At 42.5% G+C, this 72,089-nt stretch overlaps 1 long non-coding RNA gene across 1 annotated transcript; it reads left to right on the plus strand.

Moving 5' to 3' along the window:
- The first annotated feature begins 12,002 nt into the window (after nt 1-12,002).
- On the plus strand, nt 12,003-46,942 carry LOC141986558 (uncharacterized). The gene is made up of 4 exons (XR_012639315.1): nt 12,003-12,046; nt 27,691-27,924; nt 29,666-29,770; nt 46,366-46,942. It is a non-coding gene; the product is annotated as an uncharacterized LOC141986558 (long non-coding RNA).
- Nucleotides 46,943-72,089: the final 25,147 nt, after the last annotated feature.

Raw genomic sequence — 72,089 nt, forward strand, 5'->3', positions numbered from 1 at the left:
AGAAAAAATTGTAGTTTTCTATCATGGCTTTCATGGTTTTGTTCTCTTCTCTACAATGAGAATATCAGCAGTAATTATTTTCACCCCAGGCAGCCCTTGGGTGAGTCTTCCCTGGAATACCTCTACTACTGGGCTTATGCTTAGTAGCATCCATAGACATCTGTAGAGACCAAATGATGTTACAAAGGTTGTCAGCATTTCTGCAGGATTATGAGCCAAAACCTGTTCATCAAATCACAGACTATACAAAATCTGATTTTGGAAAGTTCTTGCAAGATATCATCAGTTGTGGGCAGTGGATAGGAGCACCTTTTCAATGCCCATTTCAGTGGCTTTGCGTCTGTCAGATGCATAATTTGCTTGATGGTTTCTTTACCACCACCACTATGCTGCTTGCCCAGGCTGTACTGGCCTCTACAGGTGTTACAATACCCCTGCTTTGCAGACTTTTGTGATCCTTGTGTATTGGATTACATAATGCTACTGGAATTTTCCTTTGTGGTAAGCACATAAGGTCCACTGTGGAGTCTACTTCCAGTCACAGCTTTCCTTTGAGGCACTTGTCACCTTTAAAAAAAAATCCCCATATGCTTCCAAAATTTTCTTCATTGTCCACGAGACTCTCCCTTTTGCTTCTTGCACTGCGGCTATAAAATTTGGACTTCTACACCCTGATCAGATCCATGGCTTTGTGTGGCTGTATTCCCCAAAAGGGGTCTGTGGTGCTTACCAGCCACCACCACAAACTTCAGTTACTTTCTGCTATTTTTCAAGTTAGTTGCAATGAGGTCACATTTTCCTACGGGCTGTATTATAGTCTCATTATGCATTATTAGAGTGTGGCTGCTGTTTGTAATGGGAAGGTGTTCTAATCCAATTCACCCACCCAAGGAATCACACTGCAGGAGGCCCTGCTATCCAGCTGAAATCACATAATGTATTTCCCTATTAATGTTGTTGATGCCTGGAGGTTGGTATTGTCCATTGTTGCTTTCCTGTCTGACAGCCTGAATTTGATAGCTCTGGACTCAAGGAGAGAATCATGATGTCACCACCACTGTCTGATGTGTCATCCCCCAGTTCTACAAGTCTGAGGGAATCTTTCTGGGACCTTCCTCTGCCCTTGCACCCATTGCCACATTCCTTGCAGTGTTGTCCTAGTGTGGGGCACTTCTCCTTTACCTGCTCATGCTGTCTCCCACAGTAAATGCATCTCACTAAAGCTATGGAACCCTGACCATCTGATTTCCTTTACTATTGTTTCACTGCATATATTTTTGGGGGTGTTGCACCTCCTAGGGATTTCATGCTTTGTCATGAAGCTTCTATTGTATACCCCATGTCTAAGCATCTGTCTAATGTGAGATCGCCTTCCCAGAGCAGCCACTCCCTCAGGTTGTGATCCCAAGTGCCAGAGGCTATGGAGTCCTGAATGAGGGAACCTGTCAGGTCCCTGAAATTGCACGTACCATCCAGTGAGCATAAGGCAGTAACACAGAGGTCTGTCCCTTCCCCCTTTGAATTCATCTCTAGTCTCTATCTCTCCACAATTTCATTCTGCTTTGGATAGCAATAGTACCCCAGGATTCCTAGGACTTCTATGAGGCTGTTGTGAACTTCAGTGGTGTAGATCTCTCTGCCTTGTCTCCCTATAAGTTAAAATAATAGTTTTACTTTCCTGTTGTTGTCATCCTCCTGAATGGCCAAGTCTGTGTTCAGCTCAAACGCCTCCTTCCACAGGGTTCTAATGGACCAGTTTTGTGCCTGCAAAATCCAGGTCTCTGAGGGGCTTCAGACTGAGTTTCATGGCTCACACAGATGGCTACTGCACTTCAGAGGATTCACAACTCCAACACTGCCACCATGTTTTATTAGCAATGAGTAAAACTGAATGCAAGTTGAACAAGTGGAATTTTATTAAGTCCTGCAAACTCTCAGTCAATGTGGCTGAGCTGCTTCCAGTCTAACTCCACTCATTTACTGTTCCCCGGGTGTCATGTCACTAATAACCCTCCAGGGATCATGGGTCATCCGACTCCAGTTCCACTGATCATGATGCAATGATGGTTTATGTATTCTCAGGTCATGTGTTCTCAAAAAGGGCTGGAGAAACATTTTGCTTCTGCCATTTGGGAAGCTGAATTTCTGTACTGATCAGTCCTCCAAGCATATTGGAGATGTCTCCAATGCAGGATTTTGTTTTTACTTCTGCATTCTTCCCTCCCCTCATCCCCAAAAAAGACAATCTAATTAAATATCCTTGGGGAAATACTTGAATATACTTGAGTTGTTGCTTGCTACCAAGATTATTCTGTTCATTTCTAAAATAAAGAACATTATTAGAACATTTCTAAAATAAAGAACTATAGTAACACTTAGTTTTTGACTGCTAATATCTGAGTGTCAAATTTGAGGACATAAAAGTACAGGTGAAGTGAACTTTTCATTTCTCATCTCAAATTAAAGCAAAGAAAGAGCAGAAAGAATGGGTAATTCCTATTGTTAAATGTTTATAGTACCATTGGAGTTCTGCTAATGCCATGTTACATAAGAACATAAGAATGGTCATACTGGGTCAGACCAAAAGTTCATCAAGCCCAGTATCCTGTCTTCCAACAGTGGCCAAAGCTAGGTGTTCCAAAGGGAATGAACAGAACAGGTAATCATCAAGTAACCCATCCCTGTGACCCATTCCCAGCTTCTGGCAAACAGAGGCTAGGGACACCATCCCTGCCCATCCCGATTAATAGCCACTGATGAACCTATTCTCCATGAATTTATCTAGTTCTTTTTTTAACCCTTTTATAGTCTTGGCCTTCACAACATCCTCTGGCAAAGAGTTCCACAGGTTGACTGTGTGTTGTGTGAAGAAATACTTCCCTTTGTTTGTTTTAAACCTGCTGCCTATTAATTTCATTTGGTGACCCCTAGTTCTTGTGTTATGAGAAGGAGTAAATAACACTTCCTTATTTACTTTCTCCACACCAGTCATGATTTTATAGACCTTTATCATAGACCCCCTTAGTCATCTAATTTCAAAGCTGAAAAGTCCCAACGTTATTAATCTCTCCTCATACAGAAACTGTTTCATACCCCTAATCATTATTATTGCCCTTTGCTGAACCTTTTCCAGTTCCAATATATCTTTTTTTTTCTAATATATCTGCATGCAGTATTCAAGATGTGGGCATACCGTGGATTTATATAAAGGCAATATAATATTTTCTGACTTATTATCTATCCCTTTCTTAATGATTCCATGTGTAAATGTTCCATTTTAATGAAACAGTAACACAGTGTTCCATCAATTTAATTCTTTGTGTTCTTCACTCCTTAGTTTCATTAACTGAACTCTCATTTCCTTTACATGATGCACAGGAGCTCCTGGATATGTCATAGGATATTTGCCATACAGTCACCAAAGTTTACATTTTGGGACATAAAAGTCTGATCCAGAGCCCATCAAAGTCAATTGAAAGACCCTTGTTCACTTTGGTACACTTGGATCAGACCCAAATAAAGCATACTCCTTGTTCCACTCCTTTCTGGCTTTTTTAAGGATCCTGTGCCAGATTTGTAAAGCTATTTAGGTGCCTAATACCTTTTAAAATCTCTGCGTGTGTGTTTCTAGTGCTGCCTGTGGTATAATCAGGTAGACGCCTATTATATCTTTACAAAATATTGATTTTATAATATAGTGTGTGAAATTAATTGGGACTATGAAGTTGAGTAAATTAATAGTTAGGGAAAGCATTCCAAATTTCCTTCATGATATAAAATAGGGGAAATAGATTCTTGATTTCATTAACTCCAGCTTATCCTATGCCAAGGAAGAATAAACATTATTTTAAAAGAAAAGTTAAAAATATTATTTCTATGTCCAGAGTGAAGACAGGGGAAACCAGTACACTGATTTAATCCACTGTAACTGAGAGGATGGGGAGTTGTAATGGACTTTTATTTAGTGCTGACTTTGTAACACATCACATTATGTGGCATAATATCCACTAGGCATTGGACCTGCCATTACATAACTCAATTTACCACAGCACAACTGACTGAACATAGAACTTGCATTTACCACTAACAACAACTGAGGTTTAGGATAGATCAAGTACTCTCATTATTGGCTCCTTTGTGCAGGTTTCAAGCATCTCTCCTGTTTCAATGGATTTTTGTGTACGGTAGAAAAATCTACTTAGATTGCTCTATTAAATGACATAAGGCCCTGACTTTTTGTTTTCTTGTGTTGGCATCCATTTGACTACATAGTGAAGATTCTGATGAAGTTTGCACCTAAAGCAAGATTAAAATCTGTCTATTTTTCACACTTTAATAACCAAATTTGGTCTCCAAGTTTAACACACTTTCTGTGCACAGGCGAACTGAATTACAATTTGTGCAGTTTGGGGGGGCAGGGGGTGTCAAGTACTATTAACTTTGACAAACACATTTAAAAATACTCCCTTTTGAAATTTCCTGTGAGACTATAGAGTGGGATTTTCAAAAATGCTTAATATTGGCCTAACTCTGCTTCCATTGATGTAAAACTGCCATTGACTTCAATGTGAGCAGAATTCTGCCAGCACCGAATACTTTTGAAAATCCTACCCATCAAATTTGTTCAGGGTCCTTTAGCTCAAAAATTACAAAAAGAAAAGAAGTACTTGTGGCACCTTAGAGATGAACAAATGTATTTGAGCATAAGCTTTCGTGAGCTACAGCTCACTTCATCGGATGCATTCAGTGGAAAATACAAAGTGGGGAGATTTATATACATAGAGAACATGAAACAATGGGTGTTACCATACACGTTGTAACGAGAGTGATCACTTAAGGTGAACTATTACCAGCAGGAGAGCAGGGGGAGGGACCTTTGTTTCATGTTCTCTATGTATATAAATCTCCCCACTGTATTTTCCACTGAATGCATCCGATGAAGTGAGCTGTAGCTCACGAAAGCTTATGCTCAAATAAATGTGTTAGTCTCTAAGGTGCCACAAGTCCTCCTTTTCTTTTTGCTACTCTAACTAACTAACTAACACGGCTGCTACTCTGAAACCTGTCGAAAATTACAATCACTGCAAACCCTCCACACATACTTGTTCCAGTAAAATCTCAGATACACATCACTAGTTAAAGTTGAAGTTTAAACACAAAATGACTATTACCCTCATTAATCATAAGTTCTTTTACCCCTTCAAGCAAAAGCCAATGAAAAGATTTTGTCATGAACAGTTAATAAGTGACAGATTTCAGAGTAGCAGCCGTGTTAGTCTGTATTCGCAAAAAGAAAAGGAGGACTTGTGGCACCTTAGAGACTAACCAATTTATTTGAGCATAAGCTTTCGTGAGCTACAGCTCACTTCATCGGATGCATACTGTGGAAAGTGTAGAAGATCTTTTTATACACACATGAAAAAATACCTCCCCCCACCCCACTGTCCTGCTGGTAATAGTTAATAAGTGATGCATATAACCTAGCTAGTAGGTTAGGAAGTTAGATAGATATTAACTCTTTACCATGTCATCTCATAATTATTGTTGCCACTGAACAATGTTTGGCATAGGACATCAATCACAACTAGATAACATGAAAACACTTTGAAACAGCAATTATCTTAGCAAATGATTCTGGTGGAGGTGAAAGGGTACTGAACTGAAAATAGTCGTACACTACATATATTGAGGGGTGGGACATTTTGTACAAATTAAGACTAAACTTTAGCATTCTTCCGTAGACACCCCAAAATGTATTACATGTAGTTTTCTAAGCACATTTGAAATGCAAATTGTTTTCATCCATGGATTTCAAGATGGGTAAACGAAGGCCATTTGGATCATCTACAAGGCTTTTGCCTCTCAAAGATGATCTTGGATTAACAGCTATTGGTAACAACACTAGTGCCTAAAGCACTGGAAAAAGCTCAAATCAGACAGATGACTGCATTCATATACATCAGACATACTTCTCCCTATTGCTTAATAAACCTTAATAGACAACAAATTAAAAAAACAAAGGGTACTATAGGGGCTGGTCAGGACATATGATATCAGATGCTAGGGTTTCTTTCTTTTCTGGCCATGCATAAATAACCTTGTGGATTTGGAGTTTGAGTAGCACAATTTATCTAACAAAAGTTCAGTTACTCATGAATAATTTGCCTTTCAGTTTGTATGTGAAGAAAACAGCTCAACACAAGGCTTTTTGTATTAAAGCCAACTGTGACTCACAGTATCACTATGCATGATATAGGGTCATTGTGTGAGAGCAGTAGTGCATGAAGGTGCGTGAAAATGTCATATAAAAGACTACCTTCATGATACTGTAGCCAGTTCCTTATAATGATAATTATATAGATTTGCAGGAATTTGCAGGATGTGCTGAGATCAGCTGTCTTTTCTACACATATACCCAAAAATGGTGATTTGGTTTTGTAACAAATTGGAAATATGTCTGTACACTTCACGAATTCTGTGTGAAATGATGAACCCTATGTGTCTGTGTTAGGCTGCAAACTCTGCTTTAAACTTGCAGACTTTTGCCTTCTCCATGGTCTGTTTGCCTCTATTTGGGGTTGGAATTCCAAAGGCTGATGGCAAAAAAGAATCAGAATAGATGATAGTTGACTCTTAAGTACCCAAACACTGGAAGTCTATTCACTCTAGACAAAAGACTGATCCTTGCCCAGAAGAACTGGTTTAGCAGTGGGGAGGTCACCTTTCAACAAAGTTGCAGGACAAGGGTCTGTGCCCATATGGGGAAGCTAGCAAGGGTGTCCCGACAACAGGATTAAAGTTTTAAAAGGGCAGAGGCTGGTCTGTCTGGGATCTATTTTTTCCAGTCCAGGAGGGAGAGGTTACCCAGCATGTAACGGACTCATTTGGCAGGTGGGCCCTGCCTGCTTTCCTGAGCCCAGATGGTCCCAAGGACTCTGGACAACCCAAGGGACTCAGACCACAGCCCAAAGAATGTCCTGGAGTGGTGAGGAAATTGAGGTAGGGACATGTGTTTAGGGTTTATTGAGCTGTATGTGCCTGTGCTTCACTTGATTAAGTATAAAACAGTACAAAAGTGTAAGACTGTGCAAAGCATGTATGCACTGACTGCTTTACAAATACTGCATGCCCCTGAGAAAGTTAAATGGTAAACCAGAAGATTCACACCTTTGAGGTAGAGGTCTGGGAAAGGGGCTTGTTTAAGTAACTGGGCTATCTTGGGGTGGGGTCAACACTGGTCCTGCAGACCTAGGGCAGGGAGATTGAGGGGCTCCATTTCTCAGAGTCAGTGTCCAGAAAATGTACCATAGGGGCCAAGGGAAAAACCAGTGCTGCAGGCTGCTGAAGGTCTTTTAGAAGCTTAACACATCCCAGGGGATACAGAGCACAGAGGCTTGGATTCCCCTCATAACAGCTCCAGTGGATGGTCAGAAGGGACCAGATCACCTAGTCTAACCTACTGTATATCACAGGCCACCGACACCACCCAGCACCTGCACATTAAATCCAACACCCAAATTAAACCAAAGTATTACAGCGCCTAGCAGACAAGACTAATATGTGCCACAGGCAGAGAATAGGAGGGACCAAAGTGCCCCAGTACTTGAGGCACCTGCAGTGGCAGGGTATTGTTTAAATGAGATATACCCAGATAATCCTTGCAAGGGAGCCACACCTTGCAGAGGAAGGCAACCCCCTCCCCCAAGGACACTGCCAACCTGACCATGGAAAAAATCCTTCCCGATCCCACATATGGAAATCAGTTCGACCCTGAGCATGTAAGCAAGAACCAGCCAGCTAAGCACCTGAAAGAGAAACACAAGGCTTGGTGCCACCCCAGAGCCCTGGCCCTCCCCAACAATGTCCCATCTCCAGCCATCACCATCCCTGAGGCATCAGGGGAAGGAGATTGAAAAAACCCTTCCTCAATACATCTGGGGTGGGAGGGGAAAATTCCTTCTTGATCCTTGCCAATGGCTGACTGAAACCCTGAAGCCTGAGCTTTAGGAACATAAGATATAAACCAAAAGTAAGTGCCCGGGGTGTTGAGCCCTGTCCCCCACCATCATAAGCAATCCTATCACAGAATTGCACTCATAAATGTGTTCAGCTGTCTCTTAAAAGTAATTAAGTTGTTTGCCCCAACAAATCCTATTGGGAGGCTGTTATAGAACCTCACCTCTCTGATGGTTATAAATCTTCTCATTTCCATCCTGAATTTGTTCATGGCTAGTTTATACCTATTGGTTCCTGTGCCAACATTGTCCTTTAGTTCAAATAGCTCTTCACCCTCCCTGGTATTTACCCTCCTAATGTATTTATAGAGAGCAGTCATATCCCTTCAGACTTCCTTTTCTTAGACTAAACAAGCCAAGCTCTTCCAGTCTCCTCTCAAAAGTTAGGTCCTTCATTCCCTTGATCATCCTAGTTGTTCTTTTCTGCACCTGTTTCAATTTAAATTCATATTTTTGAATATGGGTAACTAAAACTGAACACAATATTCCAAGTTAGGTCTTACTAGTACCTTGTACAATGCCATTGATACTTCTCTATCTCTACTGGAAAGGCCTCACTTAGTACATCCTAGGATTGCATTTTAACTCATAGCACTGATCCTTCATCCATGTGTTGATCTTATTACCTTGTCACGCCTTCGCCCTCCTTCTCTAGGGACCAGAAGTATTCCACTGAAAGTCACCTGAACTTCCATTTCTTTAAACATCTTACCCAGATGAACATAATCATCCTCAATCCATCTCAACAAGAATCTAGCAGTATCCTTCATCTTGACATGCAGTACAATCAATGGATTTTTTCCCTGCTGCCATCAGGATCCTCTTTAACCTCATGTCCACACCTCGTATCCGTCCTCCTGACAGACAGCACTGTGACACTGCACCCTATATTCTTCATAGATATGATTATGATATGATTATGGCATAATTATGATGAATACTATGCAAGAGGGATCATGTAGGATGCCATTGGGAAAGTTATGAGTTGCTGAATATGATTATCCTATTTGTGTGCATGTATCACTTTTGTATCTGAAGTTATGAATATAGACTATGTATCTGTATTTCAAATGTAGTTACACCTGGGTGACACCCACTAGGCAAGATGCTTTCAGTCTAGACACTGGGTGGGGAAGCGCTTATTCAGGGTAATGGGCTATTAGGAAAAACAATAGGCCGTAGGATAAGCTTATCCCCCACCTGGTGAGCCTTTCTGAGAAGGCTACAGACAGCCTGTAAGTAATGGCTGCTATGACTCTACAAGGACATGTGACCAGGCCACATGATTCTAGACTCCATCTTGGGATGTCAGTATTTTTCCACAAACTGGTCTAGGAACCAAGTTTTGAAACAAAGGGTTCCTGCCATATGCTAAAGCTATATAAGCCAGGGAGTGACATCATTGGTGGTTCTTCACTCACCACACAAGAAGACACCTGGAAACACCTGAGGAACAAAGACTGAACTGAGGGAAGTGCTGGACTCAGGCTAAAGGGATTTCTAGCCTGTGTATGAAACACCTGGGGATTCCAAGCTGCAAAGCAAGTGTAGCTCGTCCCTTAAGAAACTACAAGTCTGCCTGTACCATCAGTTAGGGTGACAATCTGCTATTCATATCCAATCTATCTACTATATTAAGCTTAGGTTGCATTTTTGTTTATTTGCTAGATAATCTGCTTTGATCTGTTTGCTATCACTTATAATCACTTAAAATCTACCTTTTGTAGTTAATAAACTTATTTTATGTTTTAATCCAAACCAGTGAGCTCTGACTGGAGTGCTTGGGGAAAATCTCTGCTTGCTCATCACAAGTATGCATTGTTGTCTTCACATTGAGGGAGAGGTGGACCGGGTATTAAACCCATATACTGGCCAGATTTGACCAGGTCAGGACGGTACTGCTCTGGGGTCCTAGGCTGGGAAGCTGGTGGCTAGAGAGCCTGTGTCTAACTGCAGGTGGGTGTGTTCCTATCTGTGTGAATGCTGGTGAAAGTGAAGGCTGGAGGGCTTTGCAGCTTGTCACAGCAGCACAGTGTGAGAGGGAGCTCAGGCTGGTGGGTCAGAGGGCTCAGTGGTACCCCAGTTCTAGGTGGCACCCCAGGGGGAACCCATCACAAGCACACTCCTTTGTTTTCTGGATCTAGTCTGGTGACAGCTTGTCGATTCTTCTGAATATGAGGTCCCTGATTACATAGACCTGACACTTCCTGGTGTTGGTATGAATCTGTTTATGTTCTTTCTCACAGTACCCTGTACATAATCCACATTTTTCCTTAGTCTCTAGTCCCTGGCTATCTCCATTAGTTCTTCATCTCTTCTGCAGGCACTGGCTTCCCTTCTCTTCTTCCTTGCCTCCCCGTCTTCTGCCTGTTTCTCCTCCTCATTCCCCAGTGCTGCAAGTTTCCTACTCAATTTAATTTCATCACCACTATCTGGTCTCTTCCTCTGCCTTGACCTTGAAGTCACATTCTTCCATGGATCATCCTCCTCTTTTATCAATATGAGTTTAGGATGGGTTCATTACTCATGAATGATGAAGATGTGAGTTATCACATCCTAAATAATTGCTGATAAAACTTTTATAGCACATCACCTTTTTTTCTGTATATATGACGTGTGCTAAAAACGTTATTTCAGTAATATTTTAGAAAATTTTAAAATATTATATTAGGACTATTTTTTGTATCCCTCTGCTGAAAATCCAGGTACATAAATTATCATGGATGAGATCCTGACCCCACTGAGTCAGTGGAAAAATGCTGTTGATTTCAATGAGGCCAGAATTTCACCCCACAAGTCCAATCATACAGCACAGCAAGGGGAAGTCTCTAGGTCTGGACCTGAACTTATCTTTAGAAACTGTATGTATCTTCCTGATTCGAGTAGTAGTGAGTACTCATTTTTAAAGGTAAGGAAAAAGACATGCATTATTTAGCGAGAAAGTTAACAGGAAAATCCTTCTTTACTGTGTGAGAGAAATATTTTTTCTCATTAGTAATGGAATTAAAAAACACTATAATTTGGTAGATGGAAAATTTAGCAATTTTCCATCAGTAAAAAGTGCATTACAGTATCATGGCTGGTTGATTGGGAAGTTAAACAATTTGCTATTTAAATTCACTGTTATAACTTTATATAAAAATGCATAACAGGTAACTAGAAGAAAGGAACATAGGTCACATTCCAAAAGAAACAGAGTGTTGCAAGAAATACACAGGCACAGAAATGCTTGCTTGAGAAGCTGAACAAAACATTATTGCATTAAGACTGAAAAAGTCCTTTACAGTATTACTATTATTCATTTGTATGGGTGGTAGCATGTAGGAACCCTATTCATGGATCAAGACCCCCGTTGTGTTTGATACTGTAGAAACACAAGACAAAAAGACAGTTCCTGTCCTAAAGAATTTATAATCTAAGATGAGAGAGAATGGGTAGATATAGACAGACAGGGGATGTAGCAGGAATGGGGGGACAGGAATGGGGGAATGTAATTTCTCCTGCTCTTCCTTAGATACCGGACACAAGCCTCTGCTTTCTGTACAAAGCTATTCTTAACCTAATATCCTCTTTGCATTGTATTGGTCTTCTCTAATTGTTCAACAGTCTGTCTAGTAAAGGGTCCAAATCCCCACAGTCACATGGAAGGGCCCACTCATCTCCCTAATTCTTGCATGCATCCCACTCCCTATTTTTTAATTCTCAGGTCAGCTTTCCTGCCTCCACCCACATTCCTACTTCCCACAAAGGTGGAGCTCGTCTGCCAGAGGGGAGACATAATGAACAGCTCTGCTCCACTGTCTAGTTTGTAACTGTCATAAATATAAAGGGAAGGCTAACCACCTTTAAATCCCTCCTGGCCAGAGGAAAAACCCTTTCACCTGTAAAGGGTTAAGAAGCTAAGATAACCTCACTGGCAGCTGACCAAAATGACCAATGAGGAGACAAGATACTTTCAAAGCTGGAGGGGGGGGGCAAAGGGTCCGCTCTGTCTGTGTGATGCTTTTGCCGGGACCAGAGCAGGAATGCAGGTCAGAACTTCTGTAAAGAGTTAGTAGGCAATCTAGCTAGATATGCATTAGATTCTGTTTTGTTTAAATGGCTGATAAAATAAGCTGTGCTGAATGGAATGCATATTCTTGTTTTTGTGTCTTTTTGTAACTTAAGGTTTTGCCTAGAGGGATTCTCTATGTTTTGAATCTGATTACCCTGTAAGGTATTTACCATCCTGATTTTACAGAGGTGATTCTTTTACCTTTTCTTTAATTCAAATTCTTCTTTTAAGAACCTGATTGTTTTTTCATTGTTCTTAAGATCCAAGGGTTTGGGTCTGTGTTCACCTATGCAAATTGATGAGGATTTTTATCAAGCCTTCCCCAGGAAAGGGGGTGTAGTGCTTGGGGGGATATTTTGGGGGGGAGACGTTTCCAAGTGGGCACTTCCCCTGTTCTCTGTGTAACACTTTGGTGGTGGCAGCGTTTAACCTAAGCTGGTAAGAATAAGCTTAGGGGGTCTTTCATGCAGGTCCCCACATCTGTACCCTAGAGTTCAGAGTGGGGAGGGAACCTTGACAGTAACTCTACCTCCCATTTTAATTTTCCTTTGAACAAAAGATTCAACATGACATTGTTTTAAATGTGCATGAAGAATACAAATATCACTGCACTCTGTATAAACAAAAAACAATACCCAAAATATTGCTTCATTCTTTGATAGTCCCCATATATGAATCTGAAGATCTGTGCAAGTTTTCACAAATATATTTGTCAAAGTTTCGCTGCAGATTATGCAACAATTCTTCCATTCTGACATGAATCAAATTAATCTTCTTTGAATCTTCACCAAAACTATGGTATTAGGCAACATAAATCCCTCTTGAATTCTCATTAAATGCTAGTACAGCTGATTCTTTGACTGGCTCATTAGCATACTTAGTGGCACATACTCAAAAAAGCCCCTACAATTTAATGCAAAATAGAACAAAGCTGTAGACTTCAACCTTTGTCTGGTACATACTGTAAGGTACATTGAGAAATGATCTAACTTTTAAAATGTGCACCAGGTTGTTTTAAATTGCCACTAAAACTATATTTCCTATGTTTCCTTGATTAAGCAGCTTCATGCAGATTTTCTATTCATGCCAAATGTAATTAAAAATCTGAAGAGAACAGCATTTTAAAAAGTACAAATTGTAAAACATTTGCAAACACAGAACAAAGTTTGCACACACTGTGCAACTAAATTTGCAATATAATAACTGTATAGCATGCACTGTTATAATTGTTTATGAAGATTTGCATAGTACATCAGAAGAAATATTTAAGGACATTTCTTACACCAGCTCTGTATTTGTCCTGTGAACTTTTAAGTGGAAGGTCAATTTTACATAGTGAGAAATTATTGCTCAATTTCTTTTAAAGCATGAAGATATGCTTACTATGCAGATATATCAGAACAACTGTATACTGAAAACTGCTAATCAGTTTTAATAGAAGTGCATTAAGGTCTCAAAGAAAATGGAACAATAAATAGCTACTAAATTGCCAAATTAGTTTTTTATTTGAAGACGGTATAGAGTTATTTAATCTGTCATTGCACATATACCACGTTAAATATAATGCATGCTGTCTTATTTTCTGACATTCATAAACTAACCACAATATCTACTTCCCTTTTGATAATTGCACTTGTGGTGCAATTTTTAAGGTTGTATCAGGACTTAATTTGTAAACCCCTAATTCCTGTCATCCCAGAAGAGCCTTTTGTAGACACCACTAGAGATGACAGAGATTTTGGTTTTGTATGTTAGTCATTTATTAATCCAAAGAGAGGAAAAGTGCCCTTAACATTACTTGATATATTTTCTCTTAACTAACGAACTCACGAGAGGGAGCTCTGGCGTGGGAATCAAACCCATCTTCTTCATGGTGATAACTACTGCAACAAAGTGCTGGCATAAAATATTCCTTTTCCTGGTGTGACTAATGGTTAACCACGTGCACTTCCTGTTGTCCTTCCCCACATAATGCATCACATCACAGCATTAGAAAGAGATTGTGCCCAGATCTTCCTCCTTCTGTAACACTAACTCATTTGTATTGTTTTCCCGTTACCTCTGTCCACTCAGAACAATGTTTGTTCTTCAGGTATGTTTTGTATTGAAAATGTTCCAAGAAATGCCCCATAATTACTTAGTAAAAGGTTTAGGATGAGAGTAGAATGCTCCATGTCCTGTTGATTTTGAAAGTTGCCATTAGAGGGAAGTGGATTTCTTTCTTTTATCTCTCTCTCTCAGGGAAAGCAGAGAAATAGCAGCAACACCTGAGGGAAGCCAAAGCAATGTACCAAACCCTGTGTGAACATAAAAGAATCAATAGACCATTTGAGAGAGAGCAGTATGTCCTGGAATCATTCCTTGACACCACCCCCACCATCCCAGCTGCCCCTACCCCTCCCACACTCCCACATCAAAAAAGCAGATGGAAAATATTCTTCAACAGACACTGAAATACAGCATTAGAAAGTTATTCTACTAGACTAGAGAAAGTGACCGAGAGCTGTGTCAGTAGAGTTAGATTATTCATAGCCTGTGGCATCTTTGGAGAGAAATAGGGAAGGAAATAGGAAACTGGAAGAAGAGGTAGAGATGATGTTAGAACAATCTGGCCCATCTGAAAGAGACACAGTTGAGATTGATACACTTCTGAGTGGCTGATGATCTGTTTAGGAGTTCTGTCAGACATCTTCCCACATTGCTGTCATGCTGCCATGCTGACATTATGGTTATGGTACGAAGCAATCTGACTGAACCAAATTTATTTTATTCTATCTAATGGTATTCTTTTCTATATAGATTCTTACACAGCTCCTGTTAGTGCAGTAACTGAATGGCTGCTAAATATGGGGACCAGTGATCTGCTAGGCCACTCCAATCCTCGACTCTGGGAGCCAGCCTTACCCTGCTCTGCTGTGAGAACCCCCACTCCCAGGCTGTTCATGCTCAGCCTCTAGCGTGTAAGCTCCTAGCTATGTGAGTGAGCACTTTTGGCCAGCCACTGCTTGGATTGTGCAACCGAATGACACTAGCCAATATCTCCGCTCCCAGACACAACCCTAGGAACCTACATCTTGCAGTGTCCAGTTATGCCAGCTGGACACTGCAAGCTTATATGAGTTCGTCAATTTAACAAAGAAATTGTACCAGGCTTATTATCCCGCGGGGAGTCTCTGACATGTTTCAAACCAAACGCACTGCTTCAGGTAGAATAAACAAAAAAATTTATTAACTACAAAAGATAGATTTTAAGTGATTATAAATCAAAGCACAAGAAGTCAGATTTGGTCAAATGAAATACAAGCAAAACACATTCTAAGCTGATCTTAACACTTTCAGTGCCCTTACAAATTTAGATTCTTCTCACCACAGACTGGCTGGTTGCCCGTCAGCCAGGCTTTCCCCTTTGATCAGCATTTCTGGTGTCTGTAGATGGAGGTGGAAGAGAGAGGAAGAACATGGCAAACGTCTCTCCCTTTTATCATGTTCTTTCTTCCCTCTTTGCTTTTATCCCCCCTTCCCCCACCTTCAGGATCAGGTGAGCATTACCTCATCGTAGTCCCAAACTGACCAACAGAAGGGGGGTGACTCACTCGAGAGTCCAACAGATCCTTTGTACTGCCTAAGCCAGTCTCCTTTGTTCCTCTGAGGCTGGGCTGGTTTTGTCCCATATGTTCCCTGATGAGGTGTGAACTGCCCCTCTGTTCCAGGAAAGTTTTGCCTGGGATTGTTTTAAGCCATGAGGACACATTTTCAGCCTCATAACTATATACATGAAATTACAACCTATAACATAACATCACTATAACAACAATGCTCAGTGCATCATGAGCCTTCCAAAGACACCTGACATGACAAACTTTGCATTGGGTACCAGATCATCATATTATAAGGATGAACATGGGGGTGCAGGGTGGTCCCCCGAGATACAGAGTGTCACAAGGGACTCAGAATCTAAGCTCACTATGATTCACTCTTCTACTGTGCACAATAATCTCATTTGGAGTCAAAAGTAATGGTGTGGAGGGTGGAAACCGTACGCATCACTCTTCATCCTCCAGTAGTAAGGCTCATTCTCACAAAGCCCATATTTGCAAGATTCAAAGTGTCCTGGGGTGCCAGTCAAAAACTGTGGGATGAATTCCTATGGGATCTAAGAATTACCACAAGCCACTTTCCATTCCAAATGTAAGGTATGGTTCTTTGATGTTGTCTTCAGTAATAAAAACATCACACAATAATAAACATTTGAAAAAAATTTAAAAACCCACAATTGCTGACTTGGGAAGAGGCAGGGAGATAGAAGGGAAGAACCACAGTTGATGGATGACAATTATCATTGAATCACAGAATCATAGAAATGCAGGGATAGAAGGGACCTCTAGAAATCATCAAGACCAGCCCTCTGACTGAGGCAGGACCAAGTAAACCAAGGCCATCCCTGATAGGTGTTTGTCCAACATGATGTTAAAAACCTCCCGTGATGGGAATTTTACAACCTCCTCTATAGTAAGAAAGCATTTCCTAATATCTAACCTGAATCTCCATTGCTGCAGATTAAGTCCCATTACTTCTTGTTCTACCTTCAGTGGACCTGGACAACCTCTCTGCTTTATACCAACCCTTAACATATTTGAAGACTATCAGGTCCCCCCTCACTCTTCTTTTCTCAATATTCAGCATGTCCAGTTTTTTGAATCTTTCCTTATAGCTTAGATTTTCTAAACAACTTATCATTTTTGTTGCTGTCCTCTGGACTCTCTCCAATTTGTTCACATCTTTTCTAAAGAGTGGTACACAGAATTGGCCATAGTATTCCAGCTGAGACCTCACCAGTGCTGAGTAGAGCAGGACAATTACTTCCCATGTCTTGCATATTACACTCCTTTTAATACACCGCAGAATGATATTAGCCTTCTTTTCTCAACTGTATCACATTGTTGACTCATATTCAATTTCTGATCCACATTAACATCCAAATATTTTTCCGCAGCTATTCCCCATTTGGTAGTTATACATCTGATTTTTTTCCTTCCTAAGTGTTGTATTTTAAAGTTATCTCTATTGAATTTCATCGTGTTGATTTCAAACCAGTTCTCCAATTTGTCAATTTGAATTCTAATCCTGTCCTCCAACGTGCTTGCAATCCCTCCCAGATTGGTGTCATGTGCAAATTTTATAGCATACTCTCCACACCATTATCCAAGCCATTCATTAAAATATTGAATAGCACCAGACCGATGACTGATCCCTTTGGGACACTACTAGATACAGCCTCCCAGTTGGACAGTGAACCATTGATAACTTATTCTTTGAGTACAGTCTTTTAACCACTTGTACACCCACTTTACAGTAATTTAATCTAGACCACATTTACCTAGTTTGCTTATAAAATATCTTGAAGGATTGTATTAAAAGCCTTACTAAGATCAGGATATATCATGTCTACTGTTTCCCCCCATTCACTAGGTCAGTAACCTGTCAAAGAAGGAACCTAGGTTTGTTTGGCATGATTTGTTTTTAACAAATCCATGCTGGCGATTCTTTATAATTCTATTATCTTCTAGCTGCTTACAAATTGATTGTTTAATAATTTGTTCCAGTATCTTTCTAGGCATTGAAGTTAGGCTGAATGGTCTATAATCTCTGTGTCCTCTTTGTTTTCCTTATTAAAGATTGTTACTATGTTTGCCCTTCTCTAGTCTTCTGAGACCTTACCCATCCTCCAGTTCTCAAAGAAAATTGCTAATGGTTCCAAGATTGTTTCAGCTAGTTCCTTAAGTAGCCTAGGATGAATTTCATCAGGGCCTGCCGACCTGAATATATCTAAATTATCTAAATATTCTTTAATATGTTCTTTCCCTGTTTTGGCTTGCGTTCCTCCCTCCTTACATCTCATAACGCACTACATGAAAGTGTCCAGCTACCCTGGCAATGGGCACAATTTGAGAACGTGAATAGAATTTTTCTGTAATTTTGTCTCTGAGTTTTAAGTATATGATGTACAGAATGCAGAATTCTGTATTTGTATTTGTGTATTTATGTATATCCTTTGTTTAAATAAATGCATTCAGCCATTTGCATATGTGCCTATTGAATTGATAAGTAATTTGTCAGTATTGTATATTTTAATTCTAAAAGATAAATGAGACATTTGCAGTGGGAGCATATTATACCCTGCTCTTGCACCCCTATCATTTCTGCTTTTGGCCCTCATCATTAATTGATCATTGGATGGGGCCTGCCAATCCCACACTGGGTACAAGGGTTAATGAGAGCCTGTGGACTTAATCAGTTCTGTCCCACAACACCTGCACTAGATGTCAAGCCTAAAGGAAGGAGCTAAAAAGGCTGACCAGGAAGGGGAGCAGATTTCTGGCTCTCAATCAGTGAGAGAAGCCTGGTTTGTGTCAGGGAGCTGAGTTTTGCTGTTGGCAGACAAAGGCTCCCGATGGAAGGAAGGTCTGCAACTGGGAGCCCAAGGCAGTTGGGAAGGAAAGCAGGAGGAAATGAGTTAGCCCAGGATTCTCCATGCTGATAGAGAGGTCCTGCAGAGAACAGGAAAATTCCTGCTAGGTCAGGGTCTCTCCTGTCAGGGGAGTACTGAAAACTCTCCTGGCACCCAGCAACTGCTGGATGGCAGAAAATGCTAAAAAGCTCTGCCATGAGCCTGTGGAAGAGGCTTAGAAAGAGAGGAACTGATACTCTGTGAGCCCCAGAAGAGACTGTGGGAAAAGCCTAAGACAGGCCAAAGTAGGAATCGGTCTGGGGAGACAGCAAGCGGTCTGTGTAGCAAGGACTTGACTGCTTATTAAAGGATCTCTGGTCCAGAACCCAGTGGAGAGGGAGGGCCTGAGTTCTCCTACTGGCCCACTGAGGAAGGTGGAGTGGAAACCTCCAGACATAGAGTAAGGACTGTCGAACCCCCTGATAGCAGTGGCACAGACTAGCGCATCCAGAGTCGGACTGAAGGCCCAAAGAGAAGTTGAGAAGTTGTTGTTTGCTGAACTATTGGCGCACCCCAGAAGGAGTGGGACAATATGAGACGCAGGCAAGGTTAAAGTTACAATAAGCAGCATACCACCCCAGGGCTGGAGTGACTGTCAACAGGAGGCACAAAAGGAGGAGAACCTGCTGCCCCACACCCATAGGTGCCAACACCGTGGGTGCTTTGGGGCTGGAGCACCCATGGGAAAAAAATAGTGGATGCTCAGCATTCATCGGTGGCCACTCTTTCCCCCCCGCCCCCAGCACCTTCCACCTGCCGGCGGCCGTGCCGATCAGCTCCTCCCCCTTCCTCCCAGTGCCTCCGGCCTGCTGCAATCAGCTGTTCAACAACATGCAGGAGGCACTGGGAGAGAGGGGGCGGAGCAAGGGCAGGGCACGCTCAGGGGAGGGAGAGGACTGAGGCAGGAAGAGGCGGGGTGGGGTAGGGTCACCATATTTCCCTATGCTGAATACAGGACACCTGGTAAAATTATTCGTATTCAAGGGAGTTCAATGGCAATCAATCAGACCTATGCAGTACAAATGTTCAAATTAACATCAAGTTGACTGAGCCCCTGTTAAAAAGAAATGCTGCTTGGCTGGATTCTTTTTATTTACGTTCTTATCTTTAAGGCTTTAGGGTTCACACAGGGAGAGGTGACACAGACACCCCTACCCCCACTCCCCACCCCACAAACACTCTCACATGGGGGCGGGGAATGACCAACCTGACTCTCCCTGCCTGGCTTTCCGGGGCATGCAGAGTCACATGGCCCACCCCACCCCCCCAGATATTTGCCAAGGTTCACACAAGAATGTGGCCAGCAGCAGCTTTTTAGCACTGTGGCAGAGGGAAGCGATGGGAGCTGCTTCCAGCTGCAGGGGAGGCGTCGGGGGGAGGGATGACTTGGCCCATGTCTTTGCAGAGCTCATCTCTTCCCCTCCCTCTCCCTGGTGGCTGGAAGCAGCTTGTCCCTTCCTGGCCACACAGTGTCAAAAAATAGCTAACATCTCCAGGCTGCTGCTGGCCACTGACATAACCCAGCCACCTCCTGTCCCCCAGCTATGGCGTGGGCAGGAAGGGGTTAAGACCTAAGGATGCATTGTGCTCCAGGGCCCAGAGAACCTGACTGCAGGGGCTTCAGCAAACCCAGCCAAAGAGGTGGCTCAGCACAGGAGGGTGCCTAGGGGACAGAGCAGCCCTGTGCTCCCTGGGGGCAAGACCCAGGGTGGGTGGGCAGGTGGAGAGGGTGCTAAGCCCCTGCCCAGGGGGCTACTGTGGAGTCTGCAGGGTCAGGGCATGAACAGGCTGGAAAATTGCTTCGCCCTCCCCCCCCACCCACTCCAGAGCTTAGCTGATGGGCAGAGAGGCTTCCTCGTGCCAGCGCTGTGCAGGGCTTTGGCACAGGCAGGGCTCAGCTCCTCCTCTACAGCGCTCTGGGCCAGAGGGTCTTGGGCTTTCCCAGGGTGCCAGCCCAGCCAGAGGTAGTGGGGGAAGGAAGGAGCCTGCCGGCCAGGCTGTTGGTGAGCTGAGCGCTCCCACCATGGGCTGGTTCTCCGCACAGCACTGGGAGCGGGATGCACCCTGCTGGGGGGCATATGGAGGAGCAGTTGGGCTGTGGGGGAGGGTGAAGGGGAAAAGCAGGGAGGGGGGAGCCAGCCAGTAAAGGGCCAGCGGGTGGGCAGCAGAGGTGACACGTAGCCAGCCCACACTCACCAGCCACTGCAGCGTGCAGCCAGTGCCAGCCAGAAACAGGATGAGGCCCTGCTGGCTGAGAGCTGGCGCACAGCAGGGGCTGGTCTCAAATGCTGCAGCTTTTCCCCACCACCAGCCTCGCACACTCACACCCATCATTGGCCACTGGAACCCCCACTCACTGCTGGTGGGCAAGTGGCTGGCGAGACGGGATCTGGCCAGCAGTAGGATCCACCAGTGCTCATGTGGGGGAGACAGAACATATGGGACAATTTGTCCATTTTTATGAAAAAGTCAGGACACCTGCAGAAGAGCTTAAATACAGGACTGTCCCTTTAAAAACGGGACATCTGGTCACCCTCAGTGGGGGTGGAGCGGGGTGGGAAGAGGTGGAATAGGAGTGGAGGTTTGCGGGGAAGGGGTGGAGTGAGGACAGGGCCTGGGGCAGAGAGGGAGTCGAGCATCCCTGGAAAATTACGAAGTCAGCGCCTCTACCTACCCCCAACCACAAGGGGGCATGATGGCTTGTGAGTCACACTCATACAAACATATAGAGAGACACACGCACAGCTCCTTATGAAATGTTCATTGTGGCTTTGGCTCTCTGCTGCTAAAAACAGTCCAGTATGCTACAGGTGTTTCATTTCATGTCTCGCCCATGGAAATAAAGTATGCGACAAATGCCACAGAGATTTTCCAGGCAGCACAATTTTCCTTTTATGATGATCCCAGACGCAAGGAAGACAGTTTTGCAGATAAGAAGAGCATGTGCCATAGCATCCTAGTAACCATAAGAAATTGTAACACAGTGGATCTATTGCCATTTTATTTTAGTCATAGGTGGAATACATAGGTTTTCAGAAGCATAACTGGTTTCAGCATGTAAGCTCTTTGGGTCAGAGATGGTGTATTTTTGGTTGCATAATCCTTAGCAAAGTTGGGGTGAAAACGGAAACATAAAATAAAAGAATTATAGTTGTTGCTAGCCAGTTCAGATGACCAAGATGTGAACCCAAAGGAAATGAACATTCATAAGAATTATATGTATATGTAGAAAAGCACTGAAGAAATTGGTGATTTAAACTTTTTAGTTTTTGCCAGAGGCTTACTGAATTTTTCACAAGACTGATCATAATGAATGTATTTGGCATAAATGTGGATGCTACAGAGGGTAGTGCTTCCAGAGGAATACCATGCAATTATCATTCCAAAATAACGTATCATTAAAATAAATATTGAATAGGATTTTGCTTGTCTACATTAGCCTGCCCAAGTATTTGCCAAATGAATTATGATGGAGTTCTTAAAAAAAGAAACCTTGCTTGGAGTTTGAGTGCACTTTTAAAAATTTCCCACTCACAATCGTTCTAAATCCTAAGAGGTCAGTTTTGAAAAAAATTGCATATTTGGCATTCAAAAATCACTGGAATGTATAAGCAGCATCAATAAGAACAACTTACTGTATGAATGTAACTAGAAAGGAATATGAATGTAAGCTTTTTACTGCCGCTTAGGGATGATTGCTAGGGAAATCAAAACTGTATTATTCTTAATCTATTACCAGTAGGTCAACTGCTTGCTTGTGCAATCTATTAAAATATTCGTATACTTGTACATACAAACAAAAATATATGTGGCTGGTGAATCACATTTGCTGCTTTACATAATGTTAACGCTATTTGACTGGAAAAATATATTTGTAAACTCTATAATCTCTAACACAGTGTTTCTCAAACTCTTTGATACCAAGGACTGGCTTGCTGCCTTCCTAAACTGTGTCAGGGAGATCTCAGAGACAGGCGCTGATCTACGGACCGGTCATTGAGAAACACAGGTCTAATGGACTCATCCACAATAGCGCCTCCAAGTGTTCAGAGCCATCACTGTACTCTGTGCCCATGCTCCTTTTATGCAAGGGCATGGCTGGTGGTCTGTGGTGCAGAGAACCTGGCACACTCACGCTGACAACAGGTGAATTTCACTCTATTGTCTGCGGATGCCAGCAGATATTGTGTTTTTAAGAGCAGCAGCTATATAACACAGATCGTTTTCTACAAGCTTAATGTCCCAGCCCAACAAATACTGAAGGAGTAATTAGTAGTTATTAGATGGATTGTCTAGCAGGTCTTTTTCTGCAAGTTACAAATGTTGCTGAGAAGGGGCTTGTCACATGGTGAGCTGGCCCTTTAAGGGGACTGGAACTCAGCAACACCTGTGCCAGATTTAGCTCACCTCCCCAGATGAGTGACAAAGGGACAAGTGACTAAGACCAGGCTTGTGGGTACAGGACAGAGATGGACTCCAGGAAGTTTATGCTCCATAGGAAGGGCAGACAGGAGGACGGGGAGTATAAGAAGAGGCCTTGGGAAGAAGACAGGGCAGTTTTGAACTATGTGGGGCAGATAGCTTGGTTGCTAAGGGTTCCCAGGTCTGGGGTCCCATAGTACAGGGTGGGCATGGGTTTCTGCCTTTGCTGCCACCCTGTGAGGAGGTATAGCAGCCCGTGCTATTGAGAGGAGACTGGAAATGTTGTTGATGTTATCACCTAACAAGGGGGTTTGTGCAGTGACTCTTGCTAACAAGGGGGAAACAAAGGGTCTGAGTAGAGCTCAGGAAGGCTAGAGCAGGGCCCAGGAGAAGGCCAGAAGATAGTGCTGGTGAACAGGTCAGACCCCCCCCCGCCCCAGGAGGAATGTGTTGCTTTGGACTCTTGGTTGTGCTCAGGAAGGGTGTGGACTTTTATGTGACTTAAACAAAGGGCTGTTACCTCAGCAATCAAACTACACGGAACAATGAGAGAACCATCAAAAATGAGAGGAAACTGAAGCAAAGGCAGGATCTGATTCTGCCTAGGGTTGCCAGCTTTGGTTGGACATGTTCCTGGAGGTTTAATCACACATCATAATCTTTAATTCCTGGAGACTCCCGGACAATCCTGGAGGGTTGGCAACCTTAGATGCTGGGTGAGGAGGGGCATTGCTACAAGTCTCATTCATGTGGATCTCGTAAAATCTTAGTGTTTGGCACTCCTTTTTTGCTATTATTATGATTATTACAGTAGCACCTAGAGCCTCCAACTCAGATCGGGGACGCATTGTGCTAGACATGATGAATGCATGGGGTGAAATTAATGGGAATCTTGCCATTGAAATCAGTGGCACTAGGATTTCACCCATTCTGAGAGACTGTTAGCTGCATAGAGTAGGGACTCTCTACAAGGACAAGGCAGACAAAGGATGGGAGTGGAAACACAGATGAAGTTATTTGCCCAAATTCAAGGATAGAGCCAAAAATAGATCCCCAGTTTCTTGAGTCCTGTGCCAATGTCTTTAAAGAGTACCACACTACCTCCCCAATGTGTAGCTTTCAGATCTGAGAAATAAGCATGTATAAAACACATAATGTGATCTCTCCCTTTCTCCCAGCATATACATATACTTTTAAGTACTGTTAGTTAACTTTCAAAGCTTTCGAGAACAATGGGCAAATTAAATCAATCCTGTCACAATGTAAGGAGATGGACTTCATAACACACAGCATGAGTTCTCAACCTGAGGGTTGTGACCCCTATGAGGTGGCAAACAGGTATTTATGGGTCATGACCTCTCAGTCCTTCCCATATTGGTAAATGGGAGGCGGAACCCGGCTAGATCCCAGTTGGAAGGGAGAAGGGTCCCAATATGGGAAAGGATGAGAAACATTCCAATAAGTGTTCCTTCTCATATGAATTCTGCCATTCAATTTAGGGCTGGCTTTGTGGATAAGATGACCTCTATTGCAGGTCATTTATTGATGTTCCAATTTACATTGCTCACAGTATTTTGTTTGTATATAAAAAGAGACTTTCTATGAATAACTTTATAAAATCCATTCAAAATAACTGCACTGGAACTGGCTCAGTGACATACACTTTCCAAAACTCTGAGTACTGCATGTGCAGTCCAGAAACGGAGGGAGAAAAAAACAAACAAAATACCACATCAAAATGCACCTGCTTGAATAGCGCTTCCCTTACAGCAGTCATTCTGACAAAAGGTAGCTAAAGCACAGAATCATAGGGTTGGAAGAGACCTCAGGAGGTCATCTAGGTTTGTGCTTCACCACCCTCCTAGTATAATAGTGTTTCCTAATATCCAACCTAGACCTCCCCCACTGCAACTTGAGACCATTACTCCTTGTTCTGTCATCTGCCACCACTGAGAACAGCCAAGCTCCATCCTCTTTGGGACCCCCCTTCAGGTAGTTGAAGGCTGCTATCAAATCCCCCCCACTCTTCTCTTCTGCAGTCTAAATAAGTACAGTTCCCCCAGTGTCTCCTCATAAGTCATGTGTCCCAGCCCCCTAATCATTTTCATTGGACTCCACTGGACTCTCTCCAATTCATCCACATCCTTTCTGTAGTGGGGGGCCCAAAACTGGACACAATATTCGAGATGTGGCCTCACCAGTGCCAAATAGAGGGGAATAATCACTTCCCTCGATCTGCTGACAATGCTCCTACTAATGCAGCCCAATATCCCGTTGGCCTTCTTGGCAACAAGGCCACACTATTGACTCATATCCAGCTTCCCGTCCTTTTCTGCAGAACTGCCGCTTAGCCAGTTGGTCCCCAGCCTGTAGCAGTGCTTGGGATTCTTCCGTCCTAAGTGCAGGACTCTGCACTTGTCCTTGTTGAGCCTCATCAGATCTCTTTTGGCCCAATCCTCCAATTTATCTAGGTCACTCTGGACCCTATCCCTACCCTCCAGCGTATCTACCTCTCCCCGCATCTTAGTATCATCCATGAACTTGCTAAGGGTGCAATCCATCCATCATCCAGATCATTAATGAAGATGTTGAACAAAACCGGTCCCAGGACAGACCCATGGGGCACTCTGCTTGATACCAGCTGTCAGCTGGACATCAAGCCACAGATCACTACCTGTTGAGCCCAATGATCTAGCCAGCTTTCTATCCGCCTTATAGTCCATTCATCCAATCCATACTTCTTTAACTTGCTGTCAAGAATACTGTGGGAGACCATATCAAAAGTTTTGCTAAAGTCAAGATATATCACATCCACCACTTTCCCCATATCCACAGAGCCCGTTATCTCATCATAGAAGGCAATCAGGTTGGTCAGGCATGACTTGCCCTTGGTGAATCCATGGTGACTGTTCCTGATCACCTTCCTTTCCTCCAAGTGCTTCGAAATGGATTCCTCCAGAACCTGCTCCATGATTTTGCCAGGGACTGAGGTGAGGCTGACCTGTCCGTAGTTCCCCAGATTCTCCTTCTTCCCTTTATTAAAGATGGGCGTTATATTTGCCTTTCTCCAATCATCTGGGACCTCCCCTGGTCACCATGAGTTTTCAAAGATAATGGCCAATGGCTCTGCAATCACATCAGCCAACTCCCTCAGCACCCTTGGATGCACTAGGTCCGGCCCCATGGACTTGTGCATGTTCAGCTTTTCTAAATAGTCCTTAACCTGTTCTTTCACCACTGAGGGCTGCTCACTTCCTCCCCTTACTGTGCTGCCCAGTGCAGGAGTCTGGGAGCAGCTGACCTTGTCTGTGAAGACCGAGGCAAAAAAAGCACTGAGTACTTCAGCTTCTTCCACATCATCTGTCACTAGGTTGTCTCCCCCATTCAGTAAGGGTCCCACACTTTCCCTGACCTACTTCTTGTTGCTAACATACCTGTAGAAACCCTTCTTGTTACCCTTCAAATTCCTTGCTAGCTGCAACTCCAATTGTGCTTTGACCTTCCTGATTACACCCCCGCATGCTCAAGCAATATTCTTATACACCTCCCTAGTCATCTATCCAAGTTTGCACTTCTTGTAAGCTTCCTTTTTGTGTTTAAGCTCATCAAAGATTTCTCTGTTAAGCCAAGCTGGTCTTATTTGCTGTTCTTTCTGCACATTGGGATGGTTTGTTCCCTGCGCCCCCAATAAGGCTTCTTTAAAATACAGCCAGCTCTCCTGGACTCCTTTCCCCCTCATGTTATTCTCCCAGGGGATCCTGCCTATCAGTTCTCTGAGGGAGTCAAAGTGTTCTTTTCTGATGTCCAGCATCCATATTCTGCTCTCCTTTCTTCCTTTTTTCAGGATCCTGAACCCAAACATCTCTGGTCACTGCTGCCCAGGTTGTCACCCACTTCTACTTCCCTTACCAATTCTTCTCTGTTTGTGAGCAGTAGGTCAAGAGAAGCACGGCCACTAGTTGGTTCCTCGAGCACTTCCACCAGGAAGTTGTCCCCAGCACTCTCCAAAAACTTCCTGGATTGTCTGTGCTCTGCTGTATTGCTCTCCCAGCAGATGTCAGGGTGATTGAAGTCCCCCATGAGAACCAGGGCCTGTGATATAGAAACTTCTGTTAGCTGTCCAAAGAAAGCTTCATCTACCTCATCCTCCTGGTCTGGTGCTTTATAGTAGATGCCCACCACGACATCACCGTTGTTGCTCTCGCCTCTAAACTTAACCCAAAGACTGTCAACAGGCTTTTCTCCAGTTTCATATTGGAGCTCTGAGAAATCATATTGCTGCCTTACATACAGGGCAACACCTCCACCTTTTCTCCCCCGCCTGTCCTTCCTGAACAGTTTATACTCATCCATGACAGTGTTCCAGTCATGTGAGTTACCCCACCAAATCTCTGTTATTCCAGTCACATCATAGTTCCTTGACTGTGCCAGGACTTCCAATTCTTCTGTTTGTTTCCCAGGCTTCTTTCATTCCTGTACAGGCACCTAAGATAACTAGTCGATTGCCCTACTTTCTCAGTATGAACAGGAGGCCTCCCCTGTTGCACCCTCCTCCTTGTGTTTCATCCTAGTATCCCACTTCCCCACTTAGCTCAGGGGTTAGGTCACCATCCCCCAGCGAACCTAGTTTAAAGTCCTCCTCACTAGGTTAGCAAGCCTGCCTGTTAAGATGTCTTCCCTCTCTTCATTAGGTGGATCCCATCTCTTCCTCGCAATCCTTCTTCCTGGAACAACATCTCACGGTCGAAGAATCCCAAGCCATCACTCTGACACTACTTGTGTAACCATGCATTTACCGCCACAATTCGATGGTCCCTACCTGGGCCTTTTCCTTCAACAGGGAGGATGGATGGGAACACAACTTGCACCTTAAACTCCTTTATCCTTCTTCTCAGAGCCACGTAGTCTGCAGTGACCCGCTCAAGGTAATTCTTGGTAGTATCATTGGTGTCAGCCTGCCCACCCACCCAGCTGTGATGTTGGGTTTACAGCACCCACCAGACACAGCTTTTCTCATCAGTCCATGAGAGTGAACTCAGTACATCCGTGAGCTAAGAGTCTGCCATGGCAGCAATAGGAGGCTCAGCTTTTCTGAACTATTTCCTTTTTAAAATATTGGCTTTTGAATGAGAGATGGAGTCTGAGGTGTCTCCATGTCTCAAGCTTATGGGAGATGGATTGTGGATAGGAGAAATTTTAGATGACTTTTATGGAAAGTGTCTGCTTCCTCCCTGTCTGTAGCTATTTCAGGGAGGTTGCAGAGGGAAGAGAGGTGCCTTTTTGAGAGGGGAAAGGGGAGATGCCAAAAGCTGGACATCCAGACCTAATATATAACAAATGAGGCAACTCCACAAACAAAGTGAAGTAATTTTCAGGTATCAGTACTGAGAAACGCCTGGCTCCTTGTCAGAAATATTTCTCTTATCTCAGTGCCGCTGCTTCACATGCCAGCTCTGTTTCATCTAACTGACAGCCCAGGCAAGGCAACCTGGTTTCAAATAGAAACTAAATGGAGATGCAGCAACCACCGCAGCAGGGCTTTAATCAATGTCAGTGTGCAAACTCTGCTTTAATGAGTTCAGCCGGGCCTTGGCTTTGCTACAGCTCTATTGACTGAACCGCTCTTTTAATTAAATAAATACAATAGACAGCGAGAATTACTTTCCCATAAATCACTAAACAAAAAAAACCCTCAACCCCATAATCACACCAATAAACACTCTGCTCTTTCCTTCATAAAATAAACTGAATGCCCCAGCACATGACAAATGATTGGCTTTTAGTCTATATTTGGTGGTGGGAGATGCCACAGGTCACATTCTGGCTCACCACACTAATGCTGATAATCTTATTCATGGCTTTGATAATTAGCAGCACAAATTTCCTGTAATGGTATTTTCAAGAACCAAACATTTATGTCTCTCAATAGGTAGCAGAAGGCAGAAGGGGGGATTAGACCAAAATTTTACTATTTGACATCTAGAAAAGAATACTAGCCACAACACATATACATACAAACACATTTGCATCACACACACACATACACACACACACAAACAAAATCTGAATGGACCACCCACAGTAAAACGCATTCAGACACGATTCCATAATTCAATTGCTTCCTTTCAGGTGAGTAGCTTATTACTGTTTATATCCCCTAAAAAATTTCTTGTGCTATGTGCTTATTTTCTTGTCAGCTGCAGCTTCAGGCACATTCAAATTTTAGTACAGTAGAGTCCATCAGCTGAATCAGTCAATACCCTCGGAATTCTTTGCTGGTTCACCCACACGCAGCTCTTCCTGAGTTGTTTAGTTCTGTTACGTCAATTCCCTGGAGGCTAACAATGTCATTATCATTACCAGACAAAGACAGTTAGGTAATTTTGTCCTATGGGAGTGCAGATATTGACCTGAACTAATGTATTCTTACTTCCCAGCGAAATGTTGATTGAAGCTGTGTCACACACTAAGTTTGCTGGTATTAATCAAAAGACCATGTTGGTTTTTAAGCAGAGAAAAGCTTTTGCACCCACACTGCATTTAACCATTTGACTCTAGTCTCTTCTGTGCTAATTATTTGGCTACTTCTGCTTTTAAAGACAAGCTCCTACTGTGTATACCCATCAAGTATTCCTTTGGTGCATGCTGCTTTTTTTCCAACTGCAGACCTTCAGTTTGTGCACCTGCTGACATTCCAGAGGAACTTAACTAGAATTCCAAAAGACCTCTCCAAGAGAACCAGCAAAGAGGCTCCTCTGGAGAACAGGGCAGGTAGTAGTAATCACATCTGATATCTCTTGTGATCATATTTTATCATTGCTTTATCTTTGCTAAGTGCTGGCATTACACTGGGTGCTGAAAAGCCCTAAAGAGTTTAAAACTTCATTGCTATTTGCTTTAAAAGCAGGTGTACATTGTATGTACTATGAGCATTATTGAAGCCTGCTGTAGAAACATGCAGAGGTAATAGTCCTGCTGGAACTTCTATGATTATTAAAAATAATTAATATAGGGAAAAATACTGCAAACACAAGTATCTCATGCCACAGACAAATGAACTTTCCATTTGGGAACTAATGTATTGTAGTTGGGGCTGGCTGAATCACCTACTATTAAGGTTGCCTAACCCTTCCCACTATAAGATCCCATTTTCATTTGCTTAAACTTTGCCAGACTTTAACCATTTGGACTGAAATTTTCAATGCCTGGTGTCTACCAAGGGCTGAATTTTTCTGGAAAAAAAATTGTAAAAATGGTTTAGCTATTTTTGGAAACAAGATCAGGGAAAAATACATTGTCTTGCAATGTTAAAATTATGGAGACCTTTTATTTGAGAAACTCTAGCTCCCCCATGCTTTGCCGCAGGGACTTCAAATTTGGCAGAGAGGTAGCCTGTGCATGAAAGATGCACCTTTTGGGGCTCCTGTGAAACCCCACCCAAATTTGGCCAGGTTAGAAGCCTTTAAAAATTTCACTTTCCACGTGCTCAGTAGAGATTTCTTAGTTTTTTTTAACCGTTAAAATCTCCATGATTCTGTGCTCCCTGAGCACGCTCAAGTTGCCCACAGCTCCTAGTCCTAACCAGACTGCACATGCACACCATCCCCACAGATCAAGTGAGTATGCTCCCTCTAGCCCAGGGATACAGAGTTGAAGTCAGACTTTCCCTACAATTGCTGTACCTGACAGGTCTGAGCCAGAATGGGACTGGGCACTAGAACTGACAGCCGGGAGCCGGTGTCTCCTGTGCTCTCAGTGACCCTTCTGCACACAATATTTTGAAATTCTGCAACATTCTGCAAATTTTATTTGTCAATAAATAAATGTGGAGGCTTCAGCATGGCAGTGGGGAGAACAGGCCACTGACTGCACAGAGGTAGGAGATCCACCCGGTCGTGGACTCAGCAGTAAAGTGGCACCCGACCCTGACACAGCGTAAGGACCAAGACTGTCCCAGAAACACCCTGGGGCTCTGCCCCTCCATGCCAAGCACATTAGATGTAGGCAGGCAGGCTCAGTCCAGCAGGATCCAAGGATGAAGGGGCTTAGTGTAGGGAGATCCAGGTGTGGGGTGATAGGATTCTGTGTGGGGCAATCTGGGTGTGGGTCGCTTGGTGTGGGGTCCAGGTGCGAGGGAGATCTGGATGAACAGGGGCTCGTTGGGAGGCAGGCAGGGTTTCTGGGTGCAGACAAAATGGGACTCTGAAGGGGGATCCAAGTGAAGGTGGTTGGGAGTCAGCAAGGAGGGGTCTGGATGTGGAGGGCTCAGTAGGGGGGTTCAGGTCCTGGCTTGGTGGGGTTCAGTGTGGTGGGAGTCTGGGTGCAGGTGGCTAGTCAGGGTGGTACAGGTGCAGGTGGGGTGGGGTGGGGCTTGTTAGGGTGGGGGTACGAGTGGGGGGGGTCTACATACATGGGTGGGGTCCTGATGCAGGGAGGTGGGGCTCAGAGTCAGAGGTCTGGGTGCAGGGGGGCTCTGGATGCAGAGGGTGAGGCTTGTCAGGGTGTGGGTTCAGGTTCAGTGGGGTCAGTGGGGGGGTTCTGGGTGCAGGGAGTTAGGCTTGGCAGGGAAATCTGGGTATGAGGTTGGTCCAGATGCACGGGTGTTGGGTGGATGGAGGAGCTGCTCCCATACAGTGACCCCATGCCCCCATAGCTGAGGAGCAATGGGGGCAGAAAGTTGGGTGGCTTGTGATGCTTCCTGCAGCAGGAGAAGTTTCTGGGGGTGGGTCTGACTAGACCTGGCTGCTCCTTGCAGGGGAAGAGGAAGTCCCGTCCTCCCCAGCCCAGCCAAGACTAGTAGCTGAGCCTGGCACAGGGTACGAGCCACTGGCTGGGGCATATGCAGCCCATCCCCTCCCGCCCCCAGTGATTTACCACTCCACTGGCTGCTCTGGGCACCTGAAACAATGAATCCACACTGCTGGGGAGTGGCGCATGAGTGCTCTTGCAGCTTCCCTTTGCTTCCCTGTCAGAAATCTGCAGGGAAGCAAAGAAATCTGAGGGGGTCGTGAATTCTGCACATGCACAGTGGCACAGAATTCCCTCAGGAGTAGTATAGAGGAGGTAGCCACCTGACTCAAATTCAGAGGGGACAAAAGACAGACTGGTGGGGGAGGAAAACTAATAGACTGGGACAAGGAGCCTGGTGACTGGGAGGATGGTTAGAAAAACTGTGACTAGGAATTGGGGGAAAACTGGGACTAGCTGGGCAAGGAGACTGCGGAGTGGACACTGGAACTAGGACAAGGAGCCAGGGTCTGTGAACACTAGAGAATACTCCCCTCCAGAGCCTAGAATGGAACCCAAGATTCCTGAGCCTCACCATTCCTCTGCTGTCAGCGAATATCCATGACTCCTACTGGCAGATTGTGCTAGTCCACAAAGAGGAAGACAACCTACCATTACTATCAGTTACTCATTAGCTCAAGTAGCAGAGGTCTGTGCAGTGGATCTAAAGGTTCTAACCCTACTGATGACCCATGTGTGCACCATCCATCTTGTCCATTGAATGAGGTGGGGGTCCTGTGGTGATCATGGAACAAAAGACTATATCATGTAGCATATGCTGAAAAAGGATGCTTTAAGCTTGCACAGGGACCCTTAATTCTAGCATTCCCTAATTTCTGAGGGCTTAAATTTGCAACTTTATTAATCTACTTTTAACATGGTTGTTCAGTGGCCCCAATGGATCCAACCCATCATCATTCATTCATCCCATAGTTTGGAGATGTGGAAATCTAGATCCAAGTTTGATGATTCAAGCCTACCTCAATAATGGACAGAGTGCCACATGCAGATCAACTTATACTTTGGGAAGGTCTGGATTTGTACCCAACTCTAGATCCATACTTCATAATTTGGGCCCATCTCTCTGCAGAATTTCTACAGTTTAGCAAAACTACTGTCAGTTGCAAGACATTTAATATTACAGTAATTCTACAATCAGGCATTGTGCAAAATCCTAAGAAATCTAAACAATGGCATATGTATACACGTGAATAATAAGTACACATGGCAATAAATCTGATTTTTATTGAAGTAGCAATCATATGACTATCCATCCAGCCTTTAGAATAACAAAGCTAGCCAGTCTAAAAGGCAATCTAGCTTCACTTACCTATGTCTACACTAACACTTTTGTCAGTATAACTTATGTCACTCTGGGGGTGACAAAACGCCCCTCTGAGCGACATAAGTTACACTGACAGAAGAGCCAGTGTGGACAGTGCTATGTTGGTTCAAATTGCTCCCCTTATCTCTGAACCTATTGACTCAGCAGCATGGCAATATTTTTCAACCAGATTCTCAGCCTCTTCATCTGGTAGCCTGGGCTATCGGACTTTGCCTAATATTGAACAATCCTGTCCTGTAAAGGTTCAAAAAGTTTCCCTTACTTCTAGAATACAATCAACAAGAAAATGTTACCTTTTAAATGGACCAGATGTGTCTCTTGGCTGCAGAACAAGTCTGATCAGAGTCACTGAATACAATTTCCATTCCTTGTGTTTTGGTGCATTTGATATATTTACAGTTACAGAGGTCATCAGTTTCCTCTTTAAGCATTCATTGGCTGGCCTTATCTGCTAATCATGTTTTGGTGGTGTTTTGCATTGTGTGAGCAAGAATTTTGAAAGGACTATCTAATGTGTATCCTCATCTATGAAATCCTGTTGCAGCATGGGATCTTAATTTGGTTTTGTATCCGTTTATGAAATCTCCTTTTGAGCCATTCGTGGAATGCTCTTTGACTTATTTGTCCGTTAAGACTGCATTTATTATTGCTATTATGTCAGGTTGGCAAGTGAGTAAACTGCATGCATTGATGGCAGGGCTGCCATTTACTATTTTTCATAAAGATTTTGTGGTCCTTTGACCTGACCCCAGGTTTTTGCCAAAAATAATGTCTGAATTTCATATCAATCAGCCCATACATTTACTAGTATTCTTTTCTAGGGCACATGCCAATAAAGGGAAATGTACTTCCCATAATTTTAGATGCTAAGAGGGTTCTAGCATGTTACTGAAATAAAATTAAGGATTTTAGAAAGTCTTCAGGGTTGTTTGTTTCCCATGCTAAGCATCACAAGTCACCATGTATCCTCTCAAACCATTTCTAGTTGGGTGAAATAGTGTATCCTCAAGTGTTTCCATTTAGCTGCAATTCCTTTAGCTAAGGGAGTAAAATTGCATTCTATTAGAGCAGTGGTCCCCAAACAGTGGGGCGTGCCCCTCTCGGGGGGGCACAGAGGAATGTTTGGGAGGATACATGACAGGGTGCAGGCCAGGGGTGGGGAGGGAGCGCCACCCAGCCCTGCTCTGCCCCCAGACCAGCTCCAACCCAGCCACAACTCCACTCCACCCCCTGCTCTGCACCAGCCCTGGCCCCCATCACAGCTCCCCTCCACCTCCTGCTCTGCCCATAGATAAGTTGAGTAATCATTCTATTCCTGCTTCATTCCCTCTCTGCCCCAAGGTCAGCTCTGCCTCTAGCCCCAGCTCCTCCCCCATCCCCAGTTCAGCCCCCAGCTCCACCTTCAGCTCAAGCTCCTCTGCCGAGCCAACTGTGCTGTTAAGGAGGGGCCTGACAGGAAAAGTTTGAGCACCACTGTATTAGAGCAATAGCAACAGCCTTTGCTTACTTTAAGCATGTTCCACTTTGGGAATGCTCTAAAGCTGTTTTATGGAAGTCAATGCACACATTTATTAAGCATTTTGTATTGGGTTTGGCATCTAGACTAGATGCGTGGTTTTGCAGAGCTGTACTTCAGTCCTTATTTAATTAGGGCTCTATTTCCTAACTCCTGAGTACTGAGGACTGCTTACCAAACTATCCCATGAGTGTCCTTATGCAGAGCCACTTGAAGAAGGAATGAAGGCTATTTACTTATAACCAGACTTCTTGAAGATGAATCTGCATATTCACATTACCTGCCCCCCTTCCCCTCTTTCTCAAAGTCCTATAGTAGTTTCTCTGGGACTGCAGTGGAAGGAATGGAGGTGGCAGAGGGCACCCCCTTTAAAAGCCTTCCCCACACAACATTTGGGAACACCGAGGGAAGGGACAGGACAGGGCTCACAAGCACCACAACAAGCACTGCCTGGAGACATTCCACCATTATGCTACAGTAGTCAGTGCGATCCAATGTGTGTGATTACGCAGAGCCACTCGAGAACTCCAGTTTAAATAAGTAACCCCCATTTTCCCAAATATCTGAGTCATTGTACATTGGTCTAAAATTTTACACAGCAAATTTCATGTAATAATATTCTAATTTCTGGTTTTAAATTCCCTACGTAGCAATGCTGTTCTTATTGCAGCCAGTAAAGGTAGTGGTAGTCATGCCAATGCTAATGAATCTTCAGTCTCATTTGCAGGCAGCACATAGATTTAGCTTGGCATATGAAACTAGGCAGATTCAGACCATTATGTTTTCTTCGCTGTTAATGCAGTTAATGATTATGTAGCCGAGTCTACGTAAAATTTTACAACTGATCCTCTATTATACTGGCAAAATGAGAGGATAATGTGACCAGCACTCACAAATTTGGCAGTAAAATATTTGGCATTTCCTCCCACTAGTGTTCCATCTGAAAGAACCAGTGTTACCCATTAATGTTCTCTACAAAGGTCTTTCTTAGAGCATAAGCTGGTAGAGTAGCTTGACTTTATTAAAATGAGTTGACAATTGTTGAGTAAGTGTTCTATTCCAGTGACTTGTAGGACAAATTAGTCATTGAGGAAAGGGAAAGCTCATTAGTTGGTATGAAATTAGCAGAATATTGTGGCTTTATACAATTTTTGGTGGGGCCAAGAAAAATGTCATTTCTTTTGTATTGGTCCTTCAATAATTTTCAGTCTGAAATTTACATATATATGTATAAAATATGATTACATAATACAAATATATATTTAAATATATACAAATATTATTGCATGCCCAAAACTTTGTTAAGGGAGAGTAAAGTTGCCCAGTGGCACTTCATGCTTTTCCAGAATGTGGAGAGTGGCTAAAATTACACTTCAGAAAACCAGGAAATATAGAGTTAATATGCCAATGCAACTTTAACTCCTTCCCTCTGGAGTTGGCAATAACCACTGGGAATTATGTGCCTGAGCACTAAGAGTTATCCTTTGAATGAAAGGCATTGCAGAACTTTAACTATAGTGGAGCTGCTGTTTCCTCTATAATGCAATTAAAGTAAAAAGATTAACTTTCCATTTCTTAATTCATATCATATTATTTTATTCCTTCGCCTACCTTTGTTCCTGGTCTATCCTACTCTCCCTGCAAGTTTTTTCCACCCCTATAACTCTCTTGTAACTTTTTAAGCAAGGAAATGGGACAGCTGGTTGAAAATGGAAAACGATTTTCATTTCCCCACAAAACCCTTTTTCTTTTAATCTTTCCCCCATATTTTCCAACATTTTGCCACTGAAATAGAATATTTAGGAGAACGGTAAAAAAGAAGTGAAATGGGGGGAATGGAAAGATGGTAAACCAAAAAACTGAAAACAAAAAAACCATTGGTCAAAGAAGACTAATTATTTCCTCTTCCAGTTTTGTCATGAAAACAGAAAATTTCCTGAAATCTCTGAATTGGGGGAGGGCGGGGGAGAGGGGGGAGATGATTCTTCAACCAAAGAAGTTTTCAAAAACTTTGGCCAGCCCTAGAAATAGCATATTCTTTAATAATATGTTTAGTGCCAAGTTATAATAAGTAAAATACAAACAATTCAGATATATAGTGTTAACTAGAAGTGCTGCAAACAAGGGTATCCTTTTAAACATGTATACATTTTCATATTTCAATATATCACAAAATTTACATGGGCTGTTTTGCCGACCCCTATCATTCAAAGTTCATGAGTCAGGTCCCCCCAAATACCTGAGATTTGTGCACTTAAAATCAGTCAACTTTAAAAATAATAAAATTTGAGATTCATTTTGTTTGCTTTCTGGGTTTCGAGCTTGTAGGTTTCATGTTTTCAAGCTTTTCTCTGCAACCTGAGGGCTAGAAACTTCATTTTTTAAATGTTAAAGCTGAGAGTGTTGCATACATCACATGATTCCAGGAGCTGGGGCTTTAGAAAAATGTAAAATATTGGGATATTTATAAATATATCATGAATCTGCAAATGTTATGCTTTACTTGGAGAAAAACACATGCTTCAGAGCCACATGAGATGAGGACTCTGTTTGCAGACCCTCCCCCTTTTCCACAGAAATGGGGTTCAGCTATAGTGTCCCTGTCCTGTGAACCTTGCAGAATGCACTCTGATGGCCAGTGGTCTGTACTGGGGAAGGAGACAGGAAATGGGCAACCTTGTAGGGATTAGTGGACAGACTGAGGAAAGAGTGGGTGGCCGGGTCATGAAGCTGGGTGGACATATGTCTCCCTGCCCTGCATGCAGCAGAGGTTACCTGTAGTCGTGTTATCTTTCCCTCTGACGGTGGGGATCCTCTTTTAAGAGAAGGTGAGGAGTGGCACATGATCATCCATGACCAGGTAAGCCACAAGGTTTCCAGGTGGATTTCAGGAGAGATTCCACGGAGAGGAGGATTAGGGAGGTGTTTTCTTCCCACTGAGCCCAGCTCCGCAGGTTTTACTGGAGAAAGGGGTGATATGCCTGGAAGCAATTGTGTAAAAATGACCTCAAAGTTGCTCTGTCTTGCACCAGCTAGAACGGTCCCCTAGGAGCCACTCTGCCACCTAGAGCTGGTTGGAATTGCAGTGAATTTTTGCTGAAAATTGGATTCTTAATATTTTTTTTAAAAAACACTCCAAATTTTAGGGTTCTTTACCAGCTCTGTTAGCCCAGGATTGCTGTATCACAACAATCTCCATCTTTACACATCCTGCCCCTGACTTGCCCCCCAAGAGGCCCCTGCACCAGTGGGGCCAGGAATAGGTGTCACAGAGCCAGCTAGATACCACCAGGGTGTCTCTTTATGCAAAGGGACTCCCCAAACATCCTGTTAGGGCAGCTCTCTCACCCCCTTATCCCTTGAGAGCAGAACAAAGAGGATGGAACAAGGGACAGAAATTCTGGTAAAGACTTTCAAAAGTGATTAGTGATATTGGTTGCCCAACTTGAGTCAGCTTAAAGCATTTTGATTTTCAGAAAGTTATGAACACCCACGCTCTGAAAATCAGTCATCCTTAAGGTGTCTTGACTTGGGCACCCAAAAATGGAGGCACTCAAAATTCCTTTAAAAATCTTGGCTGCTCTTTTTATTTAATTATTTTTATTATCATATTATTAATTTGGTTTGCTCATTTATTTATTTCATTTTACTTAACTGAATCTCTTATTATTATTTCCCATTTCCCTTGCAGACTTTCCCAACCCCTCACATTTTTCCAATTTCTATTCATATTTCTTTCCTCGTGGGCTACCTCCTTATCTTTTTAGACACCCTACTTTGTTTTCTTCTGTACACATTGTGTCATTTTTTTCTCTTTTCCATTTTCTTTGCTTTTTATTTCTTCTAACGTCCCCCATTTAATTGATTTTGCTGAGTCTGTGACTTTTTTCTACTCTTCTTTTTCGGTTTCTGTATTTCTCCATTTAAGTTCATTCCTTTTGTTCTTTTCATTTACTTCCTTTCTTTGGTGTCTGGTTTTTTTTCTCTCTCTCTCTTTCTCTCTTTTCCCACTAGTCCTCCCTATCTTCTTCTTCCTTTTTTTCTGCTGGCCAGTATGTGTGTGGCCCTAAAAATGTAACAGGAATAGTTTATTCCCCGTATATTTTCTTTAAACTACTGGGGGGGAGGGTAGGAACCCAAACTTTTATTTTTAAGAACACAAAGTCCAGGATCCATATAACTAGTGATAAGAAAACCTCACAAGCAGAATCTGGCTTTGACTCTCAATGCAGCTGACCATATCATAAGCTTTTGGAACTCCCCCACTTGGGTTACCTTGTGAGATTTTGCTGCTTTTCTGCAATGCAGAGGTGTAACATTTTTCTCTTTTTAAAGATTTTTTTTTAAATGTTAATGCTAATTTGGTTCCAATCTTGGGCTGAAGGTTCAGCTCAGTTTTTATTTTATCCAAACTGGCTCGCTTATCCCTCCTGAAAACCAATTAAAATTATTGTTCATAAAACAAACCTTCTCTAATGAAAATATCATAGAAATGAGATGCTGCTCACTGGTTTTAGGGTCTCTAAGCAGAGAGTTAAATAGGGTGACATGGAGGGTCAGCTGAAAATTAGCTACTTCATGACAGATTTAAAAGACAGATAAATGTATTTTTGATGGCAGCTGATGTGTACCTTGCAGATGAAGAGACCTCAAGTCAGAATGATCAACGATGCGCACTTGCTCCATTGAAAAATCTTAAATGGAATCCAAGAAATAAATTATATTACCTTGGAAAAGATTAAACTGAAGCACTCTGTGGAATAAAAAACTAAGATAAAAGATTAAGTGGTAAACCTAGATTGCCTTTCAATTTTTAGTGCATATGAGCTTAGGCACTGGTTAATGGAAGAACTGCTGCCATGTTCTGGAGGGCAAAGAATTGCAGCAGACATAGGGTCTCTCTTCCATGCAACTTTTTCTTTAATTTTAGTGGTATAAGAACTAAACAGATTGAAATTACTGTCGACCTGACACGGTTGTAACACTGGAGGAATGCAGCAGTGAATCAAGCCCTTGGTGTTTAAGAAAGGAGCAAATTCATACTGAAATGCCTGGATAACAGTTTCTCAAGATAGAAGTAAGAGAAATATTTCTAATGGTGCATTTATGACCTAGTGGAGGTATGCATTCAGGGCCAGCTTTTCAAAGGTATATAGGTGCCTAAAGATGCAGATGGACACTTACTGGGATTTTCATAACCACCTAAGTAGGTTAGGTGCCTGATATAACTTGATTTCAATGGGAATTAGGCACCTAACCTACTTAACTGCTTTTGTAAATCTTACTAGGAACCTATCTACATCTTCAGTCATCTAAATATCTTTGTAAATCTGGCCATGAGTTCTAAATAGGCAAACCAAAGGATGTAAACTTTCTTAATCATAGGAGCCATCCAGGAGGCTTAAGGTGGACAGAGCCCCAATCAAAATGACCAAGATTCTCCCATGTTTGGGCCACTTTGCACAAGCTGCAGGCACAATCCAGTCCTTAAGCCAGAAAAGCTACATAAGGATCACCACAGTGTAGGAGTAGTGTCTGCTGGCACAGAGCCAATGAAATGGCTTTTATGCTACCCACTGCTCCCTGTGGCTAGCTTAAGAGCATAGCTGGGATAAGAGAACCTGTCTGGGGCATTTTCTTCAGCAATCTTGGGCTGCTGTATTGACCCATTGGGGCCACTGAAAGCTAGCATAATTTAGAGCAGCCTTAAGTCCTGCCTGGACTGTCTGCCAGGTGAGAAAAAAACAGGACAAAGCAGGAGGTGGCTCAAATTCCCCAGCTCTACACTAGCTAAGGAAAGGAGTATTCCCTTGGGAGCTGTTTGCATCTATTGATGGCCTCTTTGTACCATAGAGCATCAGACAGGAAAACAGAGAACTGGCCCCCAGTTTCTGTGAACACTTACACATGTGACATTGACATTCACTACCTGTGAAAATTTGTGCCAGTGAAACTAGATCACTGAAACATCTGCAGGAAGTGAACACAAAGGGGGGGGTGAGCAGGGCCCAGTAGAAATCTGAATGACTATGGACACTTTTTTGCATTATACTCTCAGGTCTGTATTGTGATCTCAAAACTATTTTTTGGGTTTTTTTTAACTGAATGCAGATAGTTTTCTAGAATCAATGTAATGACTGAGCCATATACGTCTGAGTGTTTTCTCTAAGTTTATTTTAATTTTTTTCCATTTAATCCAACTGGCTGTAATGGATTTTTTCCCCCTCAATGACTATACTTTTACTTCTCCAATTTCACTGATGTCTCCCAGGGCCTCACTATGCTCTATGTCAGGTTGCAATTTCCCCAATGAGATTTTGATGTAATAAAATGTAAGGGCACTAGTTCACATGCCCAATCAGGATATGGATTTTTAGAGGAAGTGGTGGTAAAACAAGTTTAAACATGAAACAGATGAATAATCAAAAGTCCCATCATCAATGTATGCAATTAGCTGCATATGGCCTGATTGTAAAGATCAATACCCAGGAAGAGAGGAGATTTTAAGTCTCAGCAGTTAACTCCATGCCAGAGGATGAGACTGAACCCAAACTGACATGCTTAGAATTCTTATTTCCATGAGAGGGCTGGCATTCCAATGCTTTTCACATGCATTTTGCAGGGATATGGGGGTGCAAGCTCGGTGTTAATCCAAAAAGGAGTCATTCTGGATAGTCTTTGGCAGTTGGTGAGTTTTTTAAAAGGCAAATCTGAAGATGTAATAAATTATACATTCCTTCCTCCTTCTGTGTGATCAGTGCTGAGTACATTGCTTTGTCATACAACTGCCTCCGAGGCTAATCCTCCACACTTGCAAAATCTTCTTATTCTGACTGCCAGAGCACAGCTGAAGCCAGGATTTAAGACCCTAAAAATAGGAGCAGGATTATTCAGACTGCAGACTGCTGAAGTAGTTTTAAGGCTTTCTGGGGGGGAGGGGAGTTGCCATTTTAAAAACAGATTGTTGACTCAAAAAATTAGATTTAAGGAGTATTTTAATTAATCAGTTCATAGACTCCTTGATTTTCTTACACAAATAGAAGAATCATGCTAGATTAATATGTACCTTCCTCTCCCCCCCACCAAAAAAAATCCAATAAAACCATTTATTTAAACTCTTTTCTTCATACATTAAAAACACCTCTCAGAACCTGGGAGCCTTAGATCACTGATGTCAGCCTTTACTTGCTCTCAGCTTTGCCTAAAATAAGGGGAAAGGGGTCTACAAACACCCCATTACTGAGGTTTTATTTGACTTTTCAGCATCTTTTGCAGTGCGGTTGGGAGTATGGGTATTCTGGTGCTCTCTGTAGGGACCCCACAGCCATAATACATAGCACTTTAGTGGTAGCCTTACTGGGAAGCCCTGCCGAGGGAACAGTGTTGTGAGGATTTTTAAATTTAATCCTAACAAGGATTTTTGGAGTCAGTTCATGGAGTCACTCCCAGATGAGAGGTAATTAGGCACAGCTGAGCCTACTTATCCTTAAAACCTTAAATAGAGGCTAGGGTAGCTATAAAGGAAACAGTAGGTTTGCTGGTTAGAAACCAGGGTTAGAGATAGCTGTGGGAAGCAAAAAGCTATTTGTTTTATTGGTGTATGTTTACAAGATGGTTTTGTTTGGGGGAGCTTAAGAGGCATGATGTGTGCATGGCCAAAGACTAGGATGGAAGCTCTGTTGTTTTTAAAAATAAATCTGAAAGAGGGATCATTGCTTGACCTGGGATCAGATTCTTTTCAACTGGATGGACCCTGGCCTAGCCACATTCAGCAGTTGTTCACTTCTCTACTTTCCTCCCCCCGCATTTGGATGTTCAATCCTTATGCTGTGTTCATGCAATTTGATCCCTACCATAATTGACAGAGCAATTGGGGAGTTGTCAGTTATTCTGCAAAATGTTTGAAAATATGAGCAGTACTACTGACAGCCTTGCTGGAATTTGTGGCTGGGAGTCTAATAAACATAGAGACAAAAATAGCCCCACACTCCTAAAGGTGGCCAGTCCAGGTCAGGGTTGATATAGGGAATCTGCATGTAGCTGGAGATAGTAGACAAACACAGGTTTCTATAGAAATGTTAGTTTCATGAAAATTACTCTTAATAACTTGAGACAAGGTGGAGCCAACATGGCTACAACACCACATCTAAAAATCTATTGAATATAATATAGAATGAGGCTTTCTAGAACTTTTTTTTTTAAAAAACCTATTCAGCAGAGATATAGTTATGTTTTAAAGAGGGTTTATTTAAAAAAAACTGTATTCATTTCTTTAGCTTTAAATAGGAAAAAAGCTTTTATGGTAAGCTCTAGGGACCCTGACAATTAGCATTATAACACAATAATGACATGACACTTGAATTATAAAAAGAGCTCATATAGATCACACTCAATCAACCAGTAACATTAAACAATTTTATAAACCGGAGCTCCTGAACTAAGCCAATATGGAAAAGCATCTTTCCTTCTCTTGTAAGAGCATACCCTCCATGTTCCCCCAAACCCTGTGAAACAAATGAAAGTAGGTTTATAATTTTCTATTTAATTCCATAAGATTTTATCTGCAAGAGTAAATTCACATTGTACTGGGTTTTGGTTCGTTCCCAAAAGTGTGCTTATAGGTTTCTAAGTTTCTTTCTTCAGATACCTTAAACATCTTACAAGGTCTCCTACCGTCTTCACCAACATGGATTATGTTACTTGGTCTCCTTGCTGAATCCTTGAGAATACTAGTTATGGAGTCTTCTGAGATTCCAGGAAGGTACTGGCTAGTCCCTACTTTGCAGCCATTCTCATTTCATTTATAAAAAAGTGATCATACCATATCATTCTCACTCACTCCCCATCAGAGTGTAAATTCTTCAGAAACTCGTTGATTATTTGGCATTGATGACTTATGGCTATAGCTAATGAGAAATAATCATACTGCCAGTTTCACATTGGATGGTTTAGAGCCCACAACCAATTAATACAACGAAACTTTCACTCTTAAAATTATCGTCCACAATATGACTGCAAATCTCTGCTGCCTGTCCCTCCCATCTTGCATTCCAGGAATGTGATAATTCTGTGATGATTTCCCTATTGAATCTCCTGAGGCTGTCCCAGATTTCGAATACCATTCCCTAGACTTTTCCCATCTGTCTATAGTAGACTCCTGGTTCAAATAGTGATTTTCGCTCTTGTTTCTTATGATTCACTAACCAGTTTGGGAGTTACAGGTGTGAAATATCTGTTTATTTTTGTTTTTTAAATCTTGGTAGCTAATCTTCAATCTGATAAATATACTAAATATGTCAACACAATAAATACTACTTAAAAAAACACTGTGCAGCAGGATCTCCAATAATTCCTAAATGCTTTTTCAAACTATGGTCCTGATCCTGCAATTGGATCCGTTCCAGTGGTGCCTTGCACCTGGGCAGATCTGATTGCTGACTCCTGGCCTATATTCAGGGAAGTATCACATGAGGGAGGAGGCAGTAGCAGCCTCCTTTTATAATGTCTAGCCCAGTGGTTAGGGAACTCACAATTCAATTCCCCCCTCTGAAGAGAAGAAGGGATATAGAAAGGGAATGCCCATCTCTCAGGTGACTGCCCTAGCTACTGAATTACAGGATATTTTGATGTGGTATCTCAAATTCTCCTGCTGAAGCCGTTCCACTTCATAGGAAATTAAATTTCCATTAGGCCAAAGAGAAGGAGGATCACTCTACAGTCCAGTGGTTATGGAGTCTTCCTCTTCAAATTCTTTCCCCTCATCAGGCAGAGAAGGGAACTGACTCAGGGTTGCTACATCCTGAGTAAGTGTTCTAAACACTGGGCTGAAGGTGATAAGAAAGGCTTCTTCTTCCTTCTACCTGGCCATTTTGTGCTGTTTTTCAGATTTGTATAGCAGTGGTATATTTTCTGTTGTATTTTTCCATCCTGTTCCTAATATTCTGTTAGCCTTTTTGACCATTGCTGTGCATTGAGCTGAAGCTTGAGAACTATCCATGATCCAAGATCTTTCTTGAGTGGTAACAGCTAATTTTAGAACCCATCATTATGTATGAGTATAGATGAGTAGTTGGCGTTATCTTCTCCAGTGTGCATTACTTGAAGTGCAATGTTTAATTTCATCTGCTATTTTGTCACCCAAATATCCTTTTGGTAACTCTTTGCAGTCATCTTTGGACTATCTTGAGTAATTTTGTATCCTCTGCAAACTTTGCCACTTCACTATTCACTCCCTTTTCCAGATCATTAATGATTATGTTGAACAGCACAGGTCTCAGCATAGATCCTTGTGAGAAATTTGGGGTTGGCCCCCAGTGGTTACACCTCTGTTGTGAAAAACTGATCACCAATTCCTACCCTTTGTTTCCTATCTTTTAACTAGTTACAGATGGATGAGGACCTTCCCTGTTATCCTATGACGGCTTAGTTTGCTTAAGGCTTTGGTGAGGGACATTGTCAAAGGCTTGATGAAAATTCAAGTACACTACAGTGACTGGATCACCCTTGTCCGCATGCTTGTTGACATCCTCAAAAAATGTTAATAGATTCGTGGGGCATGACTTCCCTTAACAAAATCCATGTTGATTCTTCCCCAACAAATCATGTTTATCTGTGTGTCTAACCATTCTGGTTTTTTTTACAATAGTTTCTACCAATTTGTCCAGTACTGAATTTAGGCTTACTGGCCTGTAACTGTCAGGATTGCTTCAGGAGCGCTTTTTAAAAATCTGTTTTACATTAGCTACCCTCCAGGCATCTGGTACAGAGGCTGATTACAGCAATAGTTTACACACGACAGTTAGTAGTTCTCCAGCTTCATATTTGAGTTCCTTCAGAACTCTTGGGTGAATCCCGTCTGGTCCTGGTGACTTATCGCTGTTTAATCTATTTGTTCCAAAACCACCACTTATTGACACCTCAATCTGCAACAGTTCCTAGATATGTCAGCTAAAAAGAATAGTTCAAGTGTGAGAGTCTCCCTCACATCCTCAGCCGTGAAGACTGATGCAAAGAATTTATTAAGCTTCTCTGCCTTGTCTTCCTGGAGTGCTCTTTTCACATCTTGATCGAGTAGCCTCACTGCCTGTTTAGCAGGCTTCCTGCTTCTGATGTGCTTTAAAAAATTTACTGTTAGTTTTTCTCTTTCTAGTTGCTCTTCAAATGCTTTCTTAGCCCTGGTCTACACTAAGAGTTTAGGTCGAATTTAGCAGCATTAGATCAATTTAACCCTGCACCCATCCACATGACAGAGCCATTTTTGTCGACTTAAAGGGCTCTTAAAATCAATTTCTGTACTCCTCCCCGACAAGGGGATTAGCACTGAAATTGACATCGCCTGGTCGAATTTGGGGTAGTGTGGATGCAATTGGACGGTATTGGCCCCCAGGAGCTATCCCAGAGTGCTCCATTGTGACCACTCTGGACAGCACTTTCAACTCAGATGCACAAGCCAGGTACACAGGAAAAGCACCGGGAACTTTTGAATTTCATTTCCTGTTTGGCCAGCGTGGCGAGCTCATCAGCACAGGTGACCATGCAGTCCCAGAATCGCAAAAGAGCTCCAGCATGGACCGAACGGGAGGTACTGGATCTGATCGCTGTATGGGGAGACAAATCCGTGCTATCAGATGAGGATTTTGGGGACGAGGAAGATGAGGAGGATTGTTCTCTAAAATGTGTGTCTTTAAATACTACTCTCCCTTTTTTTTCCACCCGCAGCTGCAAATGTTTCAATGCTCCCCCTATCATCTCCGTCCCAGAGGCTAGCGCAGATAAGAAGGCGAAAAAATTGCACTCACGATGAAATGTTCTCTGAGCTCATGCAGTCCTCCCACACTGAAAGAGCTCAGCAGAATGCATGGAGGCAAACAATGCCAGAGTCCAGGAAAGCCGAAAATGAACACGAGGACAGGAGGGATGAGCGAGATGAGAAGTGGCGGGAGTGCGATGAGAGGAAGCAGGATGCAATGCTGAGCTTACTGGGGGATCAAACTGACATGCTCCGGTGACTGGTGGAGCTGCAGGAAAGGCAGCAGGAGCACAGACCGCCGCTGCAGCTCCTGTGTAACCACCCGCCCTCCTCCCCAAGTTCCATAGCCTCCTCACCCAGACGCCCAAGAACGTGGGAGAGGGGGGCCCTCCAGGCACCCAACCACTCCACCCTAGAGGACTGCCCAAGCAACAGAAGGCTGGCATTCAATAAGTTTTGAAGTGCAATGTGGCCTTGTCCTTTCCTCCTCCTCTCATCCACTACCCCACCCGGTGCTTCCCTTTTCCCCCACCCCTCGTGGGCTACCTTGGCAGTTATCCCCCTATTTGTGTGATGAATTAATAAAGAATGCATTATTTTGAAATGATCACCGCTTGCAGCGGCAATGAAGTCATTGTTGAAGAGGGGAGGGCAGTTGGTTTACAGGGAAGTAGAGTGAACCAATGGGGTGGGTTTTCATCCAGGAGAAACAAACAGAAGTGTCACACTGTAGCCTGGCCAGTCATGAAACTGGTTTTCAAAGCTTCTCAGATGCACAGCACACCCTGCTGTGCTCTTCTAACAGCCCTGGTGTCTGGCTGCACGTAATCAGCGGCCAGGCAATTTACCTCAACCTCCCACCCCGCCATAAACGTCTCCCCCTTACTCTCACAGATATTGTGGAGCACACAACAAGCAGTAATAACAATGGGAATATTGGTTTCACTGAGGTCTAATCGAGTCAGTAAACTGTGCCAGCGCGCTTTTAAACATCCAAATGCACATTCTACCATCATTCTCCACTTGCTCAGCCTATAGTTGAACAGCTCCTGACTACTGTCCAGGGTGCCTGTGTACGGCTTCATGAGCCATGGCATTAAGGGGTAGGCTGGGTCCCCAAGGATAACTAAAGGTATTTCAACATCCCCAGAAGTTATTTTCTGGTCTGGAAAGTAAATCCCTTCCTGGAGCCATTTAAAAAGACCAGAGTTCCTGAAGACACGAGCGTCATGTACCTTTCCCGGCCATCCCACGTTGATGCCAGTGAAACATCCCTTGTGATCCACCAGTGCTTGCAGCACCACTGAAAAGTACCCCTTGCGGTTTACGTACTGGCTGCCAAGGTGGTCCAGTCCCAAGATAGGGATATGCGTTCTGTCTATCACCCCACCACAGTTAGGGAATCCCATTGCAGCAAAGCCATCCACTATTTCCCAGAGTCACTACCCTTGATAGCAGCAGCTCAGTGATTGCATTGGTTACTTGGATCAGAGCAGCCCCCACAGTAGATTTTCCCACTCCAAATTGATTCCTGACTGACCGGTAGCTGTCTGGCATTGCAAGCTTCCAGAGGGCTATCGCCACTCGCTTCTCAACTGTGAGGGCTGCTCTCATCTTGATATTCTTGCGCTTCAGGGCAAGGGAAAGCAAGTCACACAGTTCCATGAAAGTGCCTTTACGCATGCGAAAGTTTCGCAGCCACCGGAATCATCCCAGACCTGCAACACTAATCGGTCCCACCAGTCTGTGCTCGTTTCACAGGCCCAGAATCGGCGTTCCACGGCATGAGCCTGCCCCATTGCCACCGGGATGTCCAAATTGCCGGGGCCCGTGCTTTGAGAGAAGTCTGTGTCCATGTCCTCATCACTCTCATCTCCTTGCCTGCCTTTGCAGGTTCTGGTTCTGCACATACTGCAGGATAATGCACGAGGTGTTTACAATGCTATAACTGCTGCGGTGATCTGAGTGGGCTTCATGCTTGCCGTGGTATGGCGTCTGCAGGACAGCAGAGTTGCAGCAGAAGCAGTGGCTGACGACGAATGCCACAAGAATAGATATTTATAGAGAACAACGAGAGGACCTGCAAGGTGGATTCATGAGAGCAGGAGAGCAGAGTTGCAGCAGAAACGGTGGAGGACGACGGTTAGCACAGCGCACATTTGCCGAGGAAGAGCACACGTACCCGGGAGCCCATGACAGACAACATGGAGAAATTCGCTATTGAGACAATAGCAGCAGAGCAGAGTTGCAGCGGAAGTGGTCGATGACGACAATTAGCAGTCCTACTGCACCATCTGCTGAAAGCAGTATGGCGTCCGCACAGAAAAAAGGCATGAAACGATTGTCTGCCATTGATTTCGCGGAGGGAGGGGCGACTGACGACATGTACCCCAAACCACCCGCAACAATGTTTTTGCCCCATAAGGCGTTGGGAGCTTAACCCAGAATTCCAATGAGTGGCGGAGACTGCGGGAACTGTGGGATAGCTATCCACAGTGCACCACTTTGTAAGTCGATACTAGCCACAGTAGTGAGGATGCACTCCATTGTCTTAATGCCCTTAGTGTGGACATATGCAATCAACTATATAAAATCGATTTCTAAAAACTGACTTCTATAATATCGACCTAGTTTCGTAGTGTAGACATACCCTTAGTCTCCTGCCTTATGCTTTAACACACAACATACCAGAGACTGTGCATCTTCCTTATTTTAAAGGATCCCATTTCCCCCCTCCCGCCCATCTCCATTACTCTGATGTTTAGCCATGGTGGCTTTCTTTGGATCTTCTTTTATTGTTTGTGGAGTTTTTTTGATTTGGGGTATTTATTTAGTTTGAGCCTCTTCTGTGGTATTTTTAATGGTCCCCATGCTGCCTGCAGGCATTTAATACTTGTAAATGCCTTTTAATTTCCATCTAACAAGTGTCCTTGGTTCTGTGTAGTTCCCTTTTTTGAAGTTGCGTATTACTGTGGTAGGTTTTTTGGTATTATCCCCTTTACAAGGATGTTAAACTTAATTATATTCTGGTCACTATTACTGAGTAATTCAGCTACAGTTACCCCTTGGACCAGATCCCGTGCTTCACTTAGGACTAAATCAAGGATTGACTCTCCCCTTGTGGATTCCAGGACTAGCTGCTCCAAGAAGCAGTCATTATATGGTGTGTAGAAATTTTATCTCGTACCCAGTCAATCTAAGGATAGTTTAAGTCACCCATTTATGGCACTTTCAGCCTTTGTAGCCTCTCTAACCTCCCTTTACATTTTGACAATCACGGTCATCCTTGTGGTCAGGTGGTTGGTAGTATATTGCCACTGCTATACTCTTTTATTCACGCATGGAACTCCTATCCATAGAAATTCTATAAGGAGTCTGTTTCATGTGAAATGTTTCCTTATTTGACTACATACTTTCTCTAGTATATGCTGCTCCACCTGTGTGACCTACACTGTCATTCCTATATATTTTATACCCTGGTATTACCATGTCCCATTGATTATCTGAATTCTACCGAACTCCCAGTATGCCTATTATCCTCAGTGCCAGGCACTCTAGTTCACCTCTCTGAGTATTTAGACTTCTAGCACGTGTATATAAGCACTTGAACATTTTGTCAATATTCAGTTGCTTGCCTTCATGCGTTATATTTAAATGGCACTCTTTCATTTGACTTTCTCACAAGCTCTTACCAGTATCTTACTGACATCTGTCCTCTCCTCTCATCTAGGATACAGTGTTCCTTCTTTATTAACTTCATCCTAAGGGATGTCTCCTTCTGAAACATATGATCCTCTGCACCTGTCAGTGTTCTCTCTCAGCCCTTTGTTTAAAAACCAAAAAACCAAAAAAAAACCCAACCCTACAACCTTTTTAACTTTATGTGCCAGCAGTCTGGTTCCATTTTGGTTTAGGTGGACCCTATCCCTCCTGAATAGGCCATTCCTTCTGCAAAAGGTTCCCCAGTTCCTAATAAACTTAAACCTCTCCTCCCTACACCATCATCTCATTCACAAATTAAACCCTGCAGTTCTGCTTGTCTTTCTGGGCCCATGTGTGGAACTGGGAACTTTTAAGATAATGTCACCATGAAGGTCCTGGACTTTAATTTCTTACCTAGCAGCCTAAATTTGGCCTTTTCCTATGTCAATGGTACCTACATGTAGTGATGAGCTGCCAAAATCTTAACAACTGGTTCCCTCCTCACCCCATGAGGGGGTCGTTGCCCACCCCCACCTCCCCAGGATCACTGCCCCATCTACCCCCCTCTCCTGTCCCCTGACTGCCCCCAGAACTGGGCAGAAGGGTCTTGTGGGCCACCATAGTGGGTGCCCACCCCGCCTCTAAGAGCCAGAGGGACCTGCCGGGGGGCGAGGTGGGGAGTCCTGAAGGTGCTTACCTGGGGCAGCTCCCAGGAAGCATCCGGCAGGTCCCTCTGGCTCCTAGGGGCAGGGGAGCGTAGCGGACGCTCCCCACACTGATCACATCAAAAGTGGTGCCTTAGGTGCCGACTCCATGGGTGCTCCGGGGCTGGAGCACCCACGGGGAAAATTTGGTGAGTGCAGAGCACCCACTGGCAGCTCCCCGCCCCGCGCCCCACCCCTGGCCCCAGCTCACCTCACCTCCACCTCCACCTCCTCCCCTGAACGCGCTGCCCTGTTCTGCTTCTCCGCCCTCCCCCCCCCCCCCGCTTCCCGCGAATCAGCTGTTTGTGTGGGAAGACTGGGAGGGCTGAGAAGCAGGAGGCAGCTTCGCACTCAGGCCCAGGGAGGAGAGCTGGGGAGGGGAGCAGTTCCCCTGTGCACCCCCGGGTTACCTGCTGCGGCGTGGGCAGCCCTCCTTGCGCCCACCCCCCCCCCCGCAGCTCACCTCCACCTCCCTGGGCCTGCGCGTGAAGCCACCACTTGCTTCTCAGCCCTCCCAGGCTTCCCGCTCAAACAGCTGATTCACGGGAAGCCGGGAGGGGGGGCAGAGAAGCAGAGTGGGGCAGCGCGTTCAGCGGAGGAGGCGGAGTGGAAGTGAGGTGATCTGGGGCCAGGCGCGGGGCGGGGAGCTGCCGGTGGGTGCTCTGCACCCACCAAATTTTCCCCTTGGGTGCTCCAGCCCTGGAGCACCCACGGAGTTGGTGCCTAAGGAGCCACTTTTGGCTGGTTGTTAAATTTAACAACTGGTTCCAGCGAACCAGTGCGAACCGGCTCCAGCTCACCACTGCATACATGTAGCATGACCAGTGGCTCCTCCCTAGCACTATATATAGTGCTAATCTAAATATCTCATGAGATCTCCTACCTTTGCACCCATCAGGCAACTCACATGGTCATCAAAAACCCAACTATCTAGATTTCTAATAACTGAATCCCCCACTGCTATTGCCTGTCTCAACAATGGAGGGATAGCATCAGTCCAAGAGGCTATCATCTAGGAGATGTTATGGGATCATTTCCCTCTGTTCCAGCTTGATGCCCTCCTGCTCTGAGACTTCCCTCCTCTTTAACAGCACTGGTGCTATCAGACAGGAGGTGGGACTGCTCTACGATATCTTTAAAAGTCTCATCTGTGTACTTTTGTCTCCCTTAGCTCTTCCAGTTCAGCCACTCGGGCCTCAGGAGCCCATACTAGGTTACTGAGACCTGAAATTTGATTGCACTGCATGCACATCTGAGCTACCTTCCCACAAGGAAGGTAATACTACACTTGTTGCACTCAATGCAACAAACTCAGTGGCCCTGCTGCTCGTCTTCTGCTTGCATTTTTACTTGTGGGGGTTTATTGTGGCATAAAATAAAGAAATATATCCTAAACTTGGCAATTAATTAGAAAGGTACCAAGTCCTCATGAAAAGTGTTATAATCTCTTGGACTCTTCCCACTGCAACCAAACTCTCTCCTTACCTTGGCAACTCACTCAGTTGCTGTGCTTCCTCATTCTGTTGTGGGCTCTTTTTGCTCAAAGGAGGTCTCTAAATTTATACCTCTGGGTTGGCCACACACCTCTCCCACCTCCTGTTGATTGCTAGGGTCCTGACCTCAATCAAGTGACCTCATAGCTTCAACAGAGTCAGTCATTGAGTTTAAGGCCAGAACGGACCACCGGATCATCCAGTCTGACCTGTATATCACAGGCCACCAGCACATGCCCACTAACCCTAGTCTCTTAAGTCTTCAGCTAACTCTTCATGACCTTCTAAATTCTGTGCTTGACACGTTCCTCTGAAGCCGAGCAGGCATGTATCACTAAGTTAGCAAGCTAAAGCTTAGCAGCTTAGAGAGCTGGTTCATCAAAGTTCAAATCTCAGTAAGTTTACTGCAGCCTTCTCACTGATTCAGGAACATTTTGTTGATGGCTGCACATGAAACTACCAAGAGTTCTTATTTAATTTTAAAATAAAACCAAAAAATAAACATTTACACTTTTTTCAAGTTGTCTAAAAGTTTAGAGTACCGGAAGGTTTTTCTCTTATTTCTATAATGTTGAACAGTTTTTCATAGGTGTAGGGATTTTCTTCTCTAGGTTTTTCTTCCACATGAAAAATAAGTGTCATCAAATCTAAAGCAGTAAACAAAATATATAGAAGGGATCTTTTTACTAAACACTAAAAGTGTTATAACTCTCTACCTTCTTTCCTCTGTTAGACATCAACTGCGTACAATCCTCTGAAGAGGTCACGCAATATAGAAGGGATCTTTTTACTAAACACTAAAAGTGTTATAACTCTCTACCTTCTTTCCTCTGTTAGACATCAACTGCGTACAATCCTCTGAAGAGGTCACGCAATATAGAAGGGATCTTTTTACTAAACACTAAAAGTGTTATAACTCTCTACCTTCTTTCCTCTGTTAGACATCAACTGTGTACAATCCTCTGAAGAGGTCCTCTGTTAGACATCAACTGTGTACAATCCTCTGAAGAGGTGACCTCTTCAGAGGATTGTACACAGTTGATGTCTAACAGAGGAAAGAAGGTAGAGAGTTATAACACTTTTAGTGTGTAGTAAAAAGATCCCTTCTATATATTCTGTGTCACAAGTCCTCTCTGCAGAAGTACCACTAAGAAGGATCTGGCAACCACAACAATGAAGAGAATAAGTAATCAGTGTGAAGCATGCTTCTCTCTTCTCTCCCCTGCCCTTCCCCAGGGAAATGCTACATAGGATTCTATTAACAGGAGTAGCTGGGTAATCATTCTGTTCAACTTGGTACTGGTTACAGCTCAACTAGAATATTCTATACAGTTCTGGGAAGCACTCTTGGTTCAAAAAGAGAAAATCAAGTTCAGTTGAAAATCAGCAAAGCTAATATAAATGTTTGGAAAATAAGGTTAAGGGAACTAGGCATGTTCATTCTGGGGAAAAGATGTCCAGCAAGAATATACACTGCTTCAGACATGTGGGAACGAGAAGTGTGCTTAGAATATTCCAGTTAGAAATGGCAGGCTAGTGACATGCCAGCTACTGCCAAGAACCTCTTTTTTACCTGCCATACAATCCTACTAAAATGTTATACCTAGGACCATCCATTCAATGGAGCATTCACCAAGTACAGCTAATTAGCACAGTAATGAATATAGTACCCATTTATGACCCATGTTTGATTGGGTTTGTTCCAAAGAGTTGCCTTCCTCTAGTTCATAAATTTATGGTATAGTGGTAGCCTTAGAGGTCAATTTTTATCGAAGTTTTAAACCTTCATTTTGTGTGGGTTTTTTTAAATAACATCTTGAATGCCAAAGACAGAATACCAACATTGAGTACTGTTTGAATTTTCCATGGCAAATTGATGAAAAACAGATTGATACAGATAAATACTAACAGTGAATCACCCCATTAAGTAACCTTTTTTTTTTAAAACTGGATTGTCTTACTCTTCTTTGTACTACTTTTGCAAGAAATCTAAAACATTCTGGGACCTGTCCTTTGGCTGCATTATTGTTCCTCATGTGCTGATTCCTAGACTATCAGTTCTGCATCAGTAGTATTGTCTGTAGAGCATTTTATGACTTTGGCTATAATGGAAAAAATTTACCAAGCCAAACCTAGTGACTCCAAATTAGGGCTGTCAATTAATCACAGTTAACTAAAATTAATCGTGATTAAAAAACTTAATCCGTTTTAATCGCACTGTTAAACAATAGAATATCCATTGAAATGTATTAAACATTTCTGGATGTTTTTCTACATTTTCAGATATATTGTATTCTGTGTTTTAATTGAAAACAAAGTGTACAGTGCTCACTTTATGTTTTTGCTTACAAATACTTGCACTGTAAAAATAAGAAACAAAATAAATGGTATTTTTCAATTCTCATGCAAGTACTGTAATGCAATGTTTTTTGTCTGAGTGCAGTTTTATGTAACAAACCTAAAATTTTAGAGCCTACACATCTGCTCGGTCCTACTTCTTGTTCAACCAGTCACTAAGACACAAACAAGTTTGTTTACTTTTACAGAAGATAATGTTGCCCTCTTCTTATTTACAATGTCACCTGAAAATGGGAACAGGCCTTTGTATGGCACTGTTGTAGCTGGCATCGCAAGATGTTTACATACCAGAAGCACTGAAGATTCGTATGCCCCTTCATGCTTCAACCAGAGGACCTGCTTCTATGCTGACAATGGGTTCTGCTCAGTAACAATGATCCAAAGCAGTGTGGATTGACGCATGTTCATTTTCATCATCTGAGTCAGATGCCACCAGCAGAAGGTTGACTTTAAATATATGACTCTTCATCCCAATTCAGGATGGGTTCCCCTTGCCACTCCCCGCCCCCAAATTTATATTTGTAGTGGGACCTAAATTCTATTCTCTGGACAGCCCTAGTTCAAAGCCTGCTGCTGATCTATGTGGGGGATGGGATGGTCAGTTCCATAATGTGAAAACGTCTTTAAATCTATCATATTTTTTTCAGTATAAAATGGAGTTTAAATTATTGTATGATCATTCAAAGAATGTTTCACAATTTAGTCATTCATCACACATTTTGCCAGTATAACCCACCGGCCAGTGTGGGTCATCCATCCCACTCTGTGCCCAGTCCAAGGCATGGAAGTCTGAAACTGTCAGTTTGAGACCCTGTCATTCCAGCATCAGTTATAAAGACTCTGCTTTTAGCTCTGGAGGTCATCAATTCAATCCCTAATTTTGGCCAAGATGGTGAGTGTCATAATATAGATGTCATACATCAGCATGTTTGAAGGTTGAGTTAGCCTTCATACTGGCAGGAATGGGGGTCCTGGAGGCAGTGGGACATAGGCACATCTGCTGGTGTAATGCAGACATGTCCTGAAGTGGGGTGGGAGCAGCCAGGCCTAGAGGCCAGATCAGGAGCAGCCATCAAGAATGGGACCAAAGGATAGAATCAGGAACTGATCAAGCCTGGAGTGGACTGGTCAGGCCAGGAGCAAGGCAGGAGCAGGGAAGCACAGGAGAGACTGTAACTGTGAGCCTGTGAATTGAGCAGCAAGAGATCAGTTGTTCCTATTGGGCTTAAGAGCAGGCCTGCTGGCTGATTTGGCCAATCAGAGGGACTGGTAAATCAGGCAGCCCTGCTGTTATATAGCTGTTCTCATAGGCTGCTTGAAGACTGAGCAAGCAGAGTTGCAAGTCCTCATTCCTAACCATAGGAACATCTGTCTGTATCCAATTTCCAGAAGTCCATGAAAGGATATGGAGTGTTTTGGGAAGTAAGTGATGACAGGCTCTTGCAGAGGTTCTCTCCAGATGACCGTTACCGTCGGCTCTCCAGATGATTGTTACTATTAAACAGGGAAGGTTGCTCTTGGTGTATGTACTTCTGGTAACTTTTTAAAATGGGGATGATAAAATGTAGAAGAACATACTAAGGCATTTCACAGCCTCTCAATGAAACCTGTTCATTAATACTTTATATCCTCTACAGAGGCTAAGGCAAGACTCCCAGATATTCTGATTTAGCGAGGCACTAATTCCATGGAAATAATACATTCACTAGGGAATAGCTAGACCTGGCATCTATGGCTTGGTGGTGATTTGTAAATAAGACTAAAATGTCCTAGACTGGAAACTGATCCAAATTGTTCAGTTCAAAATGTTCAGTTCATTTGTGTCAGTCTTCCTAAATTTTAATAATCTGCAGTTATCTAAAATTTGGTGAAATATGGTTCAGGACTGTTGGCAGGACTTCCTGGACAAAAAGGTGTACTTTAGAATGCACACAACTGCCAAGGTGGGAGGTAATGACATCTAAAGAAATGTCATAGGAGTGGCATGGGAACTGAACTGTTTGAAATTGGTATGGTACTCTGAAACCAAGATGAGACAGAGATGCTGTGGGAACATGACTAAGCATTTCAACAGAAGATCACAGCAAAAGTATCAGTTGAATGAGCCAAACCAAGGACTCATTAAAGAAGTTTTAACTGTATATAATATAATGTAATTGACTTAGTACATCTTCCTTTTAAAGAATTAATAACATGTAGGATACACGCTATATAAAGTAAGAGGCCAAAAATGACTAACCCAATCCCAGAATGTGTGATGCATGCATTGTATGTCTAAATGTTTATACAAAGGAAGAGGCTTTTTGTGTAATGCCCCCATCTCTAAGCCATCGGCTCCAGTGTCCTTTGTGTGCTGATTGGCGTCAAACTGAGTTCTGGGGGAAACAAGTGGATAAGGTCTCAGAGGATACCCTAACACTGGTAGCACAGCAACAGTGACCTGAGCTATAATATTATACATAACACACATGGGAGAGCAAAGTTTGTGTCTTGAGCTCTGCACTCTATAAATGGAAGAACCCACTACATTCAGGAGGGGGAGAGGAAGGAATTGGGAAGAAGTACAGAGGGTGAGACTGCAGGCAGCTACCACACTCCCTTTTCTCTTGTAAAGTGGTATTACTTTGGTAGTCAGATTATTTTGAGGGCTGTTTTACATCCTCTTTTGCCACTGAAGCAAATATGTAAGCCTTATCTTTCACTTTTGCCTTTTTTCCAAATCATGCGGCCATCATGTCACTCTCTTACTATAGTTTAGATTGAGAACAAACACTACTCTCTAATTGTCAAAATTTCAGTAAGCCAGCTAAAAGGTTTGCCATATTGTGCTTTCCCTTTGCTCAGGTTATAATAGCACCAGGACAAGCGCCCAGTACAAGCAACATAGCTGCTTTCAGAAAGTAGCAGTTCAGGGATAATAAGTTAGAAAATAAGTTAGAAATGGCCAACAATTTAAAAAGAAATGAGTCTACCATTACAAATTAATTGCAGTGTATTGTTAGCAGGGCCACCTTTACCCATACGCAAAATACTCAGCTGCATATGTTGGATCATATTAAAGAAGTTCTGTATTAAAATCACAAATGAGTTTGATTCCCCATAGTTTAAATTCCAGGGTATTACTAATTAAGAGGTCTCTTGGGTTTTGGTACTGTTTCTCTCCCTCTATGTGTGAAACTTGCAAGCTGCTAATTGTGTTAGTACATTCTAAGACAGAATCTGTTCTCAAAGCAATTCACAGAGACTCAAAGCAATACTCTAACAACAGAAACAGCACCCAGAGACTCCCCGCCCTTTTGTTGTATTAACAATTGTGATTAAAATAGAGATAGAGGATGTATGTGGATGGATGCTCGGTGTGGATAATAACGAATGATCAGGGAGGTGCCAGCCTAAGAATCCAGTGTCCATCGGCTGAAGAAGGCGTCAAGTGGAAATAACCAGAGGACCCCCGGAGGGCAGACTGGAATCCACCCAACAGCCTCAAGAATGGGAGAACCAAAGAACAAGATAACTTCTTGGAGCCGTCAGGAATGTGCTATCTGCTGATTGATTCAGCAACAGCATGATGAAGCAATTCCCATAAACTGGCATAGGAAGAAATTCCTATAAAAATAGACTCTTAAAAAGTGAGAACTTTGGGGTCTGATTCTGCAAACCAACTTCCAGGAGCATCAGATGAGCATCTGACAAGGCCCTGCTCCCTCCTCATGTCCAGGCCACCTGGCCAGTGGCTTGGCATGAGCAACTCTAAGGCTGGTAACTATGATGACAACCTTGCAGAACCTCTGTGTGTGTGTGTGTGTGTGTGTGTGTGTGTGTGTGAGAATGTGTGAATAAATATGAGATTGAATGGAATGTTATAGCTATAACTAACTGCTTACTATGATAACAACCTTGCAGAACCTGTGTGTGTGTGTGTGTGTGTGTTTGTATGAATGAATGAGTGAATAAAGATGAGATTGAATGGAATGTTACAGCTGTAACTAACTGCTTACTATGATTCTTTCTGTATTCACAATAAATGTGGTATTTTGCCTTTTTCCCTTTAATAAGATCCTGCTGGTTTTTAATTTATTGGTACAACACATAGGGCACGAGGAAATTTGGGGCACCAAATTTCCTGGTGCCCTGTGCAGCTGCGTGCTGCTCCAGCCCCTGCTATGGCTTTTCCTGCCCCGCCCCCACTCCTTATAGGACTGCAGGAGGGCCGGGCCTGCACTCACCAGCGGCGGGAAGTGCAGCGACCTGGCCCCAGCCGCGCTGCCAGTGAGTGCTGGGGGGTGGTTCCCCAAGCCAGCCCCTCCCCCCATGGAGGCCTAGGGTCCACCCCCACTGCAGAGGCCTAGAACCCCCCCCCACACACACACACCTCCGCGGGGGAGGAGGGGCTGTGTAGGGCCCCTGAATTGCTAGGGAGAACCCTGAATGTTAGTAACAGCAAAGAGGGCTACTTGCTGTTACTTGCAATTTCAGCCAAAGGGTCAGTATGACTGAATTGAGAAATGATTGGCCTAAATCTTCTGAGGTTGCTGCATTCTTTCCTAGAACTAACAGTCTAGCTGGCATTTTATGGTTTCAAATAAAGCCCTTATTTTTGGGTTCCTGGGGCTAGATTTATTTTGCTTCAATCATACTAATTGGATACTTACACTAAAGATGGCTCCATGGCGTTAATTTCAAACAGTCCAGCTACATTAGTTGAGGGGATGGATGGACAAAGTAATCCATATGCTTGGGAATTCTGGAAAGGAGGAAAACACTTCATATGAAAATAACTGGAATATAAGATTCTGGATTCAATAAAACCACTTGGAAACTAGAGATGTCTCACTGAGACTTACAGGGCTTAATCTACAATCAAGATTTTGATGGCCAAATTCGAACCATTGAATGCATGAGGTACATATTAGTTGTAGCAAAACTTATGAAACTGGTTTTATCTTGCATCAAAATTTTAAAGGTTTTTGGCTGAATCCTTAGGTACACCTGAAAAGAGCATAAAGTAGAGGCTCTGACACCTTTCCATCCCCCCCAATCCTGGATGTAGCTAGGGGCCTCTTCAGTCCCAGCATAAGCTTGAGCAAACTCAGTGTTGCTCTAAACTGTGCTGGCTTGAAGCAGAGTCCTAGAAATTACTATGGCAGCAGGAGTTATGGGATCTCGGTATCCCCCACCTGATCCTTAACATACCCTCATGCCAGGGCAGTCTAGGAATAGATGACTAGAGCAGCAGTGACAGTTGATAGGGGAATCCTTACATGCCCACTTAAAGTAGCCTTAGTTACCCTGTGTCTCCTAAGTGACACAAAAGGGATTTAATGGGCTGCAAATCTATCCCTATATGTGTGTTAGCTTTTCTGGATGTACGTTAAAAGAGCATTCAGGTTGTAAAGTCAAGTACTCAAAAGTTAGGAAATGACATAATTAAGGTTGGCTGCATAACCTTAATTCAGCCCACTTATGCATATACATTCTGATAGGCCCTGACTTCTGCCCTCCTCTACTTCTGCTCCAAGGCCAACTCCTCTTGCTCCCCTATGCCAAAACTCCTACCTCCTCTCCTGCTCTACTCCTCCCCAACCTCTGGCTCCTGCAAACTCTTTCCCCTGATTTCAGTTCTGGTATTCAGCACCAGAGCAGCCCCAGGCTGCTGAGAGCGGGAGAAACAATTACAGGGAAAGTCCTACTCAGCCCCTGCAATCCCAGGCTGTAACATGTTCAGTCAGAATGTGGGCATGGTGCATTTGCAGTCCAGTAAGCCCACAGGAGGTGTGATGGGAATGGAGTCTGCTCAGATCAGATGGAATCTTCAGTGTTTGGCTGCAAAGCTCTGCTGAGCATGTGTGAACTAAGATTTTTCTGAGGTTTTACAACTTAAGCAAATCTTCATGGGGTTGGCAAAGCATGATAGCCATGATACAAACAGCAGCCGCCCACCACCACCAAATTTCAAGTTCCTGCTTCAAAGCATGGAAGTGCTGGAGGTTCTCAATGAAACAGTTGCAAGAATTTTTTTAATATGGGCAGAACAACCTTGTTCTCTGAAACAAGTGAACTGTCTTGGCTGAAACTTTCCAAAAGAACTAAAATTCTGCCTGAGGCACACATCTAGCCCAAATGACTAAAGTTTGGTAAAGTTATAATCAACTGAAAACAGATTCTTAAAATGGGAAGTGTTGGGCCACCTTAATAAGTGGTGCTACAGGTTCATCTAGAATAATGCAACAGAATGTTATACCTTCAGAATAACATGACAAAACCCATCTGTCCTAGTGGAAAACCCTGTCTGGTAGGGATGAGTATTTAAAAAAAATAATTCTTACACAGCCAATATTATACAGCTAGGGTTGCCTGTAATATAATGAGGATGCATGGATCAGCAGGAGCTCCTTGGAGGAAATGTTAACAAGACTAATTGACAGCTTGTACTTGATTTCTCCAGGAGCAGGGGTTATAAAATAGCAGGGAACTAGCTGAGGTAAGGTAGAGGCTGAAAGAAATCTGATGGGTTGCAGGCCTGTTTAAAACAACCTCTCTTTTTGCCATGGGTTAAAGCCTGTGGGAGCTCTGAGTGTGCATTCACAGACAGAATTTGATACATTTACTATACAAATCCATATTCTTTCCTGCTTGTGATATACTGAAATAATTCAGGGGATTTATACATAAATTATATGGTAACATTTTTTAAAATGGCCTGACTCTGGTTGCCTCAATATCTGGATGCCCATTTACCCTCTAAAAATCAGGCTCCTTTACGCTGTCTCATTGGCAACCCAATATTAGTCACTTTTAAAAATCTTGGTCCAAATACCTACATTAAGCATTCTATTAGTCATCCTTTTTGTATAAAATTGCCACCTAGTAATGGTCCTGGATAAGATGGGGGAGGGGAAGCAAGAAAAACAAAGGGAAAACAATAAGAATGAACAGGACATAAAGAAATCATTGGATTTTTATTTATATTTTAAATTATTGGCATTACAGATAAGACAGCGATTACCTAGAGGGCTGTGGTAGCTGTTTCTATTTATTTCCTATTGACACTTTGCCAGTGACAATCATGTTCACTAAACAAATTTATAAGCTTCGCTCTCAGAGGCTGATGCACAATAACATTGCAATAAGTAATATTTGTGTTATCTTGTAATGGCTTGTAAATTTAGCTCACTACTATTAGACACTTCTTCTGAAGGCAATCCAGGCTTTCTAAATCTATTAAAGCTTCTTTAAAAATGTTGTTGTCCTTCTTTAAAACATATTATCTTGCTTTCAATAACATTTACATTCAGGGACATACTATAAGCACCTTTGGGACATGGCTAATCTTTGTCTTTTGAGAACTATATGAATAATTATATTTCCCCCTTTCATTTTTCCATACATCCTATTTTTGAGACGTATTAAAATGTTGGACCAGATCCTCAATAGCTATAAATAAGCATAGCACCAATGGAGCTCTGCCCATTTGCACCAGCTGTGGAGATGGTCCCTTGTTCTCAATCTTACCCCTTTATGAAGAAAAAGATTCTGCCAGCCTTTGTGTGTCTAGGTCTTAGCAGACCATAATAATGATGCCTTCTGCATTTCATCCTCATTTAATTACCATAACATATTACTAGTCTATAAACATTAATTACCTGTGTAAACAGGAAGATACCTGCTTATACTAATGAGCGTGCCTAGCTAACAATGAAATACTTACTTGGCCTGGGTTTTTCCCTCTGAATCAGCAGCCATTCCTTCTCAGTGATTTAATCACTTTCTTTCCATTTAATTACTTTGAGGATTAACTGCAGGCAAGTGTATTCCAATAATAGGCTGATCTACAAAGACCAGGAAGCTTTCCCTACATTCCAGGGGGAATTCACCACTTCCGATTGTAAGGCTGCTAAATAATCATGTTTCCTTTATCCCTTAGGCCTTGTGTATCACCTTACAGTGCTTGCTTAGGGTAAGGAAATGGCATGGGATGAACTGTTTGTTTGCAGTTCTGGCAGGAAAGAAAGTAAGTCCTTTCTTAACCTGGGCTACACAGAAAACTATTTCTTCCCAAACAAAGAATCATTAATGATTTTTGTAAGCAAAAGCTTCTGCCAAAACCAAGTCAACTTGCAGAACTGTGAAGCTTCCCTTCGTTGCTACACCAGTAGCTGGGGATAGCTATAAAAGGATCTGTAGTTCACTAGAGTCCATCTGATCAGTTGATCCTACATTTTTAAGTTGGATTTATTTTATTTGCAAGCCAGGGCTAAGATTATGGCCTAGTGTGTTATGGAAGATAACTTTATCCTCATTCAGAACAAAAGTTATCTGTTGGAGCTACTTTGCTCCGCTAAAGCACTCCCAAAGCCCTTTATTTGACTCCTGACCTAGGCCCAGCCTACATTAGAAAAAGCTTGCAAATTCACTATCCCACAAACCCTCCTAATGTAGAGATGGCTTATATCTGAAAAAAAATACTTACCCCATTTCACTGGGCAAATAAGCAATATCAGGAAAAGCACTTTTATGCCAGTATAATTGGATCTAACTAGGGCTTATGCTGGTATAGAAATGTCATTAAAGACAAAAAATCACACCTGTGACATTGGTATATAAGAATTCCTAAAGTAGACCCACCCCTACAACTGCTCATTTCATTCTTATAAGTCTTGACTGCATCATGATTTAAGGCTTGATTCTGGAAGGTGCTGTGGCTGTAGTAAAAGCATTTTGTATGTAGTAAAAGTATTTTAAGAACATGAGTGATTCTATTGGCCTTGCTAAGATTACTCTCATGCTTAGTTAAGGACATACCTGAGTATTTTGCTGGATTGGGACCAGGGTGAAGCTGGTTGGAAATTTTTTGGACAAATCATTTTTGTCTATAAATGCTAGTTCATCTACCCCAGTACTGCTTGCACACACACAACGAATAGCTTTGGAATTATTTGGGGGGTTTTATATAATTTTGTTTTTCTGGTTAGCTTTTCAAAATCAAAGCTAATTAGACAGACAATATTGAAATGTTTCAATTGACCCAAAATGGGTGTGGGGTGTGGAAATGGCTTTTTGGTTGGCTGATATTGTTGAGATTTCAAATTTTGGGCCCAACTCAGGACAGGAAAAAGCTTGGCACTTTCCAATATTCATGAGACTGGAAACCCATTTACCACCAAGCTCTATAACAGAGTGTTCAACACCTAAGGTTGAGCCCTTAATATCATACACTTGTCTCCTTCTGCTCACTTCCCTGTGGGTATGCAAGGTATAATCTCCCCTCCCTGTTCTATTCACCAAAAAAGATGTTGATTGAAATGCAGGTCTTTGCAGAGAACACTAAACTTTGAATGCAAAACAAATTAAAATATGCTGGTTTGGGTTGGTTTGTTTGTTAGCCTTGTGTTGGGTTTTTAATCTATCATTCTTTCTTTTCAAAAGTGGATATAAATACACAACAACTTTTCTGTGTCATTCTGACCAAAGAATATTCAAAAATGAAAGATTCACATCTCTCAAAATAATTGAGGTCTGGGGAACAATGTATAATACAAATAAGGGTATCTTCCAGTTGAGGCTCAGCCAGAGGAACATACCTCTCAACTGTCCCTCATGAGAAGGGACAGACCTCATTTTGCAACCAAGAAACCTAGTGAAAGTGATCTTACACAATCTCACTTTTTTCCCCATAAATTTTCAACATTGATAATGTTGAATCATGAGACTGAGGCTTTTTTAGACATTGTTATTCTAAATAAATTAACCCCCCTGTCGTGTTAAAGTTTTTTACTGTATTTTCTACATAATGGGTTTTTCTCCGACATTTGGGCCTCCACTATGTGAGAATGTAAAGGAGGCTTCCTTTCGTCTGGTAGAGCTACTGCCTATTAATGGCTTCAAGCATCATTTGTGCAGAAGTACAAACATGGCCACTGCAGACACTGGATGGGGGAGAGGAATATTCCACTAACTTGATTCATTGGGTCCATTGTCTGGCCAATGGCTGGCAGATAAAAACCACCCTATTTACGTAATGGGTTGAGGTATATCTTTAAAAAGAGAGGTTGTTTCAGTTAGCAATTTTGAGCCAGATTCTAATCTCAGTTATACCAGTACAAATCATAATAACTTCACTAAAATCAGTGGAGTAACCCTAGCGTTAGGCTGGTGTAAATGAGACTATATTCTTGACCACTGCATATGCACATGAAAGCTATTAGGCACCTTTGTACAATTCAACATTATAAATGGAGACCAGTCTTACAGTCTAGTAATAAGCTTTTTATTAAGCACCCCGTCCTGTGACCAAGGTACTTGGATGCTGCACAAACAATTACAATCAAAAGGCCAAGACATTAATAAAATACACAGCAGTGGTTATGCAAGAAACAACTTCTGAAAATGGAGTTTAAAAATGAGGAGGCCAATGCTGCTATTGAGGCAGGTTGCCCCTATCCTTTAGGGTGGTCTCCATCCCAGGGACCGTCATACGAAAGTCACCAGCCAACCAAAGGTGAGATGATAGAATCCCTAAAAGACAGGCACACCCAGTGCACAGACACATAGCAGACTGTGACTCTTCCAATAAGGAAGTGTGCCACAGCAAACTCCAACTGGTCATTCAAAGCCAAAAAAATAATGGCTGCACGGCTGGGCCTTAAGGGCAGCAAGATTAAACCTGGCGAAAAAATGAAGGCAACATAGGGTTCCATAATAGAAATAGAAGGATCTGAAAAGAAAGGTCAGTGGCAACAGTTTTTAGTGCTCAGCCTCATTTATGAAGAGTTTTCAGTAGGCATGTTTTAATATCTTACTGGCAGAGAAACAAGCACTTAGCACTGATACCCTGAGTGTGTCATACCAATATTTAAGTGGTGATCTTCTTAAAGCCCTAGGTGTCCTTTGTGTGTTTTAAGGAGGGCTTATAACTTTATTGCTTCGTCTCAATAACACCTTGAAAAATGCTAATAAAAGGAAATAAACTCTCTAAAGAAGCTTGAGAAACTTTTGAGGTCATTGTTTTATGGTACTTCCACAGTAGTAATCGTGCCCGCTCTTGTGTGGCAATATGATACAGATAAATGTCTGAGACTTAACTCTCCTCTAACAATCAGGAAGACCTGAACGTATTTGGTGTGCGGGGACCGGAATAGCTCAGAGGTTTTGGTAAGGTTATGGAACCTTCAACTCTAGGTTGCCAGTTCAAATCTTGTTGATAATGACTGGAAGTTGCTTGATGGCCCATTATGTGAAATGAGTGGGTGGTGTTAGACCAACTCCTACTGAACAGGTGTCCACGTAATTAAACCATCACCTGGAATCCCTGTTGTTGGGCCAAAGGTTGGATGAATGGGCATAGAAAATGAGCTATGGTCTTGCCCCTATGGTTAGTCTGTCATGGCTAGGTTGATGCATATTGATGAGGCAGACTGCACCATTATTGCACATGCTATGCTTATTCGATGGATCAATAAAGGATTTATGTTCTCAGGGCTGTTGATTTAGAACATTTTAAGGCAAAGCCATACACTGAAGTAGTTGTTATACCTTATTAATTATCTGATGTGGTGGTATGTCCCAGACGAGAGGGACACTTCCAAAAAAGTATTTACAAGGGTTGAACATTTACATGGATAAGAACAACCACCAGAGTTACACTACAACAGTAGGGTATTTAAAAAACAGAGTTTTGGAAGAGGTATAACCTCTTGTGCTTCTGGGAATAAGCCAACCTCTGGGTAATGTGAGTAAGAAGGAAAATTTCCCCTCTGGGCAAGTAATTCCATAACTGTCTGTTGAAGGGTCTGCATCTGAGGCTTGCCTACCTGGACCAAGGGTTTGGAATTTCCATACTAAATCAATGCTACAGTCCAAGTGCACCACTTCATCCCCTCTTTTAACATTTCCATAGACACTTGCTGGCTGTAGGCAACTCATTACGTGACGAGTAGCTCTGGGAGAGAGACCATTTAATCAGGATTAAATATCAACAATTCACCTCCACCATGACAATAGGAATGTCTTGCAACAAGTCATGAGGTGGCCATCAACAGTGTATCAGTGACCAGCATCTGGCTGGTCTTCTCCTCTCTCCCACCCCCAGCATCAGCAAAAGGGTCTACACACAATGGTCCCTCATGCACTACGTAAATTGTGAAAATAGGAGCAGTCATGTTTGCAGCATCAGACCAGTTTACAGTTCTCTTTTGTACAAGGTTACAGTTGGATGTTTCTAAAGCATGCTATTTATAGCTGATATATAAAACTTCCAGTTGAAGCTACTTTTACTTTTCTCTAACACAGCAGACAGGACGTCTGATGCTAGCAGTTTTCGTATGGCAATGCTTAGCTGATTCATGTGCTGTAAACGTGAAACTTGTCTGTGGTGCAAAGCAACTTCTATCCTTTAAGGTCAAGCAGTCAGTAATGCAAAGAGAGAATATGTACATTATATAGGAAGCACATTGGACCAAATTCTTTTCTCATTTATACTAATGTAAATCTGGACTAATAACACTGAAGTTGGTAGTGGTATGCTGGATTTACACTTGCTTAAGGGAGAGCAGAATCTGGTCCATTATCATAAATATTACAATATATCCCTGCATAATAGTACTGATCTAATTTCTTTAGATAATATATTAATAATATATAATATATCTTTTAGAATATTAGGATTGGAAGAGACCTCAGGAGATCATCTAGTCCAATCCCCCGCTCAAAGCAGGACCAGCACCAACTAAATCATCCCAGCCAGGGCTTTGTCAAGCCAGGCCTTAAAAACCTCTAAGGATGGAGATTCCACCACCTCCCTAAGTAACCCATTCCGCTTCACCACCCTCCTAGTGAAATAGTGTTTCCTAATAAAATATATTTTCTTTCTTACTAATATGACAGTCATGAATATGAGAAGATGGCAAACTCTCTCTCATCCTCTCTGCTGAAAATTAGGTGAGAGAAAGGAAGTGGTAGCTTTGTTTTTGTTAAACCCTGTGAAAAGTAAGTCGTGGTCATAATTGTTCAGAGAAAACATGAGTCAAATGCTAGACTAATTCCACCGATTTATGAGAGATTTTTCTTTCCTTGGCTCCTCCTGATGATATGCTAGGCAAATTTTGGACAGGAAAAGGGAACAGGCAGAATTGTTTTTCTTTTTTATCCCCTGGCCCTGCAAAAATATGCTGCAAAGCTTCCAATGTTCTATTTGTAATGTTTGTCATTTTCAGGAACTTGCAGGGATTGTAAAAGTTTACCTTAGGAACATTTTCTCCCCCTTAGTATTTTTTCTTGTTTTTTCTGCTTGGTACAGAATGAGTGCTGAGGGACTTCCCATGCTCTGAGGACAGGGGATGTGCAACTTCCAAGTTCAAAAGGGAGACACACCATATCCCTGATCATATAAGTGCTTATAGAAACAGTTCCAACATTGTCTCATTTACTGGCCTTCATCCAAGCTGATGCTGCAGGTGATTGACTATCAATAGCCAACAGACCAAGTCACTCTGCAGCTGACATCAATTGGGCATCTTTGGCTTGAAATGAAACACACTGTACCATGCTCAATACAAATTAACAGACGCCTATTATGTCATCCAATAATTGTTTTCCAGATTAGCAGGGGGAGACCCATAAAATGAAACCATCACAGTTCAACGAAACTGTATTCTCTCTCCAATCAGGAATAGAGAAAATAAGTCTCTTTATGGTAAGAGTGTGTAATTTAAAAACTTGCAATGTTAGCAACATTTCACCATTAATTATTCAGTAATTTCATAAGATCTCCTCTCAGCAGCTTAGTTGAACCACTAGTTATATTGAACAGTCAAAAAGCATGTTAATAAAGCAGGTCAATTAGAGCCTAGAAGCAAAATTCCACTCTAAGGTAATGGGGAACTGCATTAAATTCAAACCCCAATTACTGTCCAGCATGGCAAACACTCACTGTGATGGAGTTGGTACATCAGATCACAGGCCACAGAAAGTTACTTTAAACTCAACATTTCCAACATTTCCAGAACTGACCCATTGTAAATCATGAATAATACATTCTGGGCTAGATCATACCAGTTATGTACAACTTTGAGTCATGGGAAATGCAGAATTGCACTGCCTCAGGAGCAGCTCAGGGACTTCAGTGAGCTGCCATCCCTTCCTGGTGGGTGTGTGGCACTGGGGGCAGGGAGGCTGCACCATCCTTTAGAATGGTGTAATGTGCTCCCATTGCTGCAGCCAACCTGGTTTACAGAATGATTCAGAGTGGAGGTTCAAACCAGGGCCTCGACCCCTCCCTGGCCCTTTTTGAGGTAATATGAATGAACAGAGGGAGCAGTCCTTGGTCCTCGCACTGCGCTCACAAGGGATTGGCGGGGAAGGCTCCTTGTGATTATCCACCCAACATACACAACTTTAAGGGACAGGGACACCCTGGCTTTGCACTTTTAACATACCTGTTTCTAATTCTAAGCCAATCATTATCCCACTCTGTACAGCTTGCCATGAACAGGGACACAGTAGATTTCAAATTAGAACTTAAAACTCATGCCCCTGTGTGCTGGGCATGGACATCGACTATCTCATGGCACTTTTTATAAGGTGTGCCCTGGTACCCTTGTCTGGATTTTCACTTCAAAGTTCTACAACAGGCTGTGCCCCAGTTCGATGTCACCCTCCACCCAGAGATGGCTGGAGAGCAGTGGCTCTAAATGTACTAGGAGGACTTGTGGCACCTTAGAGACTAACAAATTTATTTGAGCATAAGCTTTCGTGGGCTAATGCTCAAATAAATGTGTTAGTTTCTAAGGTGCCACAAGTACTCCTTGTTCTTTCTGCTGATACAGACTAACACGGCTACCACTCTGAAACCTGTCTAAATGTACTGTTATATAGTTTGTGATTTGGGATCATTACGCATGAAAGATGTCATATAAATATATAGTAAAATACTGTTGTCCTTATTAATTATCATTGCTCCCTTTTTTTTTTGGTCTACTTTTACAGTTTTTAAAGCAGGACATTTAATATGTATACATGCTGCCCATTAGATTAATATTAACATTTTTATTGTCAATGGCTTTTCTTAAAAAGAATAGAATCGCTTATTGACCAAAATGAGGAAGCAACTACATATTGTTGAATACATGGATTTTTCCTGAAATAAAGTCCTGTGCTAGGTATCACCTTTAAAAAAAAAATTTAAAAAAGGTTTTATAGAATTGCTTAATTACTTTATTTCTCGGCAATGAGATATATTTAATAACCAAGGGCCACTTTGTGCGTTTAGTTTTTAAGAACTCCCCATTGAAATAAGCACATGGGCAAATTTGTTTGTAATTTTGAACTCAAAAGTTGAAATGTTTCATTATAGAGTTCATGTTCTGTTAAAGTGACTCTGAGAAAGTGATCAGAGAAGGGGCAGAGAGGAAAAATCCAGACAAAAATAAGGGTGAAAATGTTCAGATGTTGACACATTGAAAAATAAACAAGATTGTGAATAGAGGAAGCAGAGAGGAAAGAAATTGTAATATGAAATAAACATAACATTTACAATAAAAGATAGATAACTGACGCTTGCCAGCATAGCTGTTGGAGGATTCACCTTGTTCTAACATCTAAAAACAGACTACACTTTAGTTAGAGACTTCCTTCCCCACCCCAGTTGATCCAAAAAGTCTGGGTTTAGATTACAGGGGAAAGAAATTACAACCTCAAACTTGTTTTGCAAACCCGGTGAAGCCAGAAATTATATCTCAAGGTTTGCAAAATGTTGATCTTCATGAAGTTCATCTGTCCCAAATAACAGCAGTTCAGCAAAGCAACATTCTTTCCACTAATAGATTTTGCCACTGACAAAAACTCCTTCTGTGTGACTTTGGCTAAGGGCTCTCCCTTTTTCAGGTCCTCATGAAAGTGTCAGATGCTGCTGCAGATATAATCTCTGATGGATGCATGTTTCCTCACTTTTCGAACCTAGTCTCATGCAGGACTGGGTGGCTCAAAGTATTGGCAATGACCTTTGGCAATGACCTGTAGAGCCTTTTGTCTCCAGAACATTGGTGTGAATCCAGGTAAGTCAATAGTAACTATAAGTCACTCCCATTTGAGGGCAGTTTGGAGACCTATGAGTGGCCATCTCCATTCAGTTCTCATAATACAGAGGTGCACATTGTAAAATCATTATCACAAATGTTCCTAACTATATCAACAAAAAGGCAAGGATTGAATCAATTAAGAGTTTGAACTACCTTACCATAATCCTTCCAGGTTCAGACTGAGGCACACTGGTCCATTTGAGGAGCTTGCACTGTCTGCCATTTCCTGTGACACGCTTGCTCTATGAAGAGGAGTTTGTGGTCTTCAAAAGCCATCAATCCAACACATTTGGCAAGAAATTAATTCCACTGGAAATGTGTTTGTTTGTTTTTTTTAATCTATCATCCAGGTTGTACAGTAGGATCTCATTTTTGTTTTAATTTTCTCTTTTTTAAAAGAATTTATTGCATACTTGATCACCCTGGCAAGTGTGAGCATCAGACAAAAAAAATCAGACATCACTATAAAGTTCAGTCAATAGTGTTTAATATAAAAGCCATGAACAGTGTATTTACTATGTAATAGAATGCTTATTTTCCCTAGTCTCCTGTGGATAGTGTAGCCCATCCCATTTTTGTAGACTATACCATTTTTGCAATGAAGAAAATATATTTTAAAATACATGCTGCTGGCATTTGATTTTTGTGGCTGTTTTTCTTGGGGAATTTTTATTTAGTTTGAATACCATTTTAAAAAGTTGGACACTAAGGAGCACATGTGAGGATACAATAATACTTGGCTATTCAGACAGATGTGGTAAATCACATGTTACAGATCACTAAGTCAATGGTGCAAACATGCTACAATATAGGACTGGCTGCCAATTAAATTTCTGAGATACTGACAAATACTGATGAATGAAGGATGGATTAAAACCAGGTCTGAGCAGACATCTTAAGCATGAACTTTGACTCTTGCCAAATGGCAGGCTAGACAGTGCTTTATTGCCTCTGCTGAGATGGAATTAGATACGCTGCATCATACGGGAACGTCCAGCAACAACATCAGCCTACAGACCAGTAGAAGGGTTTTTTTGCAGTTGGTCTCTAGCCTCCTAAAATGTTTTGGTGCTCAAACAAGCCTAAATTGTTTTCTAGTTTCTCTCTCAAGTATTTTAAAGGTGCTTATCATTCTGGTATCTAAGCAACAAGCTTCAAAGAAAAACATGGGTATTTAAACTATGAGCAACCTGATATGTCTGATCCAGTAAATTATACATCATTTTAGTGATGTGTCAAGGCCATGATTGCTTGACTAATGTTAAAAAGACATTGTTTTACTAAAACATCCACAGACATGATGAGAAACAGTAACATTTTATTTTAAAAGTGGCTTTTGATTCTTTTTAAAAATGGTATTGTT

The sequence above is a fragment of the Natator depressus genome, chromosome 1 (assembly GCF_965152275.1).
Source record: "Natator depressus isolate rNatDep1 chromosome 1, rNatDep2.hap1, whole genome shotgun sequence".
Classification (NCBI taxonomy): Eukaryota; Metazoa; Chordata; order Testudines; family Cheloniidae; genus Natator; species Natator depressus.